Here is a 72,089-nt window from a genome sequence, read left to right on the forward strand (position 1 = left end):
CTTGTCAATTCTTCAGTAAAATTTGTATAAATCATCCTAATCATTAGCTTCTAATTCATGTGTTACAGATGTGTAAACATGTTACATTCATGTGTAAACACTAAACTTCCTTTCTGGTATTTTTGCTGAATTTACGCATAATTGTGTATAGTGCAACATTTAGTGTTTCATTTCCTAGCTTTAAATGGTCAAAAGAGGTTGATGATTTGATATGTTATTTTTAACGTTTATAATTTTGCTATGAATGAGTCGTAGTGGTAAGGATTAGACATCAACAGCTACAACTACGTTATGCAACCAAATAATCTGATAGTAATCAGATTTATTGTTCAGTCAGACTAAAAAGCCTTTATGCAGCCTAAACACCTCAATCGATCTGATTAACGTTGATCTGTATGATTTTTTTTTCAGTTAGATTGAAAGGGGTGGCAAAAAAAAAAAAAAAAAAAAAAACTAAGCATGTAAATACTTAAATTGGATTGTTTTCAGATTTTAAATTGCCTTGCACAGATGAGCCATGTGCACATTTATTAGCATGTATGTTCATTTATGTATATGAATATAATAGGGTAAAAGGGGAGACTGGGGTAATTTACATTTTACTTCATAACGTACAGACTGCTTGAAATATACCAGTCATCTTTTGAAAAAAAAAACTATAGGTACACTAATTAATAATACAATTGATATATTTTCGCTAATAAGGACAAAACTATAAAATTAAATTAAATGCAAAAAGTCAGAGTGTAACAATTGCCCCCTTGGCGGAGCAGCAGTGTTCAGGGGCAATTGTAACACGGAACAATAAGTCACATTAACACTGTATCTCAAATAAAAGCCTACCTCAAAGTAATTAATTTACTGCTGTAGTATCTAATAATGTTACTTAAGATATATATGGTTCAAATGATGTAAGACTTCATTATGCTTTCAAAGAGCAAAAGTCTATTTCTGTTTTTTTTTTTTTTAAAGACTAGGCAACAATATTCTAGTGGCTGTAAAAAATATGGCAAAATTGAGCCAGAAGACTCAAATAAGAGGTTGAAATCAGATTGATTAACTCTGATAAAGCATTCCTGTTTACTTTTGTTACATTTTTGATGAATTTTGATGCTATGAGTAACAAAATGTCTTTCTCTGTGTTCAGGTTTGACTGTTGTAAAATTACCAAAATTAAATGCCAAAACTGACATTTCAAACTTAACATTTTAAAGCAATAAAAAAAAAAAAAAAAAAATCTAACCCTTTAGAGAATCTTTGAGTATTGTCATAGTAATCAAATTAGTATTTGTCTTAAAACAACTAGAGAATTTATAAGCCTTTTATATAGAGCTACTGTGGAATCTAGTGTAGAACCACAGAATTGCAGATGTTTTTCCTTTTTTACTCCCACCAGATGACACTAATCTGACTTCAAAATTTGGATTTTAAAGGCATTGTTTCTATTGTAACATGAAAAAATAATATAGCTTCAAACATTAAACTAGTGAAAATTAAAATTACATGAAAAGACTTTTTTTTTTTTTTGGTCAATATCGCACACCCCTCGACTAGATATTTAATTCTTCTTTGCTTAGTGATTGTTTGGTACACCTATTCACTGATCATGGTAAAATAAGCTTTTATCTTAGAATTAATGATAACAAGGACAAGAAAAACATATGAATCATATTTATATAAGGTTTTTATTTATTAATTTATTGTTTGAAGGGGTGGGGACAGGGGTTAGGGGGACCCCCCCAAGAGCTTTGACACAAATCGAACACTGATCTCAAAATCAAATTTTGTGGAAAAATTATGCTGAGGTGAAATGATCGTACTTCTTTTTTTACAGGCAGAGAGGGAATCCTACTGAGCATGTGCAGATCAAGTGACATCAGTCTAGCTTGTTTCTGATTGGAGGAATTGAGTGTGTTACATTTCCCCCAGTTTCCCAAATATTTGCTAAAAAAAAAAAAAAAGCTCTTCTGACATATATGTCAGCCATCTAGCCAGCTTGGCAAAAATGACCAATCTACTCATGGTAGCACTGGTGATAAACTTTCAGAATCTGAAACTGGACTAGATTCATTTGAATTGACATATACCTACCATGTTGAAGTAATGGTCAATGCAATCACTGTGTTCAATATTCCCTGCAAATGCTGTATGTTTCTAAAAAAAAAAAAATCTAAAATTTAAACATCATTAACACATATAGTCACCAATTAATCATCAATGAAAAACAAGCTGTTTTAATTAACTCTGCTCTGTTTACATAAGCTGAAGCTCCCACCCTGTCCGTATGCCCCCCCAGCATTTCTTCAAGCCCCAGAGGAAAGTGTGAAGCGTGAGTCCTCATATTTACCTCCCCATTTGAAATTCACATTTGAGATTCTTCATTTGAGATTCGAATCCTTTGTTCATATTGGTCATCCCTCGCTCTGCATATTGATGTGGATTATGAGTCTACAGAGCCGCTGACCCACTCTGCTGTTTTGACGGACAGCTGTGTGTGGGAGGTTGGTTTGTGGAGATGGACCCAAAGCTTGTTGGTTGACTGGCAGTGCAGGTCTCACTTTGAATGCTTATACATATTTTATATCGCTCAGATCCATGCCGTGGGCATGTCTACAATGGACAGTGAACGGAGGCCTGGCTGCTTTGTATTAGCACAATGCGATTAATAAATAAACGCCAAGCAACTTTTCCCCTCTCTCGTTCTTCACATTTTTCTTTACTCTGTGGTTACGTGGACAGCATAGGATGAGAGTTTTCGAGTGCTCAGAGCAAAAGAAAAAAAAAAGATCTCTTGACTGATGGGAGCTTACAGCAGAGCTGGAGAGAAGGTATTACAAACACTTAAGGCATTCCAGTGCAGGCTGAAGAAGAAAGAATATATTTATCCCAGGAGTATAAATATGGTATTTTTCATGATTTTAGAACCAGATTTCAGGACCAGAAAATCACAGAGATATGAGGATGGGCTCTTTTGACTAGGGCCTGTAAGCAACCACCCAGAATATCCTATCACACCCTAGCAACCACCCAGGGGTGCATTTCCTGTCTGCAAGTTCCATTGTTATCAACACAGTCCAATGATCCTGTGTTTACCGAAACTATAGATCAAACGAACATTCACGAAAATGGAAATTACACAATGAAAACTACAGCTTTCATTCTGCATACAAACATCAAGAATTCCTTCACAGATGTCTGCCATGTCTTGACATTATTCAGATGACTTTGAAGCAAATCAGGTAAAAATAACAAGGGTATTAAGCATTTTCGAAAGTGACACACTTTCTGCTGCCAGTTGGTGGCACTATAACTTTGAGTCTTTGAATATAACTTTGAATAATGGTCACATCTATGTGATGGGCCTCCTTTAATGAAGAAATTACTAAAATTTAATCAAAATAGGTCAGTGGATGTTTATGACACAGTTAAAGTTATAACACAATTCCTGTTTCAGTTTCTTCATCATAACTTTGAGATATCAAAACGACCAAACCATTCGAGATACCAAAAATCCCTTCGCATAATTTCTTACTGGCATGACATGTGATTTAAATGTGACCTTGGGCATTACATTCTATATCGTTCATTCCATTTGAATATAGACTATATATATTAGCATATCAAAATCATTAAGCATTTTGAAGAGTGTGCATATGCGTGAGGGAACCCCAGAGTATGACGTAACACGTAGCAAACATCAAATAATGCAAATTAACAGTGAACAAAAACAGTGAAATAGTTATCAGGTGTCATATTCCAGGGGTTTTCAAACCTGTGGAGGCTCCTGCTTGTATATTCAAAAAATCTTGCAAGTTTTTTGGACCTTTTGACGTTATCTCACAACCAATTTGTACATATTTTATGAGGTGGCTAATTCGTATGAATTCGTATGATCTTAACAGTACGATTTTGTAGTGATGTGTAGGTTTAGAGGTAGGGTTAGGGATAGGTCATTCATACAAGGGTGGCTAATGATACACAAACAGGTGATGGTGATTAACTAATAATGACTCAACGAGGACAGGAACAGCCATATATGGACACATGAGGGAAAAACCAATACAAATAGTCCAGGGGTGTGACAGTACTCCCCCCTCCCGGAAGGCGCGACCTCATGCCGTAGAGAAAAACAAAAAAGGGACGGACGGAGGGACTTAGGAGATGGACAAAGGAGTGGACGTGGTATGGCAACAGGAAGTCAGTGCAGGAGGAGGCTTTGGTGGAGGACGGACTCCCGGGAGGAGGACAACAAACAAAGTCCACAGTGGTGACAACGGAGGGAGGAGCCAAGGAGGAGACAGAAGGGTCCAGGGTGGATCAGACGGAGGAAGGAGCCAGGGTGGAGGAAGGGCTGACAACTCCAGGGGGTGACCAACGGCGGCAGAGCAAATGGAGGTGGAGCCCGAGGCGGAGACGGAGAGCCAGCGAGTCCAGGTGACACCAAGGATCCGCAGGACCAAGGCGGAGTCCAAGGCTCAGGCGACCGAGGCAGAGACGGAGATCTGGAGGTCCATGGTGGAGCCTGAGTAACAGAGGACGTGAGGCTGAGCTGGAGGGAGGGAGGAGCCCAATGGAGCCGGTGGGATGGAGCGATGAGGCACAGCCGGAGGAGTGTAGTCTTGAGGCGATGGCGGGTCGCCGAACGACCAAGACGAGGGAGCCCGGTGGAGCTGGTGGGCTGATGGGCGATGGTGGAGAGGAGGGAGCCAGGAGCTGGGGCGGAGCCACTGGGTCGGAGGGCCGAGACGGAGTCCAGGACTCAGAGGCTGGAGGCGGAGACGAGGAATCCTCCAGCCACCATGCCGATGGAAACTGGCAGACCCGTGGCGAGTCCACCGCACAGATGGTGGGCTGAGAGTGAGCAGAGGGACTGTCAGGAGACAGAGTGGCGTGGCTGAGGCAGGGATGACTGGATGAGGCAAGGAGGGAGGGTGGGTGGGAAATCCAATCAGGGCAGACAGAGGGTTCAGGATCAATTGAAAGTTCTGATGATGGTGGGATAAGAGGGGGCATGTCAGCATATATGTCTTCATTAAACTTGATCAAGTCCCAGATCCAGTTTCCGCTCAATGGTGCAGTGGGCGGGGCTTTCCTGAGCACCCTCATGCTCCACTGTAACTTCCACCATCACGTACGATGTAGCAGGCTCTCGCACCTGGTCGGACGTGATAGGTTCTGGCTGTGGGGCAATCCTCAGCACTGTCGCTCCTTTTGGCAATGGCTTGTTGGTCGCACTGGGCTCTGGCTTTCCGTCCGTGGTGGGCTCGAGCTCATGCTTCGCGAATCGGGGTGATGGTTGGCTGGGCTCTGGGTCAAGAGTGGGACCGGTGTCGCCATCCACAAAAAGTCCACGGTCAGCGGAGAGTTGCAGGACACCAGCACCCACTCAATATAGGCGGTGAGGTTCTCTTGAGGACCCTCTCCAGACAGCTGTGCTTGTGTGGCGGTGTTAAGTCCAGCTTGGAAAAACGAGCAGAGGCAGCTGTCCGGGTAGTGTGTAAGGTTGGCGAGGAACACAAAGTCTGTGGTGTAGAGAGCGCACCCCCTGCTCCAGCAGGAGGACGAGGATGGCAGGGTCATTCATAACAACAGAAGAAAATAAATAAATAAATAAATAAATAAAGCACTGATTGAAAACGGAAAAAATAAAACGTGGGGTAATACGCCGCTTTCTTATTATAGGTCCAGCCTTTGTCACAACACGTGAGGAGGAAGGCGCAACATGACAATGAAATGCAATGAAAAGTCTTTAATGTAATCCACACAGGTGAATCCACAATAGGAAGCCAGGAACACACATATTCATTGACAAGACCGGACACAAAGCATTGAACACAAACAACTTATAAAGGATGGCTAATGATACACAAACAGGTGATGGTGATTAACTAATAATGACTCAACGAGGACAGGACACATGGGGGAAAAACCAATACAAATCATCCAGGGGTGTGACAGTTACTAACAACAAATTAAATATATTTACTTTCTCTTTGTATTTTTATATCAATATGGGACAAGATTTTTATGTATTTATTTATTTTTATTTTTTTTTCCTGATTTTTTCTATTTATGTGATAAACGAGTTAAGGACAAATGTCATCTATAAGTAATCAAAAATTAGTCTTATTATATTAACTAAAATGTGTAATGTAATGGATTATGTTACTAACTACAATTATTGTCATGTAATTTGGACTCTTTGCACTGGCTACATATGCATAGTTGAGGTCAAAAGTTTACATTCCCCTCTCACAATCTGCAAAATGTTAATTCTTTTACCAAAATAAGAGGGATCATACAAAATGCATGTTATTGTTTATTTAGTACTGACCTGAATAAGATATTTCACATAAAAGATGTTTACATATAGTCCACAAGAGAAAATAATAGTTGAATTTATAAAAAAAATTTAATATATATATATATATATATATTTTATTTTTTTTTTATTTTTTTTAGCTTATTTAGGGTTGTTCATGAGTCCCTTGTTTGTCCTGAACAGTTAAACTGCCCGCTGTTCTTCAGAAAAATCCTTCAGGTCCCACAGGTTCTTTGGTTTTCCAGCATTTTTGTGCATTTAAACCCTTTCTAACAATGAATTTTGAGATCCATATTTTCATATACGACTCATATGCACCTATTACAGAAGGTTTAAACACTCACTGATGCTCCAAAAGGGAAAACAATGCATTAACGGGTATGAAAACTTTTTGAATGTGAAGATCAGGGTAAATTTAACTTATTTTGTCTTCTGGGAAACATGTAACTATCTTCTGTAGCCTCTGAAGGACAGTACTAAATAAAAAAAATATATGATATTTAGGCAAAATAAGAAAAATGTACACATCTCCATTCTGTTCAAAAGCTTTCACCCCGGCATTGTTTTTCCTTCTGAAACATCAGCGAGCATTTGAACCTTCTGTAATAGTTGCATATGAGTCCCTCAGTTGTTCTCAGTGTAAAAAGATGGATCTCAGAATTCATTGTTGGAAAGCGTTCAAATACACAAAAATGCTGGAAAACCAAATCTGAGAGCTGCAGGATTTTTTGAAGAACAGCAGGACAAACAAGGGACTCATGAACAACTATCACTAAACAAAAAAAACACAGCTGTGGATCATTCAGGTAACAACACAGTATTAAGAATCAAGAGGATGTAAACTTTTAAACGGGATCATTTTTATAAATTCAACTATTATTTTCTCTTGTGGACTATATGTAAACATCTTTTATATTAAATATTTTATTCAGGTCAGTACTAAATAAACAATAACATGCATTTTGTATGATCCCTCTTATTTTGGTAAAATAATTAACATTTTGCAGATTCTGAGAGGGGGATGTAAACTTTTGACCTCAACTGTAGCTTCAGCTCAAAGATACAGCAATTCATGTTATTTTTTTGCCAAAGAAAAATCCTTAAAACGTCGACGTTAGCAGTACCTTGCTGAAAACAGGTTTATCGCTCTAATGGCTTTTCAGTCAATTTATTTCTTTTTGTCACTATATGTAAAAAATTCCTCAAGGATCTCAAGCTTGATGAACCAAGGTTGATAAATTTCAAACCCTGTCAAACCCTGAAGACAAAGAACATCTAATTTATTTTAGTAAATTTGCTTTCAGGACAAACGTGTGTCCTGTGTGCCTCTGTACGCTTGTGTCCTTGAAGTTGTCTACGGCATGACATTGCTCCTCATTGTCACGTCAGCTGAACACAGTCTGATGAGAGTGTGTGCGTGTTCCTAAAGGAGATCAATTGTTTTTGTCTTGTATGCTGACACCAGCATTAATGTTTTAGAGCAAAATTTCAAGACACTGACAAAAACCTGAAACAAATTAGTACAAGTGTCATTCTATGCTTGTTCCCGAATCTGTCCTACTAGAAACAAAAGGGGTCCTGGGGACAGACTGTGAAACGACCAGCTCCACTGGAATTCTGGACGCTCCTTCATTATCCTGTCCTCTTTCCTGAGTGCCTTTATCCTGACATAGTACGCTCAAACGTACTCTCACCCTCAAATATTTATGCTCAAACTGTATGAATTTAAAATAAAGCGTCACTCACCCTGCATTAATCGAACACTCATTAGCACAAACCCAAAATACTTTTGCTAACACAGTGCTGAGAAGAATGAATCATTTGGAATCATCTTCAGCTGTTCTTAGCAAGGTTTTTATAGAAGTATTAATATGACATGGGCAAAATGCATCTAGTTTACAAGTTTTCATATGAATTTGTAAAATTTGACATCCCTGTTGAAAAAAACAGCATATGCTGGTTAGGTAGGTTTTGATGCTGGGATGCTGGTTTTAGCTGGTCCTTAGCTGGTTTATGCTGGTCCTTTGCTGGTTTATGCTAGCTCTTTGCTGGTCCTTAGCTGATTTCAGCTGATCCTGGACCAGTACATGACCAGCTAAGGACCAGCATAAACCAACAAATGACCAGCATAAACCAGCTAAGGACCAGCATAAACCAGCTAAAACCAGCATCCCAGCATCAACACCTACCTAACTAGCATATGCTGTTTTTTTCAACAGGGATGGTTCCAAATTGTTCTCAACAGAAAAAGTAACTACTTTATGAGTTGTCAGTTTTGTTTGATTTTCCATGATTTGATTAGAAAATATATGAATAGTCTGGAATGGTTCCAAGAAGATCTTATAAAAAATGCAACTATTTTACAAGTTGGCGCTTTCTTATGAAATCTTATGATATGATATGTGAAAATGAAAGGTGTTTTTTTTTCTAAAGACCATCCCAGTTACACCTTTCAATATATACTATAAAGAAAATACAAATGACAGACAATACACACTAGTTAAAAACAGAATCAAGTACTTTTTCATGTGCTTTAGTATTGTAGTCAGTATATAAAAAAAATAAAAAAAATTACTTCTTTAAAGGGGTCATCAGATGCCCATTTTCCACAAGTTGATATGATTCTTTAGGGTCTTAATGAAAAGTCTTTTAACCAAATGGTTAAAAATTCTCAATAGTTGTATAAAACAACACCCTTTTTTTAAAAAAAAAAAAAAAATCAGCTCTGCAAAAATCATCTAATTCTGGTCGAGGCTGCTTTAAATGCAAATGAGCTCTGCTCATCCCGCCCCTCTCTTCTCTCTGTGGAAAGACAAGCCTGTTTACTTTAGCCGCATTTAGCCGCGTTTAGCCGCTAAACTTGCTAACTAGCACATTATTAGGAAAGGTCATCGCAAAGATTCATAAAAAAGCTCTTATACTCACTTCTGCTATAAGTTAAGCTGGATCATGAATGACTCGTGCGAACATAGACAGATATATGTAGATCGGGAGACGCATTCCATTTACAAACAAATGTAATCTTCTGCATCTTCAGCTGCTCAGATGTCGGGAGTAAATGACGACCACTACGTTCATTATTACATCCAGCAACACAACACCTCAATTGCTCAATCTGAGATATTCTTGTCTAACTTACATCCCTGCTCCGGCATCGAAACAAAGAGGGCAGACTGTTAATATAGTTGTCAATCAACTATCGTGGGAGCGGCCTCTGTCGGTGTGACGCCACAATGACAGGCATCTGAGAATGGCTTGATTTGAAAAAGGGGATATTATTTTTACAGATTAATTAAAAACCACTGCATGGATTTTTATCATTATAGGGTAGATTTGTACATACACTGCCAACACACAATAATGTTCAAACAACATGTAAAAGTGAACTTAGCATCCGATGACCCCTTTAAAGCACAACAAAAAATTAAAACATAATGGTTTAAAATGTACTTGAACTGACTGCATCATTCTGTCCCCTCTCAAACTGGTGTGTGGTGCACTATGACAGTCATTGCATCATCCAGGTAGAAGCTGCACTCTGGCTGAGGAGAGTCTTCCTCGTTCTATAAAGTGCTATGTAGAGTTAGGATGATGTCACGTCATTCACCTGTGACTAATAAGAAGTGCATGCCTGTGTGCCTGAGTGTTTGTATCACTGCACTTGTCTGTGTTTGACCATTCCAGACAGGCTGCCTGCAGTAGTGGTGGTGATTTTCCAGTGCCTTTTTCTGCAGGTTATGCCAGTAGGTGGTGACAAGTGGCTGTTTTTATGAATGAGTCATTAAATAATTTATACCAATGATTTATTTAAAACTCTCATTCATTAATGAACCAAACAAGTGACTAACAACAATTCAAACTATATTACATTATGACAAATTGGTAGCTAATTCATTATAAATTTGTACAATCTCATTTGTAAATTTGCGTACAATCTGTTCACGCCACCCTTTAGGTTTACAAATCACGTTTCTGTATAAGTCACATCATGCAAATTCATAAAATAAATTATTATGCTTTTTCACAAAAACAAATTAGCAAGTTAACGCAGGCAATTATTTTTTCCAGTTTAACCGCTTTAAAAATATTTAACATGGTCAAAGTCCCTTTAAGACAAGTCATTTCACTCAGCGGCCATCTTTGAAACGCCTCTAGGGCAAGCAAGTGCAGCTCCTATCTATCTGAATGGGGAAACATCAAATTCTCCAAAACTGTTCACCAAGCTTACGATTAAAATTCATATTTAAAATTAACGAAATCTGACAACAAACTGCTTCATAAATATCATTCCTTATGCTCCAATAGCATTAAAAAGCTTATTTTTCAGGGGTGCACATCAGAACGCTAATTGTTTCTATAGTAGCCTGGGCTTCTAACGGCAGCTGCAGTGACACGTTGACTTTACTAGTCAACGATTGGCTCTTTCATTGAGAAGGCGGGGCTTCGGGGCCATAATGAGCATTGCTTTCGCCATTCAAAACTATATGAGTGACAAGTCTTAGGTATTCTATAGTCTTTGACGCAGTTAACGCAGGGGTGGTGCTAGGGTTGGCCACCACACTCACAACTGCTGCTTCTGTCTGTTTTTCTTGACAAGAATTGCATTTGTTTAGACACAGAACAACTTTACGACCACATCAAACGGGAGACTTTTCAGATGCACAGTCCAACTTTGCCTCAGTGTCAGGCGCTAGTCAAACGAGCGTGAAGTGAAGACGGAACTTAGAACAACAGGAACTGCGGTCATATGTTGTCAGGCCATATGTAAGTAAAAACGAATTTACTTCTCCTGTCCGCTATTATACTGTACTTGTAGCACATGTTCAATTGGACGGTGCGCGCTGTAGCCTGTATCATTTCATATTAAAGTGCAAATGATCTAATAGCAGTAATAGCAGCCAAATAACCTAATAACTCAGCTGCTGTGATGTCTATTAATCAAAGAACAAAAGAAAAAAAGAGGAAATCAATAACTTTTGTAGCTTTAAGGATTCATCTATATTTCATTTAGCATTTAGCGTTTGATAGCTTTATTCAATTTCTGTGCTTTTTTTTCCTATTTGCTGAAGGGCACAGGTAAATAATGGGTTCATGTAAAGATTGTTTTAAAGAAACACTCCAGTTTTTAAAAAAAAAAAAAAAAAATAGACTCATTGTCCAACTCTCCTAGAGTTAAACAGTTAAGTTTTACCATTTTCGAATCCATTCAGCCGATCTCCAGGACGGTAGCACTTTTAGCATAGCTTAGCATAGATCATTGAATCTGATTAGACCGATAGCATCTCGCTCAAAAATTACCATATATAATGACAATATTTTTCCTATTTAAAACTTCTGTAGTTACATCGTGTACTGACGTAAAATGAAAAGTTGTGATTTTCTAGGCTGATACGGCTAGGAATTATACTCTCATTCCGGCGTAATAATCAAGGAACTTTGTGCTGTACCATGGGTGCAGCACTACGCAATGATTACGCAGCGCCTGAAAGTGACCGCCACTAAGTTTGTGTAGATGCAGAGTTGTAATATCATTGCGCCTGCTGCACCCATGGTACAGCAGCAAAGTTCCTTGATTATTAAGCCGAAATTAAAGTGTAGTTCCTAGCCATATCGACCTAGAAAATCGCAACATTGCGCCTGCTGCACCCATGGTACAGCAGCAAAGTTCCTTGATTATTAAGCCGAAATTAAAGTATAGTTCCTAGCCATATCGACCTAGAAAATCGCAACTTTTCATTTTTCGTCAGTCTTTGTACACGATGTAACTATAGAAGAGTCAAGTTTTAAATAGGAAAAATATCTAAACTCTTTGGTCATTTTTGAGCGAGATGCTAACGGTCTAATCGGATTCAATGATCTATTTTCTAAGCTATGCTAAAAGTGCTACTGCCAGACCCAGAGATCGGCTGAATGGATTCGAAAACAGTAAAACTCAACTGTTTAACTCTAGGGGAGTTGGAAAATGAGCCTATTTTCAAAAAAAGTGGAGTGCAAAAGCTGCAGTCCGTAACTTTTTGTGTGTGTGTGTGTTCATGATCTACAAAATTTATATAATAAGAGAGTACATCATGAATCTATTTTCCAAACCACCTTTTGACTTATCCTGAATCACTATGGTCAATCACATATAATACGTTTTTATATTTGGACTGTTTTATTTAGCTTCTGGTAGGAACTCGCCATAGACATAAACAGAGAGAAGTAGTTCCAGCTACAATGTTCTTCCACAAGACGCATGCAGTTCTGTTTATTAACCACTAGAGTGCCAAAAGTTATCGACTGCAGCTTTAAATTAGAAGTTGAATGTTGAATAAATTAATAAATAAATTCCTGTAGGTTAAATTATTTATTTTTATTTTATTTTATTTTATTATTGATGTAATTTCTCAATAAATCACCATGGCCAACCCTTGTTGTTTATCGGTGCTTAATAAATAGATGAATGAATGAATGAATGAATGAATGAACATAGTGGTTAATTATTAGGGGAAAAATAATTTAATAGAGACATAAGTAACATTGGTCATAAAAAGTATTTAACAAATATTAAAAATATACCGTCTTTATTCTGTTTCTACATTTATTTTAATGTTGGATGTGAAATTATTTAATATAAAAGTATAATTAAAAACTACAAATGTTAGGTGGGATTAATTGCAATTAATCATGATTAATTTCAGAAAAAAAATGCGCAATTGGTTAGGTTTTTTTTTTTTTTTTAATTGATTGACACTTTTTTTTCTGTTGTTTATTGCCTTTCGGTAACACTTTATTTTGATAGTGTTACCACGGCGGTCTCTGTGGCTCCCTCTAGTCGCCGTCAGCGGGAGCCATCCCCGGACTACTAACTACATTTCCCATCAGCCCGTGCCTGGGACCCGTCCTTCCGTTTCCGGGTCGTTCGGAGCACTTCCTCCGGCGGCCATTTATGGACCCATTTCGCGGGCGTTTCCCCGCGAAGTTTTGGCTAGAGTTTTCTAACAATCCTGAGCGTTTTCCTTTACTTCTGTTGACTTCCCGTTGCCGATCGGACTGTTTATTTTCGTACGATTCTTGCTGCCTGCCCACTGACCCTCTGCCTGGATTATCGTTTCTGTATTGGATTATCTGCTCTGTTCCCGATTGTTGTTGATTGACCTCTGCCTGTTTGACTTCGCCTGCAATAAAGTTACGTCGCACATGGATCCCCCGCCTACGTCTGATTCTATGGCCGGCTTACAGAAAACTTCGCCGTCAACGGATCCAGCGACCGCTTCCGCCACGGATGCACCGCCAGCTGAAGCAGCCACCGTGCAACAACTCACTACGGAGTTATCCGCACAAGCATCAAGGCTCCTCGCTCATGAACAACAGTTGGATCGCCTCACGGATCTCACTGCTCAGATGGTAAGAGCTCTGCAGAGCTTTCAGTCAGCGGCGCCGCCCGCGTCTCCCCCCCCGAGTGCCCAGCCTGTCACATCAGGACCACGCTTAGCATTTCCTGAGAAGTTCGATGGTACTGCTACCAAGTGTAAAGGCTTCCTTCTGCAATGTTCACTGTTCGTCAATCAGCAACCGCATCTGTACCCCACCGACGAGTGTAAGATCTCCTTTGTCACGTCGCTCCTCTCCGGACGGGCTCTGGAGTGGGCCACAGCAGTCTGGTGCCTAGATCGCCCCACTTTCCCCTCCTTCGCTACCTTCCTGCAAGAGTTTAAGAAGGTCTTTCAACCCTGCATGGAGAGTGGAGACGCTGGGGAACAAATCATGGCGTTGAGACAGGGCAGGAGGACCGCCGCGGACTACGCGCTGAGCTTTCGGACCTTAGCCGCCCAGAGTGGATGGAACGACGGCCCCTTGAAACTCCATTACCGTAAGGGTCTCCACCCAGACCTGCAGCTGGAACTGGCCTGTCGGGATGAGGATCTTACTTTGGACCAATATATAGATCTCTCCATTCGAGTGGATAACCTAATGAGGTCTCGCAAGCCAGCTCGACCGTTCCAGTCTGCATCCATGTCGGCTCCCACCGGCGAACCCGCACCAGAGCCCATGCAGCTAGGGGCTACCAAGTTAACCCAGGAGGAAAGGGAGAGACGGCTGCGTGGTAATCTCTGCCTTTACTGCGGACAGGCCGGTCACTTTCGGGCCAACTGTCCCACTCGACCTCCTCGCCCAGCTCCCTCGGTGAGTTCCGCTAAACCTCCTACAAACTGTTGTCACCTCCCAGTAAAGCTCTTGTTTGACGATACCTGTGTGGATACTACCGCCCCTGGGAACTTTATTGACGCTGACTTCGTGAAGGCTAACCATCTGCCTCTTCTCTCTTGTTCCCCTCATGTGGCAGTGGCCGCCCTCGACGGGCGACCGCTAGGAACCGGGAAAATTCGACATACCACTGACAACGTCACCCTACAGATTGAACCCTCACACCGGGAAACCATACGGTTCTTCGTAATCACCTCACCTCAGACACCCGTCATCTTGGGCTACCCCTGGCTCAACCAACATGGGCCCACTGTCTCCTGGGCCACCCGCACGATCACCCACTGGTCACCCTACTGTCAAGAGCACTGTCTAAGCGCCACCTCCTCAACACGAGAGACACTACTCCCCAACAACACCTTCAACTCGATCCCCTCGGATTACTCGGACCTGCTCGAAGCCTTCAGCCGCGCTAAGGCCGCCCGCCCGCCTACCACCTCATAGACCGGGGGATTGCGCCATAGATCTCGTCCCAGGAACATCACCGCCCCGAGGACGGGTATTTCCCTTGTCCCGGGCCGAGTCCGAAGCCATGAACTCTTACATCCAGGAGGAATTGGCCAAGGGATTCATCACACCATCGACCTCGCCCGCCTCGGCGGGTTTCTTCTTTGTGAAGAAAAAGGACGGGGGGCTCTGCCCCTGTATTGACTACCGCGGCCTGAACGAGATCACCATCAAGTACCGGTACCCTCTGCCCCTCGTTCCATCAGCTTTGGAACAGCTGCGATCCGCCCGGATTTTCACCAAACTGGACTTATGCTCGGCTTACAACCTGATCAGGATTCGAGCGGGGGATGAGTGGAGACCGCGTTCTCGACCACCTCGGGGCACTACGAGTACCGGGTGATGCCCTTCGGACTGGCCAATAGTCCCTCCTGTTTCCAATCCTTTGTCAATGAGGTCTTCTGGGATATGCTCAATCGGTGGGTGATCGTCTACATTGATGACATCTTGGTCTATTCAAGATCCCTCTCCGAGCACGTCAACCATGTCAGACTGGTACTACAGCGCCTTATCAAGCATCAGCTTTACGCTAAGGAGGAGAAGTGCGAATTCCACCGAGACACGATCTCCTTTCTGGGTTACATCATCAGTGCGGAGGGGGTCGCTATGGATGAGAAAAAGGTGAATGCGGTCCTGAGATGGCCGCATCCCAGCACACTCAAAGAGCTCCAGCGCTTCCTGGGCTTCGCAAATTTCTACCGACGCTTCATACGCCACTTCAGCTCCGTCGCAGCTCCTCTCACGGCCATGGTCAGGAAGGGGGCTTCTCGCCTAGCCTGGTCCCAACCGGCCCTCCAGGCCTTCGACGACCTGCGTCAAAGGTTCACCACCGCGCCCATTCTCCATCACCCCGACCCGGATCGACCTTTCATAGTGGAGGTGGACGCGTCCAGCACCGGAGTTGGGGCCGTACTGTCCCAACGACACGGCGAGCCGTCCAAGATGTTCCCCTGCGCCTACTTCTCGCACAAACTCAGTCCTGCTGAGAGGAATTATGACGTTGGCAACCGGGAACTGCTGGCAATCAAACTGGCGCTGGAGGAATGGCAGCACTGGCTTGAGGGAGCTAAACACCCCTTCACGGTGCTCACCGACCACAGGAACCTGGAGTACTTACGATCGGCAAAGGTTCTCAACCATCGCTAGGCCAGGTGGTCATTGTTTTTCACTCGGTTCCAGTTCCAAGTTTCCTACCGACCAGGCACCCAGAACACCAAGGCCGACGCTTTGTCTCGCATTCACGAACCCGGTCAACCTGTCGTTTCCTCAGAACCTGTGTTGCCAACCACCCTGATACTCGCCCCGGTGACGTGGGATCTTATGACCGAGATTGCCGAAGCCCAACTCCAGGACCCCACTCCCACGGAATGCCCTCCTAGCCTCACCTACGTTCCTCTGTGCTTACGTCCTAGAGTCCTCAGCCAAGTTCACACCGTCTGCAACATCACCAAGACACCGCGGCGCCTGCCCGCTGGACTACTTCAGCCTCTACCGGCGCCCCAGCGCCCTTGGTCCAATCTAGCCATAGATTTTGTTACGGACCTACCTCCCTCTAACGGGTTTACCACCATCCTGTCAGTGGTCGATCGCTTCTCCAAGGGCTGCCGGTTCATCCCACTCCCCAAACTCCCCACCGCCATGGAGACTGCGGAGCACCTGTGCAACTGGGTCTTCCGGCTTTATGGGCTACCTGAGGACATTCTATCCGACCGAGGTCCCCAGTTCACCTCTCGACTCTGGGCCAGCTTCTTCCGTCTCCTGGGAGTCAACGTCAGCCTGACTTCCGGGTACCACCCACAGGCCAACGGCCAGGTCGAAAGGCTGAACCAAGAGCTAACTCGCTTCCTCCGCTCCTACTGCCTCGGCCATCAGGAGGATTGGAGCCGTTACCTGTTCTGGGCTGAATACGCCCAGAACTCTCTCCGCAAGCCTGCCACCAACCTCACCCCATTCCAGTGTACCCTAGGGTTCCAACCACCCTTGTTCCCCTGGTCAGGGAAACCCTCTGACCTGCCAGCCGTTAATTCCTGGTTCCAGCGCAGCGAGGAGACCTGGGACCGTGCTCACGTCCACCTCCAGGGCGCCATCCGCCGCTATCAGGAACAAGCCGACCGCAGGCGCCGCCCCAATCCCGGCTACGAACCCGGCCAGTGGGTCTGGCTGTCGACCCGGGACCTCCGCCTCCGTCTCCCTTGCAAAAAGCTCAGTCCCAGGTACGTGGGTCCCTTTAAGATCATAAAACAAATCACTCCTGTATCATACCGTCTTGAATTGCCTGCCGAATACCGAATCTCACCCACCTTTCATGTCTCCCTGTTTAAGCCCGCTGACGATCCGCCCGGAGTGGAGAACCTAGAGGGGACCGCCTCCCAGGGACCAGCCCCCATAGTCGTCGACGGCAAGGAGGTTTACCGGGTGAACACCATCCTGGACTCCCGACGCCGGAGAGGTGAGCTGCAGTATTTGGTCGATTGGGAGGGCTTCGGCCCTGAGGAGAGATCGTGGGTCGCCTCCGGGGACATCCTAGACCCCTCTCTTACTACTGACTTTCACACTCAACACCCAGATCGACCAGGCCCCCGAGGAAGGGGCAGACCCCGGCGTCGGGTGCCTCCTCGCGCCAGGAGTCGCTCGCAGGGGGAGGGCTCTGTTACCACGGCGGTCTCTGTGGCTCCCTCTAGTCGCCGTCAGCGGGAGTCATCCCCCGGACTACTAACTACATTTCCTATCAGCCCGTGCCTGGGACCCGTCCTTCCGTTTCCGGGTCGTTCGGAGCACTTCCTCCGGCGGCCATTTATGGACCCGTTTCGCGGGCGTTTCCCCGCGAAGTTTTGGCTAGAGTTTTCTAACAATCCTGAGCGTTTTCCTTTACTTCTGTTGACTTCCCGTTGCCGATCGGACTGTTTATTCTCGTACGATTCTTGCTGCCTGCCCACTGACCCTCTGCCTGGATTATCGTTTCTGTATTGGATTATCTGCTCTGTTCCCGATTGTTGTTGATTGACCTCTGCCTGTTTGACTTCGCCTGCAATAAAGTTACGTCGCACATGGATCCCCCGCCTACGTCTGATTCTATGGCCGGCTTACAGATAGGCTGCTTAGACATTTTATTAGGTAACATTCAAGCAGCAATTTTGCAAGTGTATGTCAACTTATTCTAACCCTATAACCCTAACCTAATAGTCTACTAACATGTAGTTTGCTGATATGGTTGCAAATAAATGATAGTCATTTGACATGCTAAGTTATTCATAGTTAGAATGTCTAAAGTGGACTATTGAAATAACATGTAACCCGTATTTTACTTTAATGCTGTTGCCAAATTTTGCTACCATTCAGAAACAGCACTTTTTTTTATTTATTTATATTATTCTAGAATTTAGATTACTTTTTCATGCTAAAATCCTGTTAACACGCATATTGTTTACATCTTGTGACTAATGTTTATGGATTGACCCATTCACTTCCATTTTAAGTGTCTCACAGAATGAGAGAATAATCAACATTTATTTTTGTGGTAATCAACATTATGCTACAAGTGCTGTCGACTGAGCTTAATTTGTGTTAAACCTGGATTTTCCTTACTTTTACTTAGTTCAGAAACAAGAACGGCACAATTCAAGGATGAACATTTTTTGGTTACTAACCAAGAATTGCAACTTCCAGGCTACACCACAGTCAGTAATAGGCCTATAATTTGAATTAGAAGATGCAACTCACAATTAATTTGCCCACCTCAGTCTGTGAGCACTAGGATACAAGTTAAGGATCCTAATGATGAGACCCAGCATATTAAACTACTGCACCAACTCGATGCTTTATTAATAAGCTTCATGCGAGTAAGTGCTCTAAGCGTACAGAGGTCGGAGGCAGAGACAAGTGTCTGGCTCCTATGAACACCAGTGTATTGTGGCTGTATATGAATGTGTGTGTGTGAACAGTGGTGAGTTGTGGGTGGAGCTGCATGAGGTGAGGCCCTTGGCTGCTGTCACAGACACATCAGAGAACAACATCAATCAAGCCCTTTCATTAGAGGCTGTCTAGGTCTCTCAGCGCCTCCATCAGCAGATGAGTCCTCCATTATTGATCAAACCAAATACATCCAACAGCCCTGCTACCACTATTTCTCCCAGCTTGGAAGTTTACAGCTAGCTCCAGAGGAGCAAGAGGGTTTCTTCCTCAAAGAGGCAGAATTGACTTATATGGGTGTTTTACACTGGACTAAAAATTAATGAATTAATTAGTATACTAATCAACTCAAAAAGGAAAAAAGGATATGGTTGGTAATGCCCTTACCAAAAAGTAGTATACTTCAAGTTTATTTTATTAAGTATACTTAAGTAAAGTTCAAGTTTATGTGGTAAGTATACAAGTATCAGTGTACTAGTAGTATACTTGTAAGTGTACTAGTCTGTTTCAATACTATAAAAGTATACTTTTAAGTGTACTTCAAGTATAACATTAGAAAACTTTGAGTACACAACTAGTTTACATCTAAGTTTTTAGTTTGTACTGCAACTATACTAAATGTTAACTTATAGGTATACTGATAGTTTATTAATTAATTACTTGTAGCATTTTAGTACACTTTGAACTAAGTGTGCTTCAACCACCCCATGTACCCTCTCAGTAAACTAGTTTAGTGGTACTGCAGGTATACTCGTAAGTTTTCATTAAGTGAACTTTACATCATACTTTAAGTATACTACTATGTCCCTATTTAGGTATTATTTTTGTATATATTCTGTTATATGAATATCTGAACATACAAAACATCAAAAGAAAGAACAAGGCATCTGCTTGTAAACAAAAACATTTTATTCTAGTTTCATGCATTCTTTTTTTTTATAAATATTTGAATGTGGGTAAAGATTCATAAATAAAAAATAAAGAAATAAATAAGCAATATTTTGAGCAAAATGCTAAAAAAAAAGACTGAACTAGATTCAGAATGATAATCAAAACATAGATGGAGTTGATCAACACCCCAAACCTTGACAGTCATCATGACCTCTTCATGGGTCGACATTTTATTCCATAACGTTTCACAGTTTTGATGATTTTTTTTTTTTTTTTTTTTTGTCTGATGATCGTGTTAGATTTGGAAGCATCTATTGTTTTGGTTTCTTCTTCGCTTGTGTTTTGGAAATTCTGTACAGAAGACGTGAAATAGCGTCCCCTATCGTATAACAATTAAAACATGGATTCTCTAAGCTTAGTATAGTATCGCTTAAATATATTTAGACCTTTTCTAGGTATAATTCAAGTATACCTAAATGTCACTTTAAGTATATCTCTGAGAAGTACATAAAGCACATTTCTGAGAAGTACTTGAAAAGTAGACTGAAAGTATACTTTCCTATTTTTAGTTTAGTAGAAGTATACTAATAGTACACTTGAATAAACATATTTTTTTGTAAGGGTACCGTAACTGTTGAAACACGTCTAATGCCTTGTCCAATACACAAATGTAAATCCCTGTATATTGTGTTTGCTTTCACAAACTGAAGGGCAAGTCAATATTATTTAATGCATTAATTGTTTGACTTAAGACTGGAATACACCACACGATTTTTAAAATCCAAACAGAAAAAAAAACAAAAAACTGGGCATCATACATTTACCGACTTCGTAAATAGTGACAGAGGAAAACTGACTTTAAAGTCGTTCCTATCACAACAAATTCACATAGAAATGTGCACCTTGTTGCTAGGAGATGTGTGACAAACGAAAACAATATGTGTTCTAACATAAGCTGAAAATATCAAACATGTTTGATATCCTCCAACTGGATGGAATCAGTGTCTGTGACCTTCATACACTACGCGATTTTCTATGCAATCTGTCAGCTCAAATCTGCAGACTGGCTCTGACCTTCAGCAACTAGCGTCAACTTCTCCAGACAGTAAATCAGCAAAAAAACTGAGCAAAAATTGTGTAAAACTGGATATTCAAAAGAAAAATCTAAGACAAGAAGTGATTTTATCCATTGACAACTGAGGTGGGCATTCCATACAGAAGCTTGTTTTCTAACTTTGAGGAAAGAATAAAAAGGTAATTGTGAAATAAGAAATAAAGTCACACTGTGAGGTTTTAAGATATGAATTCACATTATGAGATATAAAATCAGAAATTTTAGAAGTAGGCACATTGTGAAATATGGTCACATTGTGTGATATAAAGTCACAAATACAAAAAAAATAAAATCATATTGCAAGATAGAAACTCACATTGTGAGATATAAAGCTGAAATACAAGAAATAGTCACACTGTGAGAAGTAAAGTCACAAACAAAAGAAATCCTCACACTGTGCATTGTACAGTACTCACATGGTGACATGTAAATTCATAAATATGATAAACAAAGACATATTGCAGGATATAAAGTCCCAGATATTACAAGTAACATCACATTGTGAGATATAAAGTCACACTGTGCTGTAAAATGACAAATACAGTAAATAAATTCTCTTTGCAAGATATAGTCACAATGTGAGATAGAAAGTCACAAATATGATAAATAAAGTCACACTGTGATATATAAAGTTGCAAATACAACAAAAGTCACATTGTGAGTCTATCTATCACAGCATGAACCATTGAATTGTGCTCAAAGGAATAAAGCAAGAAAAACAGTAAAGTACAATATTAAGAAAATGCTCATTTTTAATTCATTTGTTGGTTTTAAGTTGTTTTGAAGCTGTTCATGGTTGGGCGAGTTCAGATGCAAAACCAGCTAAAAGCCATCTCGGTCAAAAATGAGATAATGATACTGAGTGAATGCTCCTGACACATAGTATACGTCCATCAAATACTTTTACTTCAAACTCGCTAAATTCAAGCCTCAGCCCAATCAGAAGTACCACTACTTACATAGAAACCTATACAAAGCAGCCACAAAGAAATGCTAATTTTAAAGAAATATGTCAGATGGATTTAGGGGCTTTTGCATCTGAACTCTTCATATATCTTGACCTTCCACTGCTATTCAGATATTCAGAACAGAATAATAGCTTACCACACACTGCACAGTATGCTCTGCAACTGCTGATATATATATATATATATATATATATATATATTTTTTTTTTTTTTTTTTTAATAGTGTGGAGTGGAAAGTTTAGGATGACATGCTTCAGTCTTCAAAAGGGTTAGAGTAATGCAGGCAGACAGGAATAATGCATTTAACTGACTTTACTGTCAGTGAATTTCAGCTCTCTCAGTGTGTCTGCCTTTGATCGTATAATAGTATGTGATACAGCACACACTATGCAATGGCATAAAAACTGTATGCCATGCTGTTTTTACTTCAGTGGTGTCCAGTTATCATCTAAGAAATAAATATAAGTGAAAAACATGGTTGATAATTTTCAGATTCATTTGTTACACTGGAAATGGAAAGTCGATACGTTGTCCCACACAGTGTGCTTTGGTTGTATACTTGACATTTAGGGATATCTCTACACAAAAAAAAGGTACAAAAGCTGTCACGGGGGCTATACCTTTTCAAAAGGTACACTTTTGTACCTTTTTTATACCTCTAAAGAGTGTACCTTAATGGTACATATTACTACCTAAAATGTACCAGGTAGTAATACCTTTTGAAAGGGTACAGTCAACAGTGACAGTTCCTTTTTCTGAGAGTGTATGCATGCATAAAATTTGCATACTATGCACACTGCACAAATAGTACAATAAAATGTGCTATTATGAACATAGTACAACATTCTAGAAGTAAAGGGTGAATTTTGTGAGGTCCTTTTCATTTTTTCCTTCCCAACTGTGTTATCATTTTTTTGCAACTCTGAAAATATTAATTTTAGTAAAAGTCTACATGACTCGGGATAAAACTAAGGACTTTTTTCAAGCATCATTTTCAATATTTCCTTGGAGTTGGAGTAAACAACTTTCTTATGTACTGTAAATGAGGTGTTGCTGAGCAACATAAAAACTTAAATAACAAGAAGGCAAAGGTAAAAAAAAAAAAAAAAAAGTGAAAGTGTTGTTCATTATCTAATTCCAAGAAGGCATAATGAGGAGTTGAAGAGCACTTTGGGAGTAAGACATAGGTGCTAAATTAAACTGTGAAAGTTATTTAGAATAATCTGAATAATTGTGCTGTTTATTATCTGTTATTATGAACTGCTTCTGCAATGAGAAATGTTTGAATATAATATGCATTACCTTTTATACCTGTAAGCAACGATAATTTTATAACATTTGTAAGAATGATTGCATACACTGAAAGCAGACTTGATATACAACACTTTATTCTGTTCTTTATTATAAGCAAATAAAAACAAATATGAAGCAAAATTGAGCAATCAACGTTTTGTTTGTTACAAGTTTGTTTATAGTGTGTTTATACTGTGTTCTCTTTAATAGTTAGTAGTTAAGTCTTTTAGAGCAGGCACTTTGTTGATACCGACAACATCTCAACATCATTGTAAAGGGAACTGCTGTCACCTAGTGGTGGCTCATCAACAGTATATACGGTATAACATAAATAATGTAAATAGTACTATGAATAATATAATTTTTAGCTTAGTGATCTACATTTGAATCCACGGTTACCACGTCCAGAGTAAAGAGTTTAAAATTCAACCTGAAATGTTAATTGAAAGACAATGATTAGAATTATGCGTTCACAAATCATGCCATTTGAAATCAGGACATTTGAGATTATCCATATGCAATATTGGTATACTTACATGACATCCAGAAAATTTATTTATTCTGTTCAAAGAACATGAAGTCCTACAAGAGAAGAATAATATCAGATTATTCACTATGCTGAAACACGCAGAGTTTACAGGGCAAGATTCAGCAGATATAAACCGGTATAGCCAGAAATATGTTGGCATATGATAATGCCTTAATGCTGCTTACTATGAGAAAACATGCTCCAAAAAGAGCAGCTTTGATCTTCACATCCAGATCCATAGGAAAGGAGATTCCAAAATTGTCTGCATCAGTGAAAGCTTCTCTCACCAGACCTGTCCATTGCTTCGCGATTCTGCCCACCTTTGTGGATTCATCCATGGACAAAACCTGTATAGATGCAGAAAAAAAAAAAGTTATGACTATGAAAAATGTTTTTGGTTTTATAGTTTTATGACAAGATCAAAGACCAAGATCAAGTCAAATGATAAGACTATCATCAATGTGTCTTATATGTTTCATACATCAAAGGTCACATCAGCGCAACATTTGCATGAACAGCACGGCCCCACGATCTTCAAAACTGCTTCTTTTTTCTCATTCTGTATGGTATACTTGGGAATGAAAGGATGCCAATTCTGGATCACATATCCAATCGGGTTGCCCGGTGGAGATTGGATTTCAAGCTAAGAGGAAGACAAAAAAAGACACAAAAACTGTGATTTGAGATTAGGCAGAATTATTATTTATATTTATTCACTACTTACGGACTGCACTTAAGCTGTTATTTCAGTCAAGCATAACAAATGATGGTGGCTTTGCTGAGAACCCATCATGCAACACATAATTCGTAAAAGTACATTAATGAAGCTGATTTAAAAACATGACACGCATGTTTATTCAGCAAAGGTGTAAAATATTAACAGGGTCAGTGACATCTTAGGCCTAGTACACACATAGACAGGTATTTTTATAATACACGCAAGACCAGAAGTCTCAATTTATTTTACAATTTATTTTCATTCGGAAAAAAAAAAAGTTCATTATATAAACAGGTTCATTATAGATTCAATGTACACTACTGTTTAAAAGTCTGGGTTTTGTTATTTAAGGAGCTTTAAAGTTGTAAATTTGAAAGCGCTCTGTGTATAAAGTTATTGTCTTTCAAAAGAAAGAGTCGACTCCGAGTCATGAAAACGAGTCGTTTTTAAAACAAATCTTTAGCTGTTTCCAAATTACCTAAACTTGAAACATTAACATATTGAAAAACTCCCAACTCATTTCTCCTCCAACTTCAAAATCGTCCTACATTGCTGCAGGACTACAAACCCAGTGTTTACAAAGTGAACGTGCAAGGGAGGTCAAACGCCCTTTACAAAACAGCGATGCAGGATGATTTTGAAGTTTTTAGACATGGCCTGTCTTGAACAGAAGTTCACAAAGTGTGTATGTGCTTCGCAGAGAGTAGACGAGCATTTATGGGTAAAAAGAGTACAAATATTATGTTTTTTTAAGAAAATTATAGTTTGTTTCACTACATAAGACCCTTATTCCTTGGCCAAGATCGATCAGAGCCCTTTGAAGCTGCACTGAAACTGCAATTTTAAATTTCAATTCGTTGAGCATCGTTGAAGTCCACTATATGGGGAAAAAATCCCAGAAAAAAATTATTTGCGAATGAAGAAAGAGAGGATGACATGGGGGTGAGTAAATTATCAGGAAATTTTTATTCTGAAAGTGGAGTAATCCTTTAAAAATTGTTGCTCTCATATACTCTAGCATGCAAAATCTGTATTTAGTTGTGTTTGCTCCACACAGCTTGTAGGTCTCTGGCTAACCGGCTAACAGCAATATCTGTTTGCTCACAACTGTCTAGAAATGTGTCGCTGAATAGTAAATGTTTGTTGTTGTTATTACTTGAGTTCTGATAAAGAATAAAACAATACGTTTGTGTACAAGCTGCAGTGCTTTATCAATAGGTTTCTGCGTTGGGTTGACGCATATACGTATCATGGCTGTTTGAGTGTTTACCACCAATCTGTGGGATAGAGTAATGGTGATGGGCATTCTGTTTCTGAAATGCACTGCACACAGTAGACCAATCACAACGGACTGGGTCATCAAACCAGTCACCGCAGATGGTGGTTTGGACAAATGAGGACAAAGGAGTGGTTTGGACAAATGATTCCTTGAGCGAATCGTGTAGGAGACGTTGAGCAAAAAAGGTAAAAATAAATGCATATTATAAGACAATGAATGTGTTTTTTGATCTTGCATGCATGTCAACCTCTTGTTGGGGACTCCCAAAACCAACATATGAACCTTTTATAACCCATAATAGGGGCACTTTAATGCAAATTTAAGAAGCATCAAGAAAATTCCTTCAAAAACATCTTACCAACCCCAAATTTTTGTACAGTAAAAAAAAAAAAAAAAAAAAAAAAAAATTTAGAAAAGGAATTTTATTCTAAGCGTCTTTTTTGATAGTTCACTGATTCTGGGGTTTGAAACTACAATCTTTCCCCAACCACCTAATATCTTTAACAATGAAGCCTGAGATTTTGACACAAAATTTAACTTTTGAACAAAAATATGTATCACCTCTTGCAGGCAACAGGGGAAACAGCAGCTTCCACACTTCAAAGGACGAGTGAGTGTCATCACTTCCTGTCCCATGTTATCCTGAACATGGAGGACGAATGAGCGCAGTGGTCCACAGAACTGTCTATTACAGCAGTCGTTTTCCTCAGCCACAAAGTACACCTGTTGCCCCATACTGTTCTTCACTATGTACTTATTATTGGTCTCCCAGCCCAATATAACTGTGATACAGCAGAATAAGAATCAAAAAGAAAAATATAAAAGAAAAATCCATGTATATCAAGATTTGTGCAATGCATTAACTGTCCCATCTGTAAGTCGCACCTTGGTTACTGCCTTGCAACTGCCTAACAACTGTTGCTGTCTGTCATATTTCAGACAAGTTATTGCTGTTTTCTAACTCTATGGAAGTGTGTTTGGGGTTAATATTACAGATTACCAAAGTAATCAAAACCAAGGTAAAATATTATGGCTGAGGCGCTTTTAATAGTGACCAAAGAGAATACATATAGTATTTTCAATCTATCCACCTTTTTCCTGAGTAACCAGTGAGCGCTACCATGATGAATTCTAACTTTCCTTGCGGTGCTTTTGTGTTCCGGTCTCCATAGAAATCCATGATAAATTGGTGTAAAAAAAGATCAACTGAATTAATTAAACCGAGACTTTTTCAATATAACTAAATATAAGAATGTGTGCAGCGTTAAGCTGTGCTGTTGTTGGCTGCAATAGTAAGAGCAAAAAGCTTAAGGAATTTCTTTTCAAGTACTTTTTTGTTTTGCGTACCAGCAAATCTATCTGTGTCCTGTGTTGTATATCTTGCATAAACAATGACAAAAGAAAATGAGCATGGCTTGCAGCACTTAAGTTAAATACTGTTTGTTAAATAATAAAACAATGCAATTAAGTAATGTGTGCTCTTATCATTTTGTGGACAAAATCCCACAAACTTTGCCCCCATCTGTTTTTAAGGCAGCTAACCTCATGTTGCTTCATGTCATCTACCCACTCATTAAACTGTGATAGGTGAACAACTGCAAGAAGACGGTCATTGCGACACTGTAAAATGATAAAACTATGTTGCCATGTGCACCATATTATGTTATATTATCAGCTCTGAAAATATGTTAACTTGACCAGAAGCACCAGAGACCTGGAAATGTAAAGCATCCTTCCACTCAGGTGAGACTTCCGCATTCAGGAAAAAGGTGGATAAATAATAATTTAATTAACCCTCTGGGGCTCTTCGGTCATTTTTGACCAAATCATGTTAGGTTTCTGAAATGAATGTGAAGTGAATTTCATCTAGTGGAAACATTTGGTACTGCACCCAAACAAAATTTTACCGAAAGATAATCTTTTTTGATATAGCAACCTCAAATTTGGAACACAACTTGTTTAGCTTTGGTTTTCACAGATTTTCAGAGTAAAGCATGTTTTGCAAACTATATATCATATAACATGTTAAAAATAGTAGTTTTGTGCAATTTTATAATAATAAACATCTGTAGGGTACAATGGGGCAAAAGGTGCCCCGAGGTAAAAGGCACCTTTGATATTATTTTCCTCTACTTGCTGCAGTACTTTCCAAAACGTGATCGCAGGCAACAGCACAAAGTTGATTCTGTGCTTACTTGATCTAGTATTTGATGTTTTTTTTAAAATGTTGTAGATTTAAGAATGAATGCACATATTTTGAGACAAATGTCTTTGTAATGCTTTTCAGTTTTGTTTAAGATAATTAAAGCAACAGTTTTTAAATAACAAAAGAATATCTAAAAGTATAGTATTTTGGGTAAAACGTGCCCCTGTTGTTGGGGCTAAAGGCACAGTAATTAGATTTGTTGACATGACATGGTTTAATTCAGATGACGGAAAATATATTATGTTGGGTGTCCATCTTAAAGATAATCACCATGTTTAGAATTAAAGCATCATATTTAAAAACATGTTATTAATAATATCATTGTCACACCCCTTTGGACTGTTGTGTCCTGATTGGTTAATTCGTTTCACCTGTGTCCTAATTAGTTCTTTTGTAATAATCCTGATTGTAATAATCCTGACCTCCTGTGCCCTTTTCATACTAACCTGAAACGTAGACATGACATAAGTCTAGCCTAGAGAATCATAAGACATGATGTACTGTTGTGTTTCCTGAAGGATGTGATGTTTGATTTTTCACTTCCCTACTGTTACTATATAAATATTAGAGTCTTTCTTCAATAAAGTGCCTTTGAGTGAATTACACTTTCTCTGTGTGTGGTCATCTCAATGGTCCAGGATCCTGACTCTGTGCTCCATCGCTCAACCAAAACGAATATCGGCAGTTAATCAAGTTGGATATTAGATTCTAACACTTTATAAGTTGGTCTCAGTTCAGTGTTTGTCTTCCGGTCTCGTCTATGTGCACGTGTTTTGCTGCCTTCCTGTGATTATATTAAATCCACAATGACTTTGGATTTCACCTTCATCCTTATGAGAGTATGTCATTCCTACACTTTTGTGACAATCATATAATAAAATATAATTTGCTGTTACCCCGTGTGTGGGGTAAAAGGCCCCCCCCTGCCACCTCACACATTTATACATTTTTAAAACAAAATAAGCGATTTGTATGATTTATTTTCACCCAAATTCTGTTGCTCCATAAATGTTCAATACAAGTGGATTTTTTTTCTGCAATTACACACTTTAGGCGCAGTGAAAAGCACATTTTTTTTACACAAGTGTGCCTTTAGCCCCATTGTACCCTACCTTTTTTTTCAAACTGAAGTCTGCGCTCCAAAATATTCAAGATTTACAACAGTTTAAGTTGGAAATTTCATTTGCAGGTCTATGCTGAAAAAGGTAATAGTTGGATCATAACTATTCTGTACACATAATTTTGTACCTGAAAATCTCCTAAAAATATAACATATTAAATATATTTTAATCTAAAATATACTACATTCATGTAACTGAAACAAAAAACAAAAACATACGGGCATCACAAGAGGGTTAAATTAAAGGAATAAACTAAAATAAACAAATAAATTACTACTTCATGAGTACATGCATTTTACTGAAAATCATATTGTTCATGGAAATGTCCAGTTCATTCCTACGGGATGTTGCATAAAGCTTGTATGATCAAGCAACAGTAACCAAGGGGGGTCAGTTATAATCACATAATAATCACATAATATCAGTGGAAAAACTAAAACAAACATCGCAACATTACCTTCAGCCAGCTCAACTTTCTGCTGTACAAGAAGTTGATCAATCTGTGTCGTAAAAAGGGAATAAATGTTGAAAACCATCTTTAGGACTTTAGATGGCATGATATGATATTTAAACTTCATGTTTAAAGTGTTCCCAAAGCATTTCACAAGTAAAATACAGTTCTTCCAAGAAGTGGGGCATTTGTTGTATCATTTCAAAGCCAGAAAACCAACACAAGCTGAGTCACCATTTCCTGAAAAGATACTATCTCATCTCTCACAAAAACAAAGTCCATCAATGCCTACAGTGCCATTCAGAGTTGTTCATATGCAGCAGTAAAGCTCTACCTGGGTCAGATACTCCAGTCCTGGTGGGCAGCCAGCGGGTCTTTGTGGAACTGGCATCACTGGCACTTGACCTTTCAAAGCGATGAAAATGACATGTTAATCAGAAAGATCTGAAAAGTGAGATAAGATTTTGAAAAATCTAAATTTCCTCAGATTCTCTTACCTTGGCCTGCTATGGCTTGTCCCTGGCTATAAGGAGGGGCAGGATGAATTGCATTTTTCTGTGGTTGGAGGTCAATTTGGTAACCTGGTTTAAAGAGTATCAAAGAACATCAAATGATATTGTTCTCACTGTCATGTGAAAGGCAGGGTGTTTCTTTTAGTTGTATACTGTATAACAGCAATTTAACAGTGCTGTCAGGATCAGGTTGCTAATGATAAGGTTTTGACACACTCACCATTATTTGTTGCCATGGCGGATGGCTGCAAATTACGCTCTGCAAACATGCAAACCAGAAAAGCAAGTTAAGCAAATATTTTCCTGTACTTTTTTCCATGCTTTTTAGAGATTGGAATTTCGGCTGTCCAATATTTTCATAGCCAATGAATCCACAAAACAAACAGGATGGCATTAATACAAAATATTCAGGTAATGGACACCTGGAAATTGACGAGGACATAACCAGGAAGATAAAGAATGCAAATCACATGCAGTCTTCCTAAACAAATTTTGGGATAATCCGCTCAAACACAAGAGGTTTGTAACATTAGTGATTATACCATGTTTATAATTTACGTAATTGACATAAACTGCAGCTTTTGTATTTAAAGTAATCAGTACACCACAATGCAACAACAATAAAGCAAATGAATTCATACTTATATATTAATTTAACATATTTTAAGGACATTAAAAAAAAAAAAAAAAAATTCATTTTTTTTTAGATAATTAACAACTGGATTACTCAATGAGCCGTATCATTATATAGGCTACAATACTACTACTACTACTACAACAAATAAATAAATAAATAACATTAGGCTATGATATTAAAATGCTTGTATTATTCACTACTATTTACTACTATACATTAGCTACATTTAAATCTAGACTCAAAACTCATCGGTTTAGCTGTGCATTTACTGAATGAGCGCTGTGCTACGTCCGCACTTTTGCACTGTGTATAATCTTTTCCTATTTTTAACCGTTTTAAATTTTAAATCAAAATTTCAATAATTTTAAAAGTTTTTAGATTCCTTGTTTTACTGTTGTGATTATTATTTGTATGATTATTTTACTTCCTTTTATGTAAAGCACTCTGAATTACCATTGTGTGTGAAATGTGCTATGTAAATAAACTTGTCTTGCCTTACTATTTACTTAAAAATATTAATGTATACATATAAAATACTTAAATATGCTACTTCGTTCATGTATAACTTAGTCTGACTGATTCAGTCTAATTAGTTTTGCTGTTACCGGTTAACTGACAAAACGTTTTTACAGTGTATGCCACCTTAATTTAATATGCCAACAACTTACCTGTCACTTGTTCCACGTGAAGTGCTGTGGATACTGATGCCGTATATCTTGTGTTTTAATCCTTTGCTTAAACTTTCTTTACTAAATTCCGCTCGAAGAGAGGCCGGCTTTTTTGATATTATTATTTTAGTGGGCGACAATCACACAGAGCTGTTTTCTCTTCGCCCTTTATCTGCCTCAAACACCGTACACGAATTTCCTTTCCGGGAAACAATCTGCTTCTGCTCACGAACACACCCCCTTACAGAAAAACGAAAGAGACTGGCGGGGGGGGGGAAATCTCGTGATTTATTTATAAAGACCGTTGACGTTTTTTAGTATATTACGTCGAATGACTCATCTGGCTTTTAGACGGAAGTGTCTCCATGGATATAGACAGTTATGCATTTTTGTTGGGAAATTGTCAACATTTAAATCAACGTTTTCGAAACGGACTACGTTTTTCTGTCATGTGCAGGCCTATTTGAAGGTTTTTTTGTGTTTTTTTTTTTTTTTTTTGTGTTTTTTTTTTTTTTTTTTTTTTTTTTACTATTCGGCGTTCCACTTCCTTAGGAAAAAAATGTTTAGAAATTAAATGAGCTGTGACGTGCAAGCTCACAATCCACCCATAATTAACAGGAAAAAGCTTTTTAAACAACATACAGTGGAATCCAAGGTTGAGGCAAAGTTTTATATAAAAGGATGAACTGAACTGCTTTTTGCACATTAGGTATTGCCTTGTATTTACATAAAACTCTTTATTTTAAAAAGGTTTAATCATTAAAAAAAATTATTTCTAATAATTATTACACACTCACACATACACACACACACACAATCAGGTTATTCATCAAGAAAATCATAGTGGTTTACCAGAGGCAAATGGAAAACACTAGCACTTCCTCACACAGGAACGACTGATTCTTTATCTCTTTAAGAGTTGTATTACCATTAGGGGAGAGCGAGGACTAAAGTACCATTTTTCAGAAAAACATAATTTAAAAAGATAAAGTTGTAGACAGATATATTTTTGCTGTGGCCTATAACTCAGAAGTGTGGTCTATTAATACCAGGTGGTATTTTGTAAAAATGTAGAAACACTTCAGTGTAATTTCAGTTTGAATATAAGTTGCACATTGTTATACTTTCGACCCCGTTGGTTGGGACAAAAGTAACACACAGGTGGGTCAAAAGTAACACAACAATACAAGCTAGATTTTTTGTGTTACTCTTGTTTATGTAACTGCAAACATATTTTGTCCTTAAACTTTGCAAAAAAATATTACAATTTCCTTTTAAGTTTCATCAAATTTTTCAAAACCTGAGTGTACAAACTTGAATTGTTTAAATTATTTATTTATTCATCCTATTTTTATGAAATATTTTTTATGAACAATATGAAAATTTAATTAAATTAGCATAATATAAATTCTCAACATAATTTAACAGTAGGCCTATTCATGTTTCCATCCAGTTGTTTGTATGCATAAATTCAAAATGTGCATAAAAACATCTGGAAATACTGCAAATTCATAAGTGGAGGTGGAAAAGCTAAGGTATGGCTAATATGATAAGGTAAATGCGATGTAGCAACAGCCCTGAGACTAATATTCCTGACAAATAGGCTTATGAACGGAAACGCCCTCTCAGGAACATGTGGCTGAATCAGACCTCTGCCTGTCTTTCTGACCCTCACTCTTGGCATATTCCTTTGGTATAATATAACATAAACATTTATAATAAACGTTTTAATAAATGATGCAAGAAATAGAAAGTCACCAAATTAGCATGCTGCAGGATAAAAGAAACACTTGTCTGTAGGGGGTCAAAAGAAACGAGTGTTACTTTCGTCCCGACAGGAACTCCTGACATTTAAATCCGATTTACTTCTATACTGAAAAACTGTGAAAAGCCAAACTTCAGGATGAATTACAGCACTAAATAACATGTAGATTGATCATTAATGGTGACACATAAAAAGGGAGAAACACAACACAACTAATTTGGAAAAAAAAATTGTGTTGAGGAAAATTACCGCTTCCATAATTTACCTTTTGTATTCGAAAACTGCTTTCCAGGAACGAATCGCAGGAAACAATGACAAAATCATGTGATATTTCCAGCTACGTCAAGGGTTGCGTGCTGATTGTGCTGTCATAGCGTGGAAAGCAAATGTTGTCAGGGCTCTGAGAAAATCGCTTTGTTACTTTCGTCCCCGCTCTCTCCTACTATTACTTCATAAAATGGTATCAATCATAAAGTATAATAACGTAATACACACAAAGTTGAAGTTATTTATTTATGACAAACATGTTGATTTATGACAAATAAGCCATAAATGCACCAAAGTACAATAAAAAACACAAACTTGCAATGTAACATCATAGGTACCTTTGCACTCAAATCCAGTTTGTAGTACAAACACAGATCACCACTTCGACACAATTTCACATTCAGTATATTTTGTGATACTTCTGTTGCAAAGCTAACTTGTGCCTTTGTAAGTTCAAGAAGGGCAGAGGGGGAGTATGTGTGACTTAAAATAGCACACTGATAAAGTTAGACTCTCAGAAATGCACAGCATAAACTATGAATATGACATTATGACCTAGACCAGTCTAAAAAGCAGGATGGCACAGTTGAAGAAGTATCTCAGTAAAAAATTGTGTTACTTTCTTTAAATGTGCCATCCTGCTTTTTAAATTCATGGTCATTGTATAGCCTTGAATCAACATTTCATGGTTTAGTTAAACATTGACATATTTTAAAGGGCTGGCATTTACAGCAGGATTATGTAACACACCTTTCTTTATTTAACAAAATACAAAAAAAAAAAAAAAAGGTGGAGTGACAAGAAGAAAGGTGTCTGAAAAGGAAGTAAATGTTCGTGCTTCTGTTATTACATAACTATGAAAAGGGGGTGAGGGTGGAAGAGGAAAAGTTAACCCTTATGGTGTTCATATTTTTGTTACTCAGCCAGTGTTCGTGGGTCTGGTGGACCCGCTGCATTTTTTGGGTTTTTAATTCAACACAGTTTAAAAAATTATGTTAAAATACTCAACAGATGTTTACTTCATCCCAGTTACAATATAAACATAATGTTTGGCTAATATTTGTTATTAATTTATGACAGACATGTTGATTTATAACAAAAGCCATAAATGCATCAAATTACATTCACAGAAATACAATAACAAACACAAACTTGAAATGTAACATCATACGTACTTTTGCACTCAAATCCAGTTTGCAGTGCAAACACAGATCAGCACTTTCACACAATTTCACATTCAGTATCTTTTATGATACTGTTTTGTTGCAAAGCTAACTTGTGCCTTTGTAAGTTCAAGAAGGGCAGAGGAAAATGTATGTATGACTTAAAATAGCACACTGATAAAGTTAGACCTTCAGAAATGCACAGGATACACTATGAATATGACATTATGAACTAGACCAGTCTGAAACGCAGAATGGCACTTACTGAGATGAATAAGTATCTCAGTAAGAATGTGTTACATTCTTTAAATGTGCCATCCTGCTTTGTAAATTCAAGGATCATGTGTATCCTTGAATCAACATTTTATGGATTGAACACTGACATGTTTTAATGGGCTGGCATTTACAGCAGGATTATGTAACACACCTTTCTTTATTTAACAAAAAAAAAAAAAAAAAAGGTGGAGTGACAAGAAGAAAGGTGTCTGAAAAGGAAGTAAAAGTTCGTACTTCTGTTATTACATAGACAATTAGGAAAAGGAGGTGAGGGTGGAAGAGGAACTGTTGAAGAATTATTAGTTCAGTGAAATATGTGAATTTTTTTATAGTACAATTATGTCATTGAAAATTATGACCCACTGAATCTTTAGCTGTGATACTTAAAAGTTTAAAAATAAAACTGTACAGCATTTGGATTTTAAAAGAAATATATAATTTAATCAAATGGGGAAGAAAGCTCCAGGATGGTTTCACTCTTGCTTTTGAGTGTGCTCAAAATACATGAAATCCTGTTAAAAATGAGAAAAAGACAAAATAAATTAATGTAATTAGGATTTATGCACTGATGTAAACATATAGTCAGGTATATGCTAAATATCATTTTAAGCATGAATATGTTTGATTGCACCATAACTGACTGACTATTATAACCAAATATATGGACATACTCCTAAAATTTGATGAAAAAAAAGGAAAAAAGTGACAAAACTTATGATTTGTATTGATGTGTATATTTTATATAATTGTATATTACTTACAATAAGAAAGCAGGCTCCTAATATAACTGCTTTTATTTTCACATCCAGATCCATTGGAAATTGTAAGCCAAAGTTGTCTGCATCAGTAAATGCTTCTGCCTCAAATCCTGTCCACTGTTTGCTAATTCGACCAATTACTGAGGACTCATCCAGTGACATCACCTGGCATCAAATAAGTATAAAGATGTTGGATTGGTGCATATCAGTTAGACACATAAAATTGTAGAAGTTCATTTGTAAATATATTTATAAATCAGTGGAACTTCCTACTACAAGCACAAAATATGATATTCATAAAATAATATCATTCACAGCAAGACGATTGATGTTTTTATCCAATAGTAAATTTTTATACAATATAGACTACCGTTTAAAATTTGGGATCTCTTATCCTTACGGAGGCTGTGTTTATTTAATCATAATACAGTAAAAACAGCAATTAAACATTATTAAAATAACTGCTTTCTATTTTGATTGGTTTGCATGTGATTTGCAGATTAATTTGCCAATTCCTCTTTCATGTGAATGACTTAACTCAAGTCAATTCACTACACAGAAAAAGAAAGTAAAAAAAAAAAAAAAACCTGACGAAGTTTACTAATGCTGTATTAATGGCGCATATTCTCTCAGAGACTATAAGAGACAAATCTACTTCAACATATGCTGATAACAAAAACCCCTTACTTACTGCATACCTGCCAGCCAATCAGAATCCAGTATTCTGACAGACCATGGAATAAATAGTTTTACTGCATACCTGCCAGCCAATCAGAATCCAGTATTCAGACAGACCATGGAATAACTTATATTATTCTCACAGACTTTTAAGTTATTTTGTCTCTAGTTTCTAGTTCATGTACTTCTGGTTTGTTTTCATTAGTTCCTGTTCTTCTTTGTTTTAGTTTCCTGCCACATTTTACTTGTCATGGTTATTCATTTAAATGTTACAGGTGTTGGTTAGTTGTCAAACAATACTTCCCTCGTTTGCCCCTAAGTTGCTCTATATCACCCTTCAGTTGTTGGTTTTTTGTTTGTGGCTAGTTCACACTATTATGCTGGTTTGTTCCTTGTTTAATAAACCACGTTTGTATTTTTAATCGGCTTTCATCTTCAGCCCATCTCTGATTATTTTATATTATATTATATTATATTATATTATATTATATTATTAATGGTATAATTTATGCACCATACCTCAAAATTAACATCAGAACAACATTTGCAGTCACAGAACGGCCCCACAATCTTCAAAACAGGTTCTTTTCTCTCATTCTGGATGGTGAACTTTGGCAAAAAAGGATGCCAGTGTTGCATTACATAACCAATAGGGTTGCCCGGGGGGCTCTGAACCTCCAGCTGAAATATATGAGGCAGTACTGACATACTAAGACAGCAACATATATAGGTATTCTTACAATATTTATGATCACTTTTCATTTTTTATTCATTGTGGGTAGGAAACACAGTAATGCAAAGCAGGATGCAAAAGATTGGGCTAATATGCATGAAACACTTTGCATGGTGAAATGGTCATGTGTTGTATAGTAATACTGTACCTCTTGCAGACAGCAAGGAAAGCAACAACAACTGCAGTTAAGAGGACGGGATAATGTCATTACTTCCCGTCCCATGTTATCCTGGATATGAAGCAGGAAGGAGCGCACTGATCCACAGACCATACGAGTACAAAAATCACTCTCCTCGGCAGCAAAAAACACCTGCTGTCCTAAACTGTTTTTCACCACATATTGATTATTGGTCTCCCATCCTGTAAGAACTGTAAGAGAAAGAGAGCATTTGTAATCACAAGAGAGGGGTTTAGAAAAGTATTTCAAGTGCAATCAATGGCTAAACATTACCTTCCATTAATTCCACTTTCTGATGAACTAGAAGCTGATCCACCTGTGGTAAGCAGCATTGTAGAACTGACATGAAAATAGGCATTGAGTATATTATGTCTCCATCTTTACTTATAAGATGTCCTTTAACCATAAGTACACTGGTGCCTCAAACCATACAGACCATGGGTGAACATGCAGGGGAGCAGAGAATATGTTATCTGTTCATTCTCTTCAACCTTTGTTTAACTGACTAAAGTACACAAAAAAAAACAATGCTTTTACTGGGCAACTTTTTTTTTGTAAATATAACCAAATTTTGATTTTGATGGCTACAACACACTCCAAAAAGTTGGGACAGAGGCAAAATAAAAATGAAAAGGTTATAGAACATCCAAATTAAACTGCTTTGAAACAGTTTACAGTAAGCAGGTATAAAGGAAATAGGTGAGGATATCATGTTTGGGTATAAAATGAACATTTAAGTCTTTGCAAGCGAAGCTGGATCATGGCTCATCACTTTGTCAAATTTCATGAAAAAAAATCACATTTCTCAATAGAAAATCACAAAGAATGTATGTCTTTCACCAACTACCTCACATAATATTGTGCAGAGATTCAGGGAATCCAGAGAAATGTCAGTCTGCGTAGGGCAAGGCAGGACACATCAGGTAAATGTGGATCACTTTTGAGCCCTAGATGGCATTGCATAAGAAACCATCATGCTGCTGTGTTATATAGCCACATGGGCTCAGGAGTAGGGGAGCGTGGGGCACAACCTAACACTTTTTTGAATTTTCAAAATTTGGAATTTGACAATGAACACATCGCAACCATGCTTGGGACAGCCCTGATCGCAAAACACAGCTATAGAGTATGGTTCAAAACAATGCGCGCAAATGAAGAAACACATTCAGACTTTAAGAAAAACATTCCCTTCCCTCCACACGCAGCTGTCATAGAACACAAGACACATAAACGAACCAAAATGCTTTACATTTCTTGAAATACTCATTGAACATTGAACATCTATTGTCGGTCTTCATTCACATGTTTCTTGCGGTTTCTCATTAAAATCAATAGAAGTAAATAATATAAATTACATCGCTAATGTCATAGAATAGCATAGTTTAATATACATTGTAACACACAACTTTCTCCATTTGCACGACTGGACTTTAAAACCAGTTAGTGTCTTTTGCTAGATCCAGTGAACCATTAATTTACCATAATCTAAACTTATAAATAATAGATTGTTGATTAAAATAATAGCAGATTTGTTTCACTTTAAATGAATGCTAAAAACTGAGATGAAAATTTACTTTAGCCAGAAATTTACTTTTACTATGGTAAAATAAATATTCAGAGATACCTTCAAAAGGCTTCTGAATTTTGGTGCACTTTTTTCTTTGTATAGTGTTGATATGGCAACTAGTAGCCTACCGTAAATTTGGTTATACTAGCATGTGTGGAAATACTTAAACCACGTGTGTTACAATTAACCTCGCGTTAGTTTGTGCCCCGTGTTCCCCCACCTAAAACTGCTGTCACTTAACACATTCTGCAGCTGTATCAATAAGTGCAACTTGAATTTCTGTTACTAGACTAGCAGAAAGCTATACATTAATTCTGTGTAGTGATGCCTTGGGGGTTTCATAGATGCAGACTGAATGTGCTAAACTGGCCTAGACTTGACCAGTCATGAAAAGGAGAATCAGACAACGCCAATCAAGCCAGATTGGACAACAATTTTGCTTGCAAAACTTGAAGTATTAGTAACCTCAAAATCACAAACAATTAAACATTGCAATTAAAAGAAAGTTGATGTGGCACAGTGTTAAACATGCCTTTGTCCCAACTTTTTTGGAGTGTGTTGTAGCCATGAAAATCAAAATTTGTTTATATTTACAAAATTAAAATTAAAGTTGGCCACATCAGACTTCTTTTTCTTTGTACTTTAGTCAATTAAACAAAGGTTAAAGACAATGAACAGATAGCATATTCTTGATTTTATGGCATGTCACGAAACATCCCAATGTATATATATATATATATATATATTCTATCCTAGAGAAAGGTGCATATATGAACATTGAACAATGATGTTTCTCTATAGTGAGTGTAAATGTTTAATTGTGAGTGTACTGTTATTCACCTGGGTCAGGTACTCCAAGCCCTGTGGACAGCCCGGCGGACTGTCTGGGACTGGCATGAACATCGGGACCTGAGGTGGCATATAACCTGCAGCAGAGAAGAACATGCTTACAGAATGTGAACTCTGTACACATTATTCACGTGTCATGTCTGTACCTGCTGCTGGTGTGGGATAAACTTCATTTCTGCCTGGATGAGGGCCAATGGTATATACTTTGGGAGAAAGAGAAAATCTGATAAACTCTCAGATGTCTGTACCCGTACAGATCATAAGTTCAGATATATGACACACATAAAATGCAAAGAATGAAAACATATATTTATCTAGGAAACGTGACCCATACGTCACTGTACTGAAATTATATTTTGACTTTTAAGGGTCTTTGAAGGGTTGTTAATGTGTTTTATAAGGTTATCAAATATATTTCCTTCAAATCTCACCGGGTGCCACGGGCACACTGTCTGAAGGTACGTTTGCTCCTCCTGCCTGACCTACAAGAAGAATGTGGTTAAAAAATAGATTAGATCAAACCAGAAAATCTCTTTGCCATCACGGTAACAATCCATTTCATTACGTGCATTTTCTCAGGACTGAACCTGTTTCCTGGTAATCTCCAGATCAACCAAAACTATGCCACCAAAAGTCCAGGTCTGCTAAATGCAACATACTAAAACAACCCTTTATTGGACACAAACAGAAAACAAGTGTGATATTTCATTTGACCACTGGGGTGCAGTGGAGTAGCACAAACAGGAAACACTGCCTTGGAGCACTGTGGTGTATGACAACTAAAGCAGAAAATGTTTTACTCATATTTTAGTTAGTAAAATGCTGCTACATCTTGACCTGGACATCTTTTAGCCTATAAAGTATAACGTCATTACATAACAGGACTGTACATTTTACTGTACAGTATGTTTTACTCCTGTGTTTGCATGTTCCAGACAGACCAGACAGACAAGTCACAAGTACACAAGTGATGGGTATTTTTTGTAAACACCGAAATGCTATTTCAAATGCAGCTTCTGTAGCGCAGAGAGAGACAGAGAGGTACTGATTTGATTACTAACCACCTATAGTCTTTTATTGTTGTACTTTACATATTTTTAGCCTTTGCGGATCAGAAAGTAACAAAGGACAAGTAACTGGCAACACTGTGTGTAAAATGTAAGTTACTCAATATTAACCTTTATGCTGAACTGTTGTAAAAAAAAAAAAATAAATAAATAAATTCTCACAATTGGGGTGACAAGCGATTGTTTTTATGAGTGAGTTACTGAATGTTTAAATGGTGCATTCAGTACTGGCACACAACGCTTTGATTCTTGTTTCTGTTGGCGGAGCAAAAACACAACAGTAACTGACAATAAAATGTATGTTAATACACATTACATTTTTGAAGTGTTGTATAAAAGCAACTTGCAATCATACCGGTTTCAATAACCACTCTTGCTTGTTAGATATCACTTAAATATGACTGCTAAACTATATAATTGATCTTTGGACCCAGGATGACTACATTATCCTTTACATTTGTTATGCAATGTGTCATACTTTCCATAATTTCAGATGGTTTAAAATTATGGGTAATCACTTACCTTGCAAAAACATAGTAGGGGAGTAATGTTCCTCTATACTGAAACACAATAGCAAAAAAAAAAATATATATATATATATATATATATTATTTTTAATATTTTTTGACAAATGTGACAAATGAAGTCACAGTACTCATAAAAGAGTATACAGTAAATACCCGGATGACCTACTAGTTTCAGTGAGATTCTGAAGTGCGCATATGATGGACACTTTAAAATCCAATGATGCCACGGTAGACAATTTATAAAAGAAATTAGTACTGAAGTACTGGTAACTTAAAAACAGCAAGTTATGTGTTAAGCGAATATAAACAGTTGGAAAAGTAATCAATTGCTTGACAGTATATTTATGTATTCGGTCTTAAAGTAACAGCAGCCCCCCCTGTTTGTAATTTTCTTACTTTTTCTGCTCTGAAAGGTCATTTTGGGTTTTTTTTTTTTTTTTTTTTTTTTTTTTTTGAATACACTGACAAGGGCCCCCTGACAAAGTTTTGCTTGAGGCCCCCAAAGGTGTTGGACTGGCACTGGCTGTACGTATACCAGAGAAAAGCAGTCATGAAGAAATTATGCATTAAATGCATCTGTGTTGACTGTTTTGGTCTGTAATAGTTTAAACTATTTGCTGATGTGATCAAAACTGTGAGTAACATAAATTATTCATGCCTTCTTTTGACTAAAGTTGTTGAGGGTGTCAGTGTCTGAAGGTGTGAACATATTCTGTTTCACAAAAACAACAACCACATCACACTGCAGATTTTGCTATAAAAGGTAATAAAAGTTACAAAAGCTAGAATGCATAAAGGAACTTTCACACAAAACACAAAGTTACAAGTTAGTTTCAAATGTCAAAGCAGTCAGTAGGCTGCGTGGGACGTGTGAATATACTGCTTGGCAGTATGACAGAGGCTAATAGAGGCTACACACTGGTCAAATTTAAGACAACTTGACCAAACGAACATTAGCGTTTGGTGCGAAACAGCAGCAGGTTTTTTATTTTTTATTTATTTATTTTTTTTACAGTTTACGTGCACTAACCGTTAAGCCAAACTATTGTAATTAGGCCAAAAGTATCACAATCTGTATGTTTACTTACCAAATTAAATGATGACAGCATTTAAGTATATTGAAGGTTCCATCATTTCAAGGATATGTAGGCTTTGTCCAGCATGGAAATTTGTAATTCATTCACTTGTGCTATTGTCTGTCAGTGTTTTCTGTCTTCTGTCTGTCAGTTTCGTTCATTGGAATTGCACCTCCAGACATAAAAAGGCAATGACTTTGCAAACTCCTTTGTCTGACATATATTGTGAATCATCAAGACACCAGTGATACTCTACACCCCTGGGGAACACCATACTTGAGAAGGTTGCCAGGCTACTGGCTGACAACAATGCACCCGTCTACGTGAAGCATGCCTCTTTGTTGTTGCTTCAAGCACTACATACTGCTTAAAAATGGGAAAACATTTATGATAACCGTCGCTGATTACTTATAAGTTCAAGATTGCACAGGCAAAGCACATCATTATAGTGCATTGCCTTATAGGCTACAACTGTCTTTATAATTTTACATCTTTAGTTTTAGGTAAAACACATAGTGGAACATTTCAGACATCAAACAAGCTTATCATGTTTATGGCTTTAGAGACACTACAAGTATCACACACAAAAAGTCTGATATAAAATGTATAATTCCCAGATGTTTATTGCATAATGAAATTGACAAATTAACATTTTGTGGTAAATGGTCTGGGGAAAAAAGTCGCCATATTCAAAAAAAAAAAAAGGAGATGATATACATGTCTGTGCAGTGCACTGGATACTTAAATAATTTTACCCATAAAGGCTGAATGACCTTTAAATAGAAACATAGTATGGATTTTCCATGATGAGCAACCCAAAGTGACAACTGGGGTGGTTCTTCACAACACCTGTAGAATTTTATTTTATTTTATTTTCATAAATATATCAACAACAATTTTATACTTTACAGGAACTCAAGGGAGAAACTACAGTTGTTTCATGTATATATGCATAGTTTTTTGTGGTTCTATTAAAATCAGTATGGAATACAATGATAGAGAGCTCCCATTTCTTAGTACAAAGTAGAAACCTTGTCAACAGTGGTATATCAAAAACCGACACACAAAAAAGACCTATTACGTGCCTCAAGCAGCCATGTGTGACCATTAAAACAGAGTTTATATAGTTTAGACAATGTCTCAATTATAAAAATAAATAATAATAATAATAATAATAAATAATGAATAAATAAATAAATAAAATAACCAAACTTTTTTAGTAAAAAAAAAATAATAATAATAATCTATCACAGACTCATATAGTACACCTCATACAGTATTTTGAAATTGTCAACACATACATCTACTAGTAAGGATCTCAAAAAAGCATATTTTAACTAGAGACGAAAAATGTAAATAAGGGTTTAATGGTGGATCTCTGTAAGTGTATTCTAGGGAAAGAAATTTGCGGAATTATTTGGTACATGCCAACACAGTTTCATTCGGTTCCGCTCTGACACTGTTCATAGTCCCCTGCGTTCTATCTGTACCTGTTTCCAATCATCGCACTCATTAACAGCTGTATTTAAGCACACACTTTTTATTGAATCTTCAGTCATAATAGCATGCACACACCTACTCCGCTTTCTCGTTTCCTTCTCTCCGCTCGCCCCGCATATCACTCTCTCAGGAAGCTTGTCCATCTAGTGGTGCATGTAAGAACTCTGTAGTGAAACCGCCCTTACAACATTCCAAGCAGTTATCATTTACATCAAAACAAAAGTTCAGTTCAAGACTGCTCTTAGATTCAGACTTCAGCTGCATCCATTGCCTGGAATGAAGCGCTGGAATGAAGTCGTACTGTAAAGGATTGGAAATTACAATACAGCTGCATCTCTGACACCATAGGCTTGAGTGATTCTTGCAACTCTATAGCCGAGATTCCAACTGTGTTAAGAGCTGTATAGAGGACAATTTATGCCAAAGAATTCACCGGCTCCGCCAGCCAGACTTCCCCAGCGCTCCATAACCAGTTGTCGAGCCCATGCAAATAGATCACACTCACCTCACACAGGATCTTTATCTGTACTGTGTTTCTGGAAGACATGTAATACAAGCATGTCCCATCTGTCCTCCCAGACCTCTGGTGAGTGTGGTTTTATCTTCACAAATCAGTAAAGACCTGTTAACTTAATATTGTGAAATTTAATATTACTCTGTTTGAGTACCTGCATGCCTTGACTCTGGGTTAACCGGGAACTTCATCTCAGGAGATTTATGTGCCCAACTCCAGCTCAAAAAAAGACCCAGTAACATCTCCGCCCAAAGTCCAATCCGTAACTGGGAATCCGCTCGGCTAAGGCAGAATTTGACACTGCATGGATCCTTTACAACTCCATGTTGGCCAGTTACACACATTGAGAACATCTGCTTCCTGGTAGTGGAGAACTGCACCTTTGGGATTGTATTAGGGTGCCCGTGGCTTGTTTCACATAATCCCATTCTGTCTTGGTCAAGTGGAGAAGTCCTGAAGTGGGGCAATGATTGTTTCCCTTGTTTCCTGCAGTTGTTTCCTGCAACTGCAAACATATCAATTTCCTCTTCTCAAGCCTCACACCACATCGGCCATCGATCACGACCTCTTTCTTCTGGCAGTTCGGGAGAGAGGGGGCGGCATTTTGCAAATGCAGACACAGTGGCTGGATTGCGTTTACATTACACTGAGATCCCATCACAATGCGCCCTCGACTACCTTTGGACCAGGACAGACTGATCGGATAACGTTTCAATTAGAAGCACATTTACACTTGTCTTTTCAATGTGTATGTAGACAACATCCGGATACAGTTTGCATGTTAATGCCAAGTGTAAACACAGCTAATGATTAGTGTCGTGTTTTGCTATATGATGATAACGTTTATATGGTGACTCAGGATGCACGCATAATCAGGTTGAACATGAAGCTCTTATTGAACACTGTTCAGCTATGCAACATGAGTTATAACTAATTCCTCAGCACAAGATACACAACCAAACATCTGACCAATTTGCAGATCCTACACTGACAGGTAGTATAGCCAATAGGAACAGAGAATATGTTGCTTCTGACATGTGTATGGTTGAGCCAAACATAAGACAACTACAATTAGCACCAAGTTATGCTATCTATTCGCTCTCGAATAGCTTCACGGGGCCACCATCTTCATCAGGCGGGACCTCCAACATTTGTGACCCCTACGAGTGGACACTACAAGTACTTGGTGAGTACCCAATTTAATGTTAACTTTATCAATGATGTATTTTGTTTTACTACTGAGGTGTTTACGTGCATTTTGTATGTAAAAGGTAAATGTAGATATCATTTATATCATCTGTTATATCGTCATAATGTCAGTTTGTGTTAAATGGTTTCTCCCTGGGGGAGGAGCCAGGGCTATAAAAAGAGCTTTCACTCCTATTTACTTGTCTCTTGACAGGTCGACGAGTGAGTGTGCTGCTGTGGTCCCCCAAGCCCCCCTTTCTCATCGCGCAAGTATAAAGTGGAAACTTGTTAATAGTGTATATCAGGGGTGGCGAACGTCGGTCCTGGAGAGCCGCAGCCCTGCAGTTTTGCTTTAACCCTAATCAAACACACCTGAGCACTGTGGATATGTACAACTCTCTGTGAATAAACATCAATTGCAAGTATATGCGAGTAATCATATATAAAGTAATTGTCATGAATCTGCCCGGTGACCTTCGGTCCGCTCACCACCAGATGTCGCTCTCGCACTTTCACATCACACAGACTTTTGCACTACACCCCGGACTACGTCTCCCATCTCCCATCGCGCTGATTGCGCCACCTGTAGCCAATCAGACACGCTCGGACTTCCCCCCTGGTCACCGGCCAGATTCATGACAGTAATCATATATAAAGATAAAATGTTTCAAAAGAATATAAAAAGAATGTGAAAGAAGATAATAAAAGAAGATTGTTAGTGTCTCTGCATTTGATTTGTTTTTTTTTTTTTTTTTGAATACGCAATAAATGTATTTCATGTATTGAGTTTTTTAGAGGATTTTTTTTTTTTTGCAACTTAGAATTATGTTGCAAGTAGATAAAAAAATGCACAAGATCCTCCCTAGTTTTGAAATGTATTTATTTCCTCAGATTTTGTGTTGCTTGGTATATAAATACTGTGAATTATACAAATGTAAAAATACATTTTTAATTAAAAAAAAAAAAAAAAAAAAAAAAAAAAACCTTACCAAAAAATTAGTTTGGTGAGAATCATCCTCAAACTTAATCCAGAACTTGGAAAATAAATTATATTTATTTTAAATGTTTGAAGCTTCTCATTAATATTGCCACTGATATATGCAGGTCACGATACCGATAGTTTTTGTGTGTTATAGTACATGTAGTCCTGAAAATGAAGTGAGTTATAATTAATAATGATAAATAAACAAGTTATACTTTTCAATTATGAACACATCTCATATTATAAAAATGAAAATGTTTTAAAAGTATTTTAACAATATTTACAATAAGTATGCAGGCACCCAGTACAGTAGCTTTCATTTTGACATCCAGGTTGCTTGGAAACCTCAGCACAAAAGCTGCAAGTGCATCTGGTCCACTAAATAGGAAAGGTTTGAAGATCTTGCCATATGATCTTTCTGTCGCTTCCTCATTCAAAGACAGCAGCTGTGGTCACAGTGTAAGACACATTAACACAATAAGCTGGTTACTAACTAGTCCTCATCTACAGTATGTTCCTGTTTTTTTACATATATATATTATTTTAGTGATCTAAGATCTAAGTTTTTTTGTTTGTTTTTTGTTGGTTAATGCATTAGCTAACATGATTTAACAATGAACAACACGTCTGTTCACGTTCACGTTCAGAACAAAAATTTCCAGATAATTTACTCACCCCCTTGTCATCCAAGATGTTTGTGTCTTTCTTTCTTTAGTCATAAAGAAATTATGTTTCCTGAGGAAAACATTCCAGAATTTTTCTCCATATAGTGAACTTATATGGTTCCTGCGAGTTTGAACTTCTAAAATGTCGAAAAACTCCCATTTAATTTTCTCCTCCAATTTCAAAATTCTCCTACATTGCTGCAGAAGTACCGACCCAGTGTTTACAAAGTGAACATGCAAAGAAGATCAAATGCCTTTTACAAAAAAAGTAAAACACTTTTTTTTGGAAAATAACCAATCTTTTCACTAGATAAGACCCTTCTTCCTCGGCTGGGATTGTTTAGAGCCCTTTGAAGCTGCATTGAAACTGTATTTTGGAAGTTTAATCTCACAGGCACCACAGAAGTCCATTATAAGGAGAAAAATTCTTGTATGTTTTCCCCAAGAAACATAATTTCTTTACGACTGAAGAAGAAAGACACGAACATCTTGGATGACAAGGGGGTGATAAATTATCAGTAAATTTTTATTCTGAGAGTAAACATTTTTAATGTAAACTTGTGCATATACAACAGGTAGTGGAACATTTTAGACAACAAACAAGCTTATAATGTTTAGGTTTAAGGGACACTAAAAGTATCACACACAAAAAGTCTGATACGAAATGTAAAGTTTCCAGATGTTTATTGCATAATAAAATTGACAAATTCACATACTGTGGTAAATGGTCTGGGAAAAAAAGTCAAATTTAAGAAAGGAGAAAATATACATGTCTGTGCAATTAACATGCACACTTCAATTAATTTCACCTATCAAGGCAATGGACAAGCTTTGAATAAAAACATAGTATGGATTTTCCATGATGAGCAACCCAAGGTCCCAGGTGGTTTTCACAGCACCTGTAAAATTAGAGAGAACTTCAGCTGTAGATGTTTGTGGTTACTGCAGTGTTAACTTCACTTTTAAATAACAAATTTAAGCTCTGTGTAATCTTCTTATAAGAGAGCCACAAACTAAAAGTCATAATGTGTAATTTGTCAGTTTTGAAATCAAGAATTTCACAAAACAAGTAAACATAAGAGGTATATGGTCTGCAGAAAAATAAATGTATTGTTAGTGACTTTTGCAATGTAAAAGTTTTATAAAAAAAAAAATATTTTATTTTATTTTATTTTATCTTATCTTTTGATTTGATTTGATTTTGTTGTGAATATATCAACAACATTTTTATACTTTTTGAGGGGCTCAAAAGGAGGTACTACATTCTATTCATGTATATATGCATTGTTGTGGTGGTTATATTAAATTTGATATGGAATACAATTATAGATAGCTCCAATTTCTTGATACCACAGTTTTAAAAGTAAAAACTTTATCAACAGCGGTATATCAAAAAACCGACACACATAAACAACCTATTAGGTGCCTTAAGCAGCTATGTGTGCCCATTTAAACAGGGTTTACCGTTTAGTCAGTTCTTAAGAAAAATGCAAAGGCCTATTTGTTCTAAAAGAATGGTCTTTGATATGGAGTCAAGAAAATGATATGCTTAATTTTTAGATAAAAAAAAAAGAAAAAAAAAAAAAAACAATGATTGGATTCATCTTTCAATGAAGTATATAGTTTAAACAATGTCTCATTTATAAAAGAAAAAAAAAAACTATCTCAGGTTTTTCAACACGTCGACACACCAATTTCAAAACTGTCAACACATACATCTGTTAGTAACAATATCAAAATCATCATTTAAAAATGATGAAAAATGTAAAGAAGGGTTTAATGGTGGACCTCTATGAGTGTTTTCTAAGGGAAGAAATTTGTGGAAATATTTGGTACATGCCAACACAGTGTAATGCTTCACTAGGTTCCACCCTGACACTATGTTCACAGTCTCCTGAGTTCTAACCATACCTGTTTCCAATCATCGCACTCATCAGCTGTATTTAAGCAAACTCTTCTCACTGAATCTTCAGTCATGCATTTAGTCTGCCTTCTTTCTTCCTACTTCTGTCCTCTCGTCCCACATATCACTCCAACTGTGTACCGTCTGGTGCATGTAAAGATAGTGAAACCACTAGGGTGACCACCCATCCCACTTTGTTGTGTACCACACAACATCGCATATTGAGAAAATGGCCTGCATTTTTATCAGTCTGGTGGTTTTGTAATTTTCATATTAAGAAAATGTGGAAGCATTATTTTGCCTTTTAAAGAAGCTTTTTATTTATTATTTTTGCACTGTAGTTTCCGCGTAAAGGGTGTGCGGAATTCATTGGTAAAGGCTACAAGGAATACAGCTCTAGCTACTGGGCATGCGCACATTAATCTAACGTTACTTTTGTCACACTGTACAACAATAATTCTGTTTTTTTTTATTATTATTATTATTATTATAGTAAGGGCTAAGTTTAGGGTTGGGGTAGATGTAGACGTTAAAAAACACAGTCTAATAGCTAGAACAATTCGTTTCATTGTTAGTTTCCAGTCGTAGCTGTATCCCTTCTAGCCACTTGAGGTGGTCAGTGTCAGTTCTGGAAATCCACAGTCCTGCAGCCAGTCCTAATCAATGATACCTGAACAAGCTAACCAAGGTCCAAGAATTACTAGAAAGCTATAGGAAGGTGAGTTTTTAATCAAGGTTAGAGAAAAACTCTGACTTTGACTGACTGTGGCTCTCTAGGACTTAAGCTGGCCACCCCTGTTTAAGAGAAACAGTCTTTGGATATTCCTACCTTCTATGATCTTTTAACAGTGTAGTCTGACCAAAATAGCTTAACAACTACTACCTCATTGACCATGGGACTGTGTCATCAACCTCCAACCTGGTGAGCCAGTGCCTATAGACAAAATATATCCTCTTTCTATCCCAGAAGGCCATAAGGGGGTATATATCAAAGAGGCTCTACAGCAAGGCTACATAAGACCATCAGCCTCCCCTGCTGCATAGAGTTGTTTCTTATTTGCCAAGAAAATTGGAGGCTTGAGACCTTAGACACAAAATAAGATTACCACCAGATTAAGTTCTGCTATCCATTCACGTGGGTACCATCTTCACCAAACTGGACCCCCAAAGCGCCTATAACCTATGAGGGGAACAAGTGGAAAACAGAATTTGCGGCCCCTACTGGACGCTACGAGTTCATGATGATACTGTGTGGACGGGTCAATGCCCCCTCAGTATTCCAGGGCTACATGAATGGGGTATTTCTGGGAGTACCTTCACTGGTTCATGTATGTCCACATCAATGACATCCTGGTGTACTCCCGGAACCTGGCCAACCATCACGATAACATTTAGAAGGTCCTTCAAAGGCTCTGCGAACACTGCCTCTACCTCAAGACGGAAAAGGGCACATTCTACCAGCAGCTCTCAATCCTGTTCCTCAGTTACAGCATCATTTGAGAATGTATACAGATGGATGAGAGGAAGGTGGAAGTAGTCAAGTCCTGGCCCACACCCACAGCCATCAAAGAGTTACAGAGATTCCTTGGCTTTACCAACTTGTACTGACGATTCATCCATAACTACAGTTCCAACACCTCACCACGCATGAATCTCCTCTGTCTCTGTCCTAGGGCCATATTTATCAAGCTTCTCAAAGTGCTATTTTAGTCTTGTGTTGAGAATTCATTAAATTTACTTCTACTTTCAAACTTAAGTATAAAAGTTATCAAATTTCTTAATGCTAAGAATCACTCTTACTCTCCCAGTTATTTAAGACTCTCAAGTGGTTAGAAGTTGCCAGCTGGGGCTTGTGAAGGTGCTGAGGAGATAGAGACGTGTGCAATTCTTTCAGAAAAACGAGGAATGTTTTCGAAATGTTTTATGACAAGCAGTTAATCAAACGGTTACATTTCCTCAGTAGTTCAAAATGAGCAAAGAACGTCATTACGGACTTCACACGTCTAGCGCGAGTATTATGCTCTTTAAAAAACACTCCCGTTATAATCAGTGAAGCTATCTGCACTGTATGCTAAATGAATATCTTACCCCTTATATACACTGCACATGTCTGCGGCGCATCTTATAGCTCCAACACAGCAACCGGAGCAGATTGCGGCCACACCAGCGCCACGGCAAAGTTTCTGAAATGACTCATTGCGTCAGTAAAGATAGGCACCTAGGCTATATTTCTGATGGATAATAATAATAACAATGATAATGGTCTTGCTGTTGTCAAAGGCATCAGCAACAGGCAATATCTCTAACTATCATCAATACACAATACGATCGTCTATTGGCACAACCCCAAACTGAAGGTTGTGATGACGCTTTGTTTCCTTGCCATAATGTATTCTCTTGACAATTCTTTATTGTCAAATGTGTGTTGAATGTACTGAGATACTTGATAACTAACTTTTAAGCGCAGCTCTGAGCCAAATATTTTTTTTACACTTCAGTCAATTCTTAGAGGTATTCTTGAGAGTAATTCTTAGAAGCTTGATAAATACAGGCCCAGGATCCCAGAAGCAACCGAAGAGATGTTCACTTTACAACAAACCTTCACGCCTGCTCCATTCTTGGTTCACCCAGGCCCTGATAAACTCTTCATGCCTCAACATCTGGAGTTGGAGCACTCTCATCTCAGCAGCAGGGACAGCCTCCTCGACGTCATCGATGTGCCTAGTTAAGTAACTTGTCTATAACTGATTTATTGAATACACGTGTTGATATGCGAGTAATCATATGTAAAAATTAAATGTTTCAAAAGAATTTGAACAGAATGCAAAATGTTTGTTTAAATGCACTTGAGGGCATTATTTTTTGCACCTGTAACAATAAAAGAACAAGCTAGTATCTTGGCATGTGATCCTCTTTCAAGTATGAATTTTTTTTCACGTTACATGTGGATTGAAAAGTGTACAAGATCCTCTCTAGTTTTCACATGTATTTTTCTTCAGTTTTTTTTTTTTTTTAATTATTATTATTATTATTATTATTATTATTATTATTTTGCTCTTTATCTTTTAAACATACTGGGATGTTTGCAGAAATTGATATATGTGGCATAGCCCTACCTTGTGTATTTTTCAGCCTGTCAGTCATAAGCAGGTTAACCAGACCGGAAGAGTTTCCGTGTTATAACATGTGTAGTCCTGAAAATGAACTGAGTTATAATTAATAATAATAAATCAATAAACAAGTCTTATATTACAACTTTTTAAAAAATATAAAATAAATAAAAGTATGTTTAACAATATTTACAATAAATATGCAGACTCCCAGTAGAGTAGCTTTCATTTTCACATCCAGGTTGCTTGGAAACCTCAACACAAAATCTGCACCTGCATTTGGTCCACTGGTTGAGCTAGGTTTTAAGATCTTGCCAGATGATCCTTCTGTCGCTTCCTCATTCAAAGACAGCAGCTGTGGTCACAGTATAAGACAGGTAACACACATTAACACTTTACATATTACACTTTACAATAAGGTTGTGTTGCTTAATGAAGGTAAATGCATTAGTTAACAATACCTAACAATGAACAGTACTTCTGTTCAGCATTACTTAATCTTTGATAATGTTAAGAATTCACAAAGCATATGTGTGGTTTAGTCCATGAAATGAAGATCAATGTTATTTAAGTTTGTAGACTGTTAATTAACATGACTTACCACTAAGGGAATTTGGAATCTTACTGTATAGTGTACACTGATGTGTTACTAACCACTAATATTTATTAAGGGAATTGGGGAACCTTATTGTAAAGTGTACACTATTCAGAGCTTGACAATAAAGATTTCCTGATGGCCTGGGGCCAGGGTGAAAGAGGCTCAGGACCAGAGGTCGCGTTAACCGAAAATTCTCTGTCACTGACAGAAATCTTTTATCAGTGACGGAAAAATCTGAAGGCCATCCGTCATTTTGACAGATTACACTGAGAGTGATCTATTGTACATTTTAGCTGTAATTCCCACCCCTGCCCAGTTGTTGATGAGCGTGCTCCAGTCTGGCATTAGAGCACAGGATACAGAACAAAAACGAAACTATCACAAATGTTTTCCTATGCGTTTGATTATTCACAGGCGAGTATACAGAAGCTACAACGATCTATCACGCCACATGAAAGAGCGCCAAAGCGGTATTTATTGCTTGAATTTCCTAAATAAATTGACTGAATTTGTAATCTGAGACTTTGTTTCATATCAAAAGTAACAAAAGCCTAACCTATTGCTATTTATTGGAAGGAAGACGCATTATGTACTGTCCATTCATCAACTGAAAACAGCATAGACCAAGAGATCAATTGTGATTTAAGAGTAGATTTTGGTTCATTAAAATGAGAATCTATTAAAATCGAGAAATCGATTCCTAAATTATCCAGCCCTAGCGCATTTTTTTAAACACTGCAGTGTCGTCCTGTAGGTTCATGATTAAAAACGAAAATGTGAACAAAAATAAAAGCAAATTAAAATATGAAAATTAAAATGACGGGTAATAATATATTATGACAGAATTTTTATGATCCTGTCCATCAAAATGATGGACAATGTTCAAGTCTAGCACAACCTCTGCTCAGGACAGTCGTCGGATTTGTTACTTGCTCAGTCAGGCCACTGCTGCAGCATCACGGAAGTTTGTGATTTGCACTTGTTTTCAAGCCTTGTCAGTTTAAACATTCAAATGATCTTAAACCATTAAATTGCAAGAAGACGTATAAGATAACTCCATTTAGTACTTGCACTGTGTAAAAGAGAGCTGTGTCTCTGACATGCACAAGCCCCAAACTGGTTCCTCTTTCATGTCTTCTTGTGCTTTAACAGACAAATACACCTTGGCCATTTGAATATTCATGTGATTTTAAAGCATTCAAGAGCAGGAAGACATGATAAACAACTTAATTAGTGTGTTCTACGAGCAAAGTGCACAAACATAGAGCTGCGTCTAAGGCAAAGCGCAAGAATTGAGTTTCTTTCCTTATATTCATACTCACTGCTCTTGACTGAATAGCTTTTGTAACTTCAACAATTCTACATTTAATTTATACAGTGAAGAAAATGTTATTTTACATTTGGTTGTACAAACATTTTGTGGTTCTACACCTTCCACATAGGTGTATATACCAACCCAGTCTCATAAAAATACATACCTACATTTTTTTCATGTTTCGTGGCCATTTCAAAGAGAAATGTTCAGAATTCAAATATCTAGGGACTGCTGCTAAAAGTTAATGTTCTATCGTGTTGGAAATATGCCCTACACCAAGCCCAACCCTATACCCGATAGTGTTAATAAATGCAAAACTGATATCAAAAACGTATTTGTTGATGCAACTGTGCCATTCAAACGTCCTTATATGAGGATTTGAACAGTTTTGCCGAACCATAGGTGCAGGGGATTCATACTGGAGCTCTTCCCCTTTCAAGTACATCTCCGTACTGTGTGAGCTGCCAAACAAACCTACGGACTACGAAAATACATAGCTATTGTCACGTATGTGTGTACAGAGAAAGTGCACGAAGATGAGAATAACACGACATGTATTTTAATAACTTCAAACAGGTAAATCCAAGAAGGCAGGTGAACACACAGCAAAGCAACCTTAAGATTGGACACAAACACAGAACTGAATACAACTTATAAAGGGTGGCTAATGATACACAAACAGGTGAGGCGAGTTAACTAATTAGGACACAACGAGGGCAGGAAGAACCAAATATGGGCATAGCAGGGAGAAACCAACATACACAGTCCAACGAGGTGTGACAATGGGCAAAACCAACACAAACAGTCCAAGGGGTGTTACAGCTATGGAGCTGGATATGTGATGCTTACATTCAGAAGCATTTTTTGGCAAATTTCTCAGCATATTAAAATTGTTTTGAAGTAATAACATAATATTCTTCAAGTAATTGTGCGAAAGTTACACTTTATTAATCAAAACTCTGTGTGAAAAGGAATAAAAGGTGCCTGAGTTTTTCTGCCTCTAGTGTTCATTTCTTTTGGAAACTGCAGTGATATGTACTTATTGGTACATATTTCGCATCTCACAAAAAAGTGCCCCCAGGTATGTTTTTGCCATGAGACCAGGTTGGTATATGCATATATGTGAAGAGACTTTCAACCAGCATAACATAAAAATGTTTTTAAACAAAATTACCTACCCTGTCTTTAACTGCTACATACGTATGTATATATATGTAATAATATAAGTTAGCATCGCAAACCATTAAATAGCCTAAGCTATTTAGAGGCATAATCCATTGTTACAACCAATGTTTTGTTTTGTTTTTTAAATAAACATACTTAAGTATTGAAAGTAAATGTACAAGTAAATGCAAAATGGAAAAGGAGCAAATAAATGGCGTTACCATAACTGAGCTCACTGAAGCGGTTATCTCTCAGCCATAGGACCTGCAAAGCTGAGCATCACATCTAACTTGATGAATATTCAAGTTTGTTTATGGAAGTGATATAGATGTTTACCTACATGTCCGTGCTTCTCAGGTGGATGTTTAAAATTTGAAAAGCGAAGCTGCTCGTGAACATGATTGCATTAGAAATAATAAGCTTTGTTTTTGACCTGACTTCATTTAAAAGTAGACAATTTTCATTTGTCTATACATATGTTTCTCATGCCTATGAGGCAGGTATTCGCTGAGATTTAAGTTGTTTTATTTAAATGTCTGTGAAGAGAGATGACAACGACTGAGACAGCAAGGATCTTGCCCAACACTGGGTAAGAATAAGTAGCACTTTATCTGGCACTTAGTGTCCTTTATTACAATGTAAGAAAACATTTCTGGAATCTGCATCTGAAATGGCATTAAGATGTATTCACAGAGTTTAATGCAGTGGTTCTCAATCCCAGTCCTGGGAGACCCCTGCTCTGCACATTTTGCATGTCTCCCTTATTTATCGCACCTGATTGAGATCATCAGCTCATTAGTTTAGTTCATGGATCTCTGCCTGCATCCCAATGTGCATATTATCCGTCCTAAATTCTATGCGATAGTAGTAATTTTCAATACTATTTAGGGCGGAAAGGGTGGATAGTATGCACATTGGGACGCAGGGACTCTCCTAATGAGCTGATTATCTCAATCAGGTGTGTTAAATAAGGGAGACATGCAAAATGTGCAATTATTTAATATATATACAGTACTGTGCAAAAGTTTTAGGCCACTAGTATTTTAACCAGCTAAAAAATGGTTTAAAGTGAGTTATTTCTATTTTTGCTGTAGTGTGTCAGTAAAAAATATTGGTTTACATTTACAAACATTCTGTTTGCCATTAATTGTAATAATCTAGTGAGATTTTTGTTTGCACAAGGAGTCTAACAACAGCCAGTGCTCCACACTGATCTAATCTCATCATTATCCAGTCTGTCTCTGGAATGACATGAAGAAACAGAACAAACTGAAACAGAGTAAATCCAGAAGAACTGTGGCAACGTCTCCAAGATGCTTCAAGAGACCTACCTGCAAAGCTACCTGAAAAATTTTGCGCAAGTGCACCTAGGGCAAAAGCTGCTGTAAACTTAAAGAATGGTCGCACCAAATGTTGATTTCATTTAGTTGATAGAAGGTAATTGATAAAGAAAATCTATTTATGACAGCATCCTCATTTTACAGCATTTTTACACAAGTGCCTAAAACTTTTAACAGTGCTGCAGCTTTGCAGGTAGGTTTCTTGAAGCATCCTGGAGACTTTGTCACAGTTCTTCTGGATTTAGTCTGTCTGAGTTTGTTCTGTTTCTTCATGTCATTCCAGACAGACTGGATGATGATGAGATCAGATCTCTGTGCAGAGCACTCGCTGTTGTCAGACTGCTTGTGCAAACAAAAATATCACTATTACGATTAATGGCAAAATGAATGTTTGGAAATGTAATCTGATATTTCCTACTCACACACTACAGCAAAAGACCGACTTTAACTGACTTTAAACCATTTTTTAGCTGATGAAAATACTAGTGGCCTAAGACTTTTGCACAGTACTGTATATATAAGTTGAAAGGTGGCAGCAAGTGACTGTAAATTAGTGAGTCATTGAGATTCAACCAGTTCATTTAACATGGCTGATTCATTCAGGAACAAAGCATTTGACTGTGTTAATGAGTGAATCAGTGACTAATTTATTTAATCAATTTGTTGAAAAAAGCTGATTTATTCAATAAGTAAACACTGTCCATTGCTCAGAGATGCAAAACAGTGCTGTGATCTTTGTTTGGAACTATTTTTGTTGGCAAAAACAGGCAATATTGTGTCTACAATGTTAGTCTGCTAACTTTATTAAACTTGTATAATGATTTATATTACTTTTGTTAATGTGGTGATATCCAGATTAAAAACCACACTCTATGTGTGATATAGATTAATTATATTAAATTATATAAAAATAAAAACATACAGAAGCATTTTTGCCGTCTCCAATTTACAATTTATCTACAATTTCCTTGAATTTTGAATTTTAATTGATTAATAAATCACATGCGTGCACTCTCTGTGTGTGATTTGGTCATATATTAGATAATGTCAAATCGCACATCATTACAACAACACTCATCATATTAATACAGACGATGTACTGTACTATATCGCACAGCATGTCCCAAGCTCGACTTGAGTGTAAAATGAAAATGATCTGCGGTTGTGCGCGCACTTGATTGCACGTGAGCAAAGGTGTTTTTTAGCAGTCTAACATGCAAACACCAGACCACTGATTCATCAAACCTGCTTTCTTGAGGTCTGTGTTTTTCCAACTTTATTTTGTAGTAACGAATATGCTTCAGGGAAATGTATCGGAGTAAAAGTATACATTTTAATTAGGAAATGTAGTGGAGTAAAAATGAAAGACAGAAATTTAAAGTAAGTAAGATTAACAGCTTTTTGATGTCGGCTTGTGTGTCATGGGCTGCAGTAGGCCTATGTGTGCAAGTTAATATTAGCAACAATCAAGTAATGCTAAACAGTGGCTGTCACGGTTAGTTGCTACTACGTGGGAACAAGGAACAAGGAGACGTGGATCAAACACAAATTACAGTCTTTAATAAACATTTACAGGAAATGCAGGGCACACGTGGAGACTTGCAAAAGTACTAAATGACGTTAACACAGGACGAGGTAACCAAGGGACAGAACACACTTTAAATACTCAACAAGGTAATAAAAAAAAAAAGATAAAATAAAATAAAACAATAGGCTTATAGTCAGTGGAAAAATGAAACCTGTGTCTGAGTGAATGTTCTTTACCTCAAAGTTATCATCCTCGCAGCAGGTACAGCATAAACACGGTCCCTCAATCTTAAATGCCAGTTCACCTTCTTCATCCATGACAGTGAATTTGGGTAGGCAATGCCAGTTTTTTCGAACATATCCAATGGCAGTGCCTGGCGGAGACTGAATCTCTAGCTAAAATATAAATACAACATATAATATACAGCACATAACATAATTAAAGGCTAAACAAGATGAGAATAACATTCATACCTCATTTCTGCCGCAGCAGTGAAAACGTGGGTGAACCAGTCTAATGACCTCTTGATTTGAGACATTAGTAACTTTCATTATGAAAGAATGTGCACCAGGACACAAAGACCTGTTACAACACTCGCTGTCCTCAAGAATACTGAAAACCTTTTTCCCAGTGTCATCTTTCACATTATATCTCTTGACAGACCTCATTCCACAGCAAACTTTAAGAGATGAAAACGTCTGAGATAAGAATGTTGTTCATTTGATTTTGATCCATTTCATTCATGAAGTGCTAACAAACCTTCTGCCATACATTCATCTGTAGTTTGTTTTTTTTGGTGAACAAACAATTGATCCATCTAAAACATACAATAAAATGACAGGCTCCTTGCAGTGAAAATTGCCTAATTTGTCTAATTTGTCTAAGTCAGAGTAACATACACATAATAATAAACATTGTTATTAGTATTTTTAAGAAGCATCTCCAGTCTTATCTGACCCCAGTGAAGGTCTCCAGATGAGAAGGACAGTGGTATGGGTCTGGGGAAGGAATCGTTGTGGTGTTCTCTAGTGGAACATAACCAGGCATGTCTGTGTATCAAAAAGTGTTGTTAAACAAATATTACACACTGAAATCTTGAGTATATTATGAATAATAATATTATCATTTCTACACAACATTCAATCAGGTTTATGAACTTCAGATCACAACTTATTGTTCACACATTATATTCTATAATACACTGATGTATATTTTAATGCAATAAACATTGAAAAAGTATTAACACACTGCTTTAAATTAGCAATTTGTGAGCAATCCCTTGTGAATACAAACTGTGCTTAATTGTGCTGAATGTGCACTTGCAGTGTACTTCAAATCTTATAAGTATATTTAAAAAAAAGTACTTGCAGATTGTTTAATATAAATGAACAAAAAGGCCTCAAGTGTACTTATGACTATTTCTTAACATATTTTACTACACTTTAAATTAAATGTTTCATATCATTGTCTCAATGCTCTTTTGTCTTCATTTAAAGTTCACTTACATTGACTAACTAAAGTAAATATAAGTACTAAATTATTATTTTATCTGTGTCTTATGTTAGCATGTTATTTGATATTATAGTTAGAGTTAATATATTTTACATTGCAACATTAAAAATGTCATTACAAATATCTTGTTTTAAATACATGGCATACATGTTTCAGTAAAATGGCATGAAAATATAATACATTCAAGCTCCATTAGTTAATGTTAGCTAATTATAACTAACATGAACTAACAATTAACAATACATTTCTTATAGTATTTGTTCATCTTTGTTAATGTTAATTTATGAAATTACAGTAGTTCATTGTTAGTTCGTGTTAATTCATAGTGCATTAACTAATGTTAAAAATAACATTTTTAATGTTTAATTTTAACAATTTTAATAATGCATTAATAAATGTTGAAATTAACATTAATTAAGATTAATAATGCTGTAGAAGTATTGTTCATTCTTAGTTCAGGTTAACTAAAATAGTTAACTAACATTAACTAATAAACCTTAAGCGTTGCCAATATATTTTAGTTAACTATAAGACTTATCAGCACATTAGAACATACACTTTAACCATATTTCAAAGATAATAGAAGTATTTATGAAAGTAAATCCTACTTTTGTGAATCAATAAAGCAATAAGTTCAACTAACTGCATTCATTATAAATTTAAACTGTATTTTATTTTATTTGTAAATAAGTCTCTGAAGACATTACATTCAGTTCACACTTAAGTATATTCTTTTAAAAATATATTATTTCTGAATTAAGTACTGTTTTTAAAAGTATGCTAAAGCGTACTTGTTTATCACAAGGTGTCATATTTTGCCTTACAAAGTGCCTGCTGTACAAACAACACTTACTTGACATTTCCATATTTGATTTTACCTGGGAAGAGAATATTAAAATGAAATAATTTTGTTGTTGTCATTTATATAAAGAGTTATATTTAGTTATATTTAAATTCATACATAAAATACACAATTTAACATGATGTAAATAACAGTTGTATATGATTGTATATATTGAGAGATATATCACACATACCAATGAAGTACAATTCGTCTGTTAGGCAGTGGCACTGAAAAATACAGTAAATTCTCATGCTACATTAATTCTACTACTTTGTGTGTGTGTGTGTGTGTGTGTGTGTGTCTGTCTGTCTGTCTGTGTGTATGGCCAGAATGATGTTTGTGGTTGAGCCACGGTCTGATACACTTTAAAGTTTAGTTGCTTCTAATTTTAAAACCTTGAAATTTGCTCCAGTTTATATTTGATCAGTGGAACAGAAGCTGTGGGTTATTTTATATTTCCAATAAAATTAATTGCTGCAACATTGTTGACCTGAGATCAGTTGTTATTTTGTGTAAAAGATTTTAAATGTGTTATTTTGTGTTATTTTAATGTGTTATTTTAAGTGTTCTTGAAGATGTGCTTAAGATCAATTTTAAGTTAGTTGCAATATAGAACATTTCAACTGTACCTGTACAACTCGAAGGTACATAAATTTCCGCTCCAAATCGGACACTTTGACATTTGAAAACAGGGTCTGTGAAAAGAAAAAGAAAAAAAATCAGTGGTTTTGAATGGTGTTTTTGAATATCATGTATTTAGTTTGCATAAATATGCATTATACTTTTTTGTGTTCTCAGTTTACATTTTAAAGCTTTACTAAATCCTCATCAAATTTAGCATGAGTGTCAATTTTTATCCTCTTGTCTGTTGTCACATCACTTATACAGTAAACAGTGTTTAATCCCAAAATCACTGATATTGTTATTTGAAGCAATAATGCAACATTTGTTTATTACAGGCCATGTTGTATGTTGATAAATGAATTATTCTAATTGATTAATTAAAATTATAATATTACATTATAATAATTATTATTATTGAATTATGATAATTAAACTGAAGATGGTCAGTGAGGGGTGCATATAAGTAATAGTTCAGAAGTTTACAAATTTTGAACAGAAGCTGCTCTGGAGCATGTTTTGAGTTTATCCACTTACTTACCCTTAAATATTTTGTGTATGTCACATAATGGGGCAGCTGTGGCCTAATGGTTAGGGAGTCAGGCTTGTAACTAAAAGGTTGTGGGTTCAAGTCCCAGATCCAGCAGGGATTGAAGGTGGTCCCTGGATGCTGCAGCGATAGCAATATGGCTGCCCACTGCTCTCGGTGTGTGTGTTTGTTCACTACTCACTGTAGTGCACTCACTGCACTTGGATGGGTTAAATGCAGAGCACAAATTCTGAGTATGGGTCACCATACTTGGCACATGTCTTGTCCTTTCCTTTCCTTTATAACTGGCTTTCTATAAAACACCCCAGACTAAACCCTGAGTTGACAGAGAATATTTATATTAAACTTTGTGAGCCTGCTGAACCTGATCTAAATCATGCTGGATATGTTTGGTCTTGTCAGCTCTAAACCTAAAAACTCAGAGTTTGTTAAGCTACTGTAGCTTCATGCAACAAGTCACTGAGCTTCCACAAAAACCAGTGAGGTTTGTTTTTGGACATTAAGGTAGGTTGGTAGGTTGAGCTAAATAAACAGAAACATGAATTTCGGTACATAAAATATATTTATGTGTGAATGAATTATGTTTGATAAAATATTTAAAAAATGTTAAAAATGTTATCTTTCTTCTGACTATTCTTAAAATATTCTTTAAGAGTAAAATAAGTGACTTCTGTAAATATGCTAAGATGTCACAAGAGGTATTTTGTTTTAATATATTTCCTAAAAGCTTATTTAAACATGTTTTTACTACCAAAGCACTCCTAGTATACTTTTTAAAAATCTAATTCAATAAACTGCAATTCAATAGACCATGCACTTAGATTGTTAAAATAGGGCCCTCACTCTGACAGAAGATTTCTTAATGGATAACCTACCTTCAACATAAAAACATTCAGAATGTTTTTTTTTTTTTTTTAACTAACTTAGGCGTGGCGGCCTTTGCTGGTTTATGCTGGTCCTTACCAGCAACATGACCAGCTAAGGACCAGCATAAACCAGCAAAGGACCAGCTTAAACCAGCATCAAAACCTACCTAACCAGCATCCCAGCATCAAAACATATCTACCAGGATATGCAGGTTTTTTTTCACCAGGAAGAACAGTTTTGATGAGCACCATAATCAAACTTAAACCAGAACTTAGTAAAACATGTATCTTTATTTCAAATATGTTTCAAGCCTTTTGGATTTTTTTTTTTTTTTTTTCCCTTCTGTAACTTGAGCAGTGTGTTTGTGCCATAATACATAAAATGAATTGAGTTATAATTAATAATAATATATAATAAAAAGAAAAAAAGGTTTAATGATATTGCCAAATCTTTCTGTCGCTCCCTCATTCAAAGACAACAGTATGAGACAGGTAGTATACAACACACAGTAACACACTAAGCATTCAAACAATAGTTAGTAGTAACTATTAGACCAGGTTAGCTCTGACACATGTGTTTTTGTCTTCATTGTGGGGATTAAATTTCCCCAGAAATATAGCACAGCTATAATATTAATATAGCTGAAAATTTTAGAATCGATTCTGAGGTAGTTTTCTGAGGTGTGGCACGTGTGCGCGCTTGAGACGTGGCAGACAAAACATCTGCTATATCGAAATAGATCTGAAATAGATCTGTGCATTAGTGTGAATACAGTCTGTTAAAACTGCCACTGTCTATGATCTCATCAGTAATAATCAAATGGCAATAATGCTGAGGAAAAAAGAAAAACCTATAACTAATGTCTGAAAACTTAATAGAACACTTAATTTAAATAAGTGATTGTTTTAAAAAGTAGCCTGTTTATATAATTAAAAAATATATATAATAAAAAAAAAACTTTGCACAAAATAAATTTGCTATAAAATTTATATGAAAACGTAGCCATGTGCGGTAATATTGAAAACTGAGAATGTGATGCATAGTGATATTGAGTTGATAATGAAAATTGTAATTGAATTGAATCATGAAACCAATGAAGATTCACACCCCTACTTTTAAAATGTCAGTACTGACATGCAGAAATTCCAACTACAAACAAAAAGCAAAGAAACTGCAATTTTGGTTAAAATGTAAAATTTTGGTAAAAGATGTATTTGCACAGCAGAAGAATTAATTGGGGAATAAATGTAGATCAAGAATCATTTTGAAATCAGATTGTGACTTCCAGAATTGGAATTGGATTGGATCGTGAAGTGCCTGAAGATTCCCACCCCTAATATATAGTATACTCATTTCTATAAGTGTGTGTGTGTGTGTGTGTGTGTGTGTGTGTGTGTGTGTGTGTGTTTGTAATCAGGGTCCCTATTTCTCACTTGACAAATTACCTTAACACTTTCTAACACAGGACGTTTTAAAAGTAATACTATGTCAAAATGGACACTAACATCTGGTGACTAGGCTTTGCTAGTACAGAAAGTCTAATATGAATTGTATAATTTCCAAATGTTAAAATTTTAACATTTAAAATTTTAACATTCTGGCAGTTTGTGGGATTGTGTACCATCATGAGAGAGATGGTGGCCTACCTCCTATTGGCCCTCCCCCTTCTACTCACAGACTGCCAAGTCCCCAGCACTCCAATGATTGTGGGGAGAGGGAGGAGGAAGAATGAGTCCACCTCGTCTGCCACCTTGGTCAAGCCCACTGCAGCTCCCCCAACCACATTTATGACTGCTGCAGCTTCTACTGGGGTGGACTTATTCAATTCAGTACCCTCAGAGGCGGTCGAGAGTACTGCAGTGAGTCCAGAGGTGGTCATCTCTTTAAGGTCACCTTGTTCTCGTAATCGGAGGAGGAAGAAGATTTCCTCCACACTTCAAGCTTCAGTGGTCCCAAGTCTGATGGGCCAGGAGGACCCGACTCCTGTGGTCCCAAGTCCGGTGGTCCTGGAGGATGCGACATTGGTGGTCCTGGAGGACTTGACACTGGCGGTCTCGAGTCCCGTGATCCTGGAGAACCCGACTCTGCCTGTCCCAGAGGTTACTGAGCAGCCCGCTCTTTTGGTCTCACCCATGATCCTTGCCCTGCCAGCTCCACCTATGATCTTTGCCCTCCCAGCTCCACCTCTGATGATTGCCCTGCCTCCTCCACCTATGATCCTTGCCCTGCCAGCTCCACCCAGGCTCCTTGCCCTGCCAGCCCCAATCAAGCTACTGGAGTGACTTTGCCAGCCATCAGAGGGCACTCTTCTGGACTGTTGTTTGTTCTGGACCTCAGTTCCCATCACCCCATGCACTTTTTAGTTCTCATTAGTTTTTAGCTGTGTGTCATTTAGACTCACACCCCTATAAATTAGTTCCCTTTATATGCCATGCTCTGTGTCTTTGGTTGCTGAATTCTTGTTTTCTCTTGTGTTTCTGTGATCTGGATTACCCTGTGTTTTTGCTTTGTTTTTCCCTGTTTTTGGATCGTTGTTTGAGACTTAATAAACTGCACTTGGATCTTCATTGTTTTCGTGTATCCGTGACATAAATAGAAACATTCTGTAAGGATTTTCCATGACAAGCAACTCAAAGTGCCAGTTTTTTTTGTTGTTGTTGTTGTTGTTGTTGTTGTGGTTGTTTTGTTTTGTTTTTTTAAATAAAGACATCTTAAAATGACAGGCTATGTAATTTATTATTTTATGAATATTCTTCTATGGCATGTTTTGGTATTTTTGTAAACCCTGTTAATGACACAAGTCATTTAAGATGCCTTTAAAATGTTTGAATTTGACACAATGTATAAAAATAGGTTCAAACCTTATAAATGTCATCCCTGTTACCCACATATTAAAACCTGTTACTCTTAAAAAAAAAAAAGGTTTGATGATTTCAAACAAATTAGCTAATTCCTAGCGACTAGTCAAGTTCACAAAAACACTTATTGTACACTTTGAAAAGATTTCACTTGTAGATATTGATTATATTACATGTAAGAAATAATTGTTTAAATTTACATTTTCAATTCAAATTTATTTGTATAGCGCTTTTCACAATACATATCTTTGCAAAGCAACTTTAAAGTTTTGGTAACACTTTAGAATACAGTTCTGTCATTAGTGAATAACTACACAGGAACAAATGACTAATGCACTATTAACATTCTAGTAACTACTACTGACTAACAAGAAATTCTGATTAACAAATCTGTAAGCAATAGTGCTCAGTCAAAAGTGGTAGTTCACTATTAGCTAATCAGTAACTACTATTTTTTTCATATCTCCCAAAGAACTACTAAGAACTACAATATACAGGTTCATAATTAATGTGAATGATGCAAAATGTATAATTAATTCTGAAAAAAAAGATCATGGTAACCCACTAGTAATGACTGAAATCATTGTAAGCTATTGAGGTATATGTAAAGTTTTGGATAGTAATGAGTCAAGTGTTACTACATACTTCAGAAGGAATTACTAATTATTTGGATCTGTATTTTAAAGTGAAGATCATTACTATTGGGTTACCATGATCTTCACTTTAGAATTAATTATATATTTTGCATTATTTATATTAATTATGAACATGTATATAGTAGTTCTTAGTAGGTCTCTGGGAGATATGAAAAATAGTAGTTACTGATTAGCTAATACTGAACTACTATGTTCAACTGAGTATGACTTACTGATTCGTTAATCAGAGTTTCTTGTTAGTTAATATTAGTTACTAGACTGTTAATAGTGCTGTAGTCATATGTTCCTGTGTAGTTATTCATTAATGACGGAACTATATTCTAAAGTGTTACCAAAGTTTTTAATATATTTAGTAGTATCTTACTAGTGGTGACTGTCAAGCTGATGTACATATGGTACAGATGTATGGTAAAGATCAATTAATGACATAATCAGACAGACAAAGAACACTATAAATTAGTAGCAAAATTCGGTAGTGCTGTATGTTGTTTCAGGGTTGGCATCATCTGAAGTCCTCTAAGGGGTTGGCATCATCTCTTCTTAAGTGTTCTGGATCCAGACTGAAGCTTGTGAATTCCTGGTTACCATGGGATGTCAATCCCATGGCAGAAACAGAGATCAAATAGGAACATAATTAGCGTAGCTGCTGTTCAAACCAAGCAAAGAAAGATTTGTTCAACCAGAGCTAAAAGATTATTAATGTGCATTTGATCAGATATAATTGCAGTAAAAGTTTATGAGATGCATTCTTTGAATGCTTGGCTAAAAAGATGTCTTTAATCTAGATTTAAACTGAGAGAGTGTGTCTGAACCCTGAACATTATCAGGAAGGTTATTCCAGAGTCCTAGGAACTACCAAAAGTCCAGAGTTTTGCGACCTTAGCAAGCGTGATGGATTGTAGTGTGGTGGAACACTAGTTAGGTACGCGTTAAGGGCCTTATAGGTAAGAAGTAATATTTTGTAGCTGATGCGGAACCTAATAGGTAGCCAGTGCAGAGACTTTAAAATTGGGGTAATATGATCATATTTTCTTGACCTGGTAAGGACTCTAGCAGCTGCATTTTGGACCACCTGTAGCTTGTTTATTGAAGATGCAGGACAACCACCTAGTAGTGCATTACAATAGTCCAGTCTAGAGGTCATGAATGCATGAACTAGCTTTTCTGCATCAGAAACAGGTAACATGTTTTGTAGCTTGGCAATGTTTCTAAGATGGAAGAATGCTGTTTTTGTAACATGAGAAATATGATTTTCAAAAGATAAGTTGCTGTCTAATATAACACCCAGGCTTTTGACTGTAGTGGAAGTAACAGTACATCCGTCTAGTTGTAGATTGTAAGTCAAGAGATTCTGTGTTCTGTTTTTTTGGTCCAATAAGTAATATCTCTGTCTTATCTGAATTTAATAGGAGAAAATTATTGGTCATCCAATCTTTTACATTTTTAACACACTCACACCAGTTTCATCTGGTCTTGTTGAGATATATAGTTGAGTATCATCAGCATAACAATGGAAACTAATCCGGTGTTTTCTAATAATATTACCAAGGGGCAGCATGTATATTGAAAATAGTAGAGGACCTAGGACAGATCCTTGTGGCACTCCATACTTTACTGGTGATAACTGAGATGACTCCCCATTTAAATAAACAAAGTGGTAGCGGTCGGACAGGTAGGATCTAAACCATCTTAAAGCCTGCCCTTGGATACCTGCATAATTTTGTAGTCGATCTATTAGTATGTCATGATCTATAGTGTCGAACGCAGCACTAAGATCAAGTAAAACTAGCAATGAGATGCAGCCTTGGTCTGACGCAAGAAGCAAGTCATTAGTGATTTTAACAAGTGCGGTTTCTGTGCTATGATGGGGCCTGAAACCTGAAATAGATATCATTTTTTTGCAAGAATGAGCACAGTTGAACAGATACAACTTTCTCTAAAATTTTAGACATACACGGAAGATTAGAAATGGGTCTGTAATTTGCCAGTTCACTAGGGTCTAGTTGTGGCTTCTTAATAAGAGGCTTAATAACCACCAGCTTGAATGGTTTAGGGACGTGACCTAAAGATAACGATGAGTTAATTAATTTCTGTAAGTTAATTTCTGCGACAGGTAACAGTTCTTTCAGTAATTTAGTGGGTACGGGATCTAATAAGACATGTTGTTGGTTTAGACACAGTGGTGAGTTTATTTAACTCTTCCTGTCCTATAGCAATAAAGTACTGCAGTTTCTCTTTGGGTGTGACGCAAGAAGTTGACACATTAGACGCAGTAGAATCTACACTGGTTATTGCATTTCTGATGTTATCTATTTTATCAGTGAAGAAATTCATAAAGTCATTACTATTAAACTGTAAAGGAAAGGAATATTTAGATTGGGTGGCGTCTGGTTATTTGTTAATCTAGCCACTGTGCTAAATAAAAACCTTGGTTTGTTTTGATTATTTTCTATGAGTTTGCAGTATGTTTTTCTCTAACTTTTTTCAATTTGATGGGGGCAACAGCTTCTAACGTATTGGAGAAGACGGTGCCCATGTTGCTAGTCATTTTGTCTAGATCCTGTGTATTAATGGGTACACAGAGCAGCTGAGATAAATCAGGCAGGTTATTTGTGAATCTATCTTTGGTGGCTGGAAGAATAGTTCTGCCCAGGCGATAACGTGGAGCCATACAGTTAATATCAGTAATACGCAGCATGCACGATCTATATCAGTAAGATCAATTCCATGCGATATAATTAAATCTAGCATATGATTAAAATGATGAGTGGGCCCGGTGACATTTTGCTTAAATCCAGTTTATTAGGTCAGTAAACACAAGGCCTAACGCATCATTTGTATTATCAACGTGAATGTTAAAATCTCCGACAATTAGAGCTTTATCAAAATTAACCAATAGTTCTGAAAGGAATTCTGCAAATTCTTTTAGGAAATCTGTATACTACACAGTAGCTAAAACAAGAGATAGGAGAGATTTATTTTGCATATCTGGCAGAGTAACATTAAGCAAAAGTATTTCAAATGAGTTAAACCTGTATCCTGTTTTCTGAATAACACTGAGAGTATCACTATATATTGTTGCAACACCACCGTCACGACCACTCTGACGGGGCTCATGCTTATAATAGTAGTTTGGTGGAGTAGACCCATTTAGTCCAATATAATCATTAGGTTTTAGCCAGGTTTCGGTTAAGCAGAGTACATCAAAACTATTATCTGTGATCATTTCATTCACAATAACTGCTTTGGGTGCAAGTGATCTAATGTTTAGGAGCCCAAGCTTTAAAAATGGTTTCTGTTCATTTATTTTGCTTTTTTCTGGTTTAATTACGATCAGATTTTTTCTAGATCCTGCATTAAATTTATGTTTTGACCTCACTATTCGAGGAACATACACAGTCTTTATAGATTGGACAGTGTAAGTATCATTTAAGCGTTCAGAACAAAAGCCATCATAGCGATCATTTGAGAATGTACTTACTAGTCAAATGGAGCATAGCGTCCTGGAGATGTTGCTCGACAGCAGTTCCGCTCCAACTCTGCTGGGGTGCAGGCCATCGGCACGGAAAAGCCTAGGACGTTCCCAGAAAAGATTCCAATTATTAACAAAGAGCAGTTTCTGTTCTTTACACCATGTAAATAACCATTCATTTAGAGCAAGAAGTCTACTGAACCTTTCGTGCCCATGTCGATACATGGGAAGCAGTCCTGACACGATGATCTTCATCGCGGGCGACGTGCTGCGAACCGTCTCGATCAGGCTGCTGAAGTCCCTCTTCAGAACCTCCATCTGCTGCAGCTTGATGTCGTTAACCCCTGCGTGCAGGACGATCACGCCGATGCTCTCGCCATCCTTCGGGATTGCGGGTATCTGTGCAGAAACATAGAGAATGCGAGCACCAGGAAAACAGTGGGTGTGGACTTTACCTTTAGCTAAGGTAGCACGGACGTACCGGACAATGGAGTCTCTGACAATCACAGCGTCGCGTTCCATCTCGCGGAGGGGAGCGAAGCGGTTCCGGGCGGAGGGGGCGAGGTCCTCGGCTGGGGCCTGGCTCGTGTCTTCCGCTGCTGCTGCACCCAGGGTCCGTGGTGTCCCGGCGCTGGAGTGAAAGACATCTGGAAAGATCACGTCCAGGGTGCACGGGACCTGTGCAGAGAAGCACACGGAGTAGGGGTGGTAAGAGTGTTAGTATCACGCTGTATACTTACCCGGGAGGATTCCAGAGCTCTCTCAGCTCAGTCTGCCTCTCCAACAGCTCCTGAATCTGCTTCTCCACGGCCTCCAGTTCAAGCTGCACCGAGTGCAGCTCGAACGTGTCCTCACCTGCACTCAAAGGTGAACACAAATTCGCCATTAAAGCAAGTAACAGTGACTAAACAATGGTAATGTTTGTAAATAGTGTGAAAACAATGCAAGCAAGATTAGTGGCAACCACGCTGGTGCTGCTAACGGGCTATAAGCTAGCGGACTTGGGAAATAAAAACAAAACTAGTGATAACAAGGCAATCCAGTTGTTTTAGTTGTGAAATACAACAGGGGTATATTCACAGTTAATATGTTTTCAGTTAATAGAAATCTTACGCACATAAGTGATAGCTGACCTTGTATCACTTATCCTGACCAAGTACAGGCTCAGTGAGCACAGTCTAGCCACTGAAACCGGAAGACACAAAAAGAGCTGGTTAGCCAGAGAGGAAAGAGGGTGTGCTTACTGCAAGACAGGAGAGATTGAGACAGAGGTGCACTTCCTCCTTCACTGACACAAATTCAAATCAATAAGAGACCTATATGTAAATAAATTCACAAACATCATAAAGAACTTTAGAGGCATGACTGAAGAGGAACAAATAAAGATTATTTTATGAGAGGAACAGACAGCAGCACTGGCTGCAAGATATGTGTGGATGTGCCACAGCCTGAGAGACAGCAAGTGAATGTGTATAATGTGTGTAATGTGTGTATTATGTCTGACCTCAGTGTGTTTCCCTACTGTCTACCACAGTGATCCTCAATATGTGTGTGTTTACATGTTAAATACGGTGGTATAAAATGTTCACATGTTCTATTTTGTTACACTGTTTATTTAAGTTTAAATTTTTATAATGATTTTTTTCTCCTATTATTTAGATCTTCTCATTGTTATTATTATGTTCCTCCACATATATTCAAAGCTTTGCCAATATTGTATTTTTACAGTCATGCCAATAAAGCAATTTTGGGTAACACTTTATAATAACGTTCAGTTGTAAGTCATTTATAACCAATTAGTTAATGATGAAATAATAATTTACAAAACATTTATAAAAGATTACTAAGTGATATGCTAACAATTTGTGTATGTTTTGTTAATTAATTTACAAGTAATTAGTTAATAATTAACTAATCATTACAAAACATGACTATGCATTCATAAATGATTAATAAGTGACGTGTTAGTATTTTTATCTATGCTTTGTAGATTAAGTTATAAATCATTTACAAGTGATTAGATAAAGATGAACTAATAATTTACAAATCATCACTATACCTTCACAAATGATTAAGTAATATGCTAACGATTTACAAATCTGTCGTAAGTTATTTTTAAAAAAAAAAAATAGCATATCATGAAATAATCACACAGATCCTTATTCAATGGTTAATAAGTTACTAGTTAATATATTATTAATCAATTATAAATAATTAAAATGTCAATCATTGAAATGTTTACCCTCCATTGAAGATCACATCATGAATAAATCATTTACAAATCTTTATGCATCCCCTAATCTAAAGTGTAAACTGTTCATCAGTTGTAAATGTTTTACTGACTGACAAGCGGACCTTCTACTTCTGCAACCTCTAGAGCAATGCTGGCAGCACTCATGCATCTGTTTTTTGAAGCCAGGTTCTGCACATGACGCACAGAACAAGCACTCAACTTCATTGATTGACCCTTGTGAGGCCTATTCCGAATGGAACCTATCTTGGAAAGCCTCTGTATGAACCTGGCTACAATACTGTAACTCAGTTTCAGGTTGTTACTGAACCTCTTATAGCCTAGGCCATCTTTGTGGAGAGCAACAATTCTCATTCTCAAATCTTCAAAGAGTTCTTT

General features: G+C 37.3%; 3 protein-coding genes across 4 annotated transcripts; all 3 read right to left on the reverse strand.

Annotated features, from left to right (window-relative positions):
• Nucleotides 1-23,326: 23,326 nt before the first annotated feature.
• si:ch211-71m22.1 (uncharacterized protein LOC100149582 homolog) lies at nucleotides 23,327-31,477 on the reverse strand. 2 transcript variants are annotated; one of them, XM_051093739.1, is made up of 10 exons: nucleotides 31,370-31,477; nucleotides 30,285-30,323; nucleotides 30,050-30,133; nucleotides 29,887-29,951; nucleotides 29,559-29,601; nucleotides 26,336-26,556; nucleotides 24,259-24,420; nucleotides 23,963-24,124; nucleotides 23,785-23,830; nucleotides 23,327-23,678 (listed from the first exon to the last, which is right to left on the reverse strand). In XM_051093739.1, exons 2-9 carry the CDS (start codon nucleotides 30,298-30,300, stop codon nucleotides 23,801-23,803), a joined length of 783 nt encoding a protein of 260 aa, XP_050949696.1. In that variant the 5' UTR covers nucleotides 30,301-30,323; nucleotides 31,370-31,477; the 3' UTR covers nucleotides 23,327-23,678; nucleotides 23,785-23,800. The 2 variants fall into 2 exon arrangements, with proteins under 2 accessions (XP_050949696.1, XP_050949686.1); XM_051093729.1 differs by having other exon boundaries at nucleotides 29,887-29,957.
• A 3,771-nt stretch (nucleotides 31,478-35,248) lies between these two features.
• Nucleotides 35,249-42,409, reverse strand: LOC127152855 (phospholipid scramblase 1). The gene is made up of 10 exons (XM_051093715.1): nucleotides 42,286-42,409; nucleotides 41,193-41,230; nucleotides 40,035-40,085; nucleotides 39,750-39,806; nucleotides 39,595-39,680; nucleotides 37,461-37,503; nucleotides 37,158-37,378; nucleotides 36,796-36,957; nucleotides 35,602-35,763; nucleotides 35,249-35,352 (listed from the first exon to the last, which is right to left on the reverse strand). The coding sequence occupies exons 2-10, from the start codon at nucleotides 41,203-41,205 to the stop codon at nucleotides 35,314-35,316; spliced, it is 834 nt and encodes a 277-aa protein (XP_050949672.1). The 5' UTR covers nucleotides 41,206-41,230; nucleotides 42,286-42,409; the 3' UTR covers nucleotides 35,249-35,313.
• Nucleotides 42,410-47,972: 5,563 nt separating this feature from the next.
• LOC127154708 (phospholipid scramblase 1-like) lies at nucleotides 47,973-58,661 on the reverse strand. Its single transcript, XM_051096442.1, has 5 exons — nucleotides 58,554-58,661; nucleotides 58,317-58,475; nucleotides 52,329-52,490; nucleotides 52,142-52,219; nucleotides 47,973-48,021 (listed from the first exon to the last, which is right to left on the reverse strand). Exons 1-4 carry the CDS (start codon nucleotides 58,629-58,631, stop codon nucleotides 52,166-52,168), a joined length of 453 nt encoding a protein of 150 aa, XP_050952399.1. The 5' UTR covers nucleotides 58,632-58,661; the 3' UTR covers nucleotides 47,973-48,021; nucleotides 52,142-52,165.
• Nucleotides 58,662-72,089: the final 13,428 nt, after the last annotated feature.

The sequence above is a fragment of the Labeo rohita genome, chromosome 2, assembly GCF_022985175.1.
Source record: "Labeo rohita strain BAU-BD-2019 chromosome 2, IGBB_LRoh.1.0, whole genome shotgun sequence".
Lineage (NCBI taxonomy): Eukaryota > Metazoa > Chordata > Actinopteri > Cypriniformes > Cyprinidae > Labeo > Labeo rohita.

Bases quoted from the DNA above. Each gene is read 5' to 3' on its own strand.
- LOC127152855 (XM_051093715.1), bottom strand. The intron at 39,807-40,034 runs GTGAGATTTGAA...TTTCTCCCAAAG, and splicing joins CAGTGTGCCCGTGGCACCCG to TATATACCATTGGCCCTCAT. The intron at 35,764-36,795 runs GTATGGTGCATA...ATTTGATGCCAG, and splicing joins GTTCTGATGTTAATTTTGAG to GTGATGTCACTGGATGAGTC.
- LOC127154708 (XM_051096442.1), bottom strand. From the start codon at position 58,631: ATGAAAGTTACTAATGTCTCAAATCAAGAGGTCATTAGACTGGTTCAC. The intron at 58,476-58,553 runs GTATGAATGTTA...TTTATATTTTAG, and splicing joins ACTGCTGCGGCAGAAATGAG to CTAGAGATTCAGTCTCCGCC. The intron at 52,491-58,316 runs GTAAAGAACATT...CTGTGACCACAG, and splicing joins GCGAGGATGATAACTTTGAG to CTGCTGTCTTTGAATGAGGA.
- si:ch211-71m22.1 (XM_051093729.1), bottom strand. The intron at 29,958-30,049 runs GTAAGAGAATCT...TCGCTTTGAAAG, and splicing joins ACAAGCCATAGCAGGCCAAG to GTCAAGTGCCAGTGATGCCA. The intron at 24,421-26,335 runs GTGATACATATT...TCTTCCTCTTAG, and splicing joins TCCCCTGTTGCCTGCAAGAG to CTTGAAATCCAATCTCCACC.